This window comes from Nomascus leucogenys, chromosome 4, assembly GCF_006542625.1.
Source record: "Nomascus leucogenys isolate Asia chromosome 4, Asia_NLE_v1, whole genome shotgun sequence".
Taxonomy (NCBI): Eukaryota; Metazoa; Chordata; class Mammalia; order Primates; family Hylobatidae; genus Nomascus; species Nomascus leucogenys.
In genome coordinates this window covers 4,628,632-4,700,720 of record NC_044384.1, presented here as the reverse complement: position 1 = coordinate 4,700,720, position 72,089 = coordinate 4,628,632, and the positions used below count along the sequence as shown (strand labels likewise).

Here is a 72,089-nt window from a genome sequence, read left to right as displayed (position 1 = left end):
CTTCCCGTTTGTTTCATTCAGAACTTTACTTCTAGAAAATAAATAAAAATGTAAAAAGTGCTTTAGTGTGGCTGCATAATTCTGTTTCTTTTTCACACACTTATTTAGGCTGTACTTACACACAGCATCACTTTTGTACGTGCACAAATGCTTTGTAACTCATGTCAGTCAAACAAATGGTTAATTATAAAATTAGTGAATATTTCCTGATGAGTTCTGATGGCCATGCAGTTCTTCTCACATTGGTTTGTGGGTGTTTAGGAAGTCCTAGAAAAGATACCAAGCCTGAGGTGGTGAGAGATTATGTCCAATTTTAGACCTGAACCCAGTCCAGGCTAGGAGAAGGTCCTGTTTCATTTCCGCATTGGATTGTACCTCCCTCCAAAATTCTTCCTTAAAGACTGCCAATCCAGGAGAAGTGTCAATGCAGACAATAACCAGAAAATTGTCCAGATTTTTTTCCTGTAATGAGATGTTGCTGTCTTGGAAACTGCATGGCAGGTAGCGAGTTGTCATGTCTGCCTCCCGTGGGGTTTACAGCAGTGATGTGTTGTCAAAATGGGCTTTGCTAAAGCTAAGTGCCCATGTCCAATATAATCCCTTCTACACAGGTGATACTCAATGAACTGTTAAGAAATCTTTAGTTCACATTCATCTATTGTATTGGAATGGGCAGAAGCCACACACTTTGGAGGTGTTTGAGTGATTCTTTGCCTGTTCTTTCTTTGACTAGTTAATGAATTCACTCGGAGAAGGGAGTCCTCCTGTTTCACCCATCATCACATCCCTGTGCTCAATATCATGCCCTGAACATGGTAGAGTCTCAATAAATATTTGCTCTATGGGTTAAATGAGTGAAACATTGAATGAGCCTACTCTTATCTTTTCCAGATTTTGAGAGGAAGGAAAACCTGATCTTGTCACATCTCTGCCTAAAATTCTGCAAAGAGGAGAAGAGGAAAAGAGTTGCTACCCTGCATCAGGTCATGCTCTACAAGATGGGCCACCATAACTGAGTGACACCTGGGTAAGGATGTAATGGTGCAGTGAGAGGAAAAGAGGAGGGTTCAGTCAAAGGCTCACAACAGCAATGTTGCAGCAGGATATTGCGGTGAACCTTGAAGGCTGATGGGGCAGAGGAGCTCCAATTATATTTTGAGAAGAGACAACGTTGTTGAAACATGCCCATATGCCTACTTGGAAGGAAGCAATGGTCACTTAGTGGTATGGTTCTTGGTATCTTTTTGAAAGAATTATGACATATTCAAAACAACTTATGACTTTTTTTAAAGGAATAGAATTGGGGAACATTACCAATTCCAGCTGCATAAATAATAAATAAAGATCCCAATGTCAAATTTCAGAAGCCCACACTTTGTGAATGCAACGATAAATTTTCAAAACCTCCTGCAATAAACAATCGCATTTATTCACCAGGGATCGAATGTTAAGTTGTCCCCTTCACTTGGTGACAAATGAGATTCCTGAGTGTGTGTGGAGCCACGTTGCATTTACCCAAGTGAAATAAAAGAAGGATGAGCAAGATAAGAAAATCATTTTACAGTCCTCTGTTATTAAAGTCAGCATTTCCCAGCCTGGGTGATCCAGCTTTTGAAAAAGTGTTCATGCTTAACCTCAGTACCACAGGGTCACGTGGAAGACCCCAGCTGGCTCACAAAAAGCCCTGGAGGAAGAGAGTGGCTGCAGGCGGAGGGGTGGAGGCATGTGCCCCCATCTCCCAGGATAGGGCTTTTCTCTCCTCTCTCCTGCTCCTCTCTCTAGGAATGAATGATGCCAGAAAACTCCATTATTCCTTTAGCAAAAACTCTCCAGCACTAAGAGTAGAGAAACGAAGGTCTAACATTTAGACTTTGCATAGATTCTTGTGTTTGTTCTGAATGGTAGTTCCTGGGTCCATGGATCAGGGTACGGTATTTATTCCCTTGTCTCAATTTCTGTGATTGAAAATGGGAGTGATAAATTTCCTTCTTAGCTCAAAGGGGACATTATACACACTAATGAGTAGAACAGGCTTAAATCTTCTTTATGCTCTATGGACAACTATGCAAATAAACAGAGTTTTTCTTTTTGTTTTTTTTTTTTTTTCCTTTGGATTTCAGACATACTTCTTCTTAAGGAAAATAAAAATCCATTGTTAAAATCACCGTTGCTTTAGATGCCTCCTGCTAATGTGCTTCTGGAGGAACAGTTTTCAAATGAGAAGTAACGGGAGCCGCTCTGACTGAAACAAACTGGTGTTGATTGCGGATCAGCCATCTGTAAAGGAGGCCACCTCGGGAAGGGTGTGAACCAATGAAAAGATGGGCCTGATTTGGGAGTGTGATGGGCTTCATGCCACCGGCCCCTGTGAGTGGCATGAGATTATAGCAGTGCGAGAAGAGGTAGATTGAGAATAAGTAACTTCTGTCTTAAAGATTAAATGGCAAATTTGCTATTAAATGTGAAGGACATAAAATGGAATTATTGCTTTGAGGACGTTAGCTGTGGCCGTACCCACTCATAGACCGCATGACGACCTGTCCTCCTGTCAACAATGCACCCATCCCAGCGTGCCAATTACAGGCCTGGAGAACAGAGTGGTGAACCCTGGGAGTGGCCCACACAGCATCTACTTCGCAAGGCACTTCCTATGGTCTCCCTTCCTCCAGTGACCTTCCAGACTGGTGAATGTTGTTGATGAAGTCATTACGTAGCCCAGAAAGCCAATTGATAATTCCCAGGGATGTTGGTGATCAGAGGGTGGCCTGGGAGAGGACAGTGAGAGGCTTCCACCGACTGCTGACCTGGAGAAGTGGTCCTGGAGTTCCAGGAACCCAGGCTTGTGTGATTACAACAAAGGCAGAACCAGAGGTGAATTTTAACAATGCACCCAATTGCCAGGGCATTTGGAGTCACTGAAGCAGGATCCCAGAAAGTGACCGGCCCAGTGGAAGGCATTCACCCTGCACCTCAGTGCCTGGGAGTAGGCACCCCACAAATATTCCTTGAAACAATAAAACTTCGATATGCAGTCAAATGTAGGGTCTGTATTGCCCTGCCTGGCTCTAGATACAGCTTCCTTTTCTTACGTAGTCTGTTTGCATGCACCAGCTATAAATAAACATTTTCCTTGGTCCCCATGCCCTGTATTTGAGACTGTGAATGTTTGAATTTTTTGTCTGACTTATGTTCCTGATACCTGGTAATTTTCTCTGAAGTTAGAAAATCTAAAGAAGAAAATTCTCCATTTCTCTGGTTCTACTTTCAGCTCTATCCAGATGTAAACTCTATTTGTTGGCTTGTGCTACATTGTTCATTGCCATAAGCCAAAGAGTGGCTTATGCCATGGCCATGGGGTTCCCCACAGATTGTCAAAAAGTCCCAAGGCTTTTTGGGGTGAGACTTGGACAGCCTGGTTTCTCTGTCTACCCTTCCAGCCACGATGGGGTTTGCATCCTTCCCTTCTGGTGTAATTGCTGCCTGCAGCCCACCTTGCTCACACCTCACTGTCTTTATGGGGCTGTTGGAAGCTTAGCCTATTTGCATTGATTCCAGCCCACAGGAAACTCCTGCTTAGCCTATTGGAGTTCTGTTGGTTTACTAGGAAATATTGATGAATGAGTGAATGAATGAATGAATACGAGAACCAGTAGCAGTCCCTTACGACCTGTCCTAGACCAGTCTTAAATCCCTCTTGGCACCAGAATTCTGCACTCAGGAAAGCTGTATGTGACTGCAGGGAATGGGGAAGGAGCTGCTAGATCTTTCAATCATCCCCGTGCTTGCGTGAGCACGTTGACCAGCAGAGAGGCGATGGGCTATGCGGTGTGGCACTTTATTGTGTAAAGGCTTATGTTCTGCTATATTGCATCATTTTATATGCTTATGTGACTTAAGATTATAGGGCACAATCAATGAAGTGAAACACAAGTAGTGAAATAAAGTAGATAACACTATCTTTTAGATTGGATATGCATCATTAATTCCATTTCTTTTTTTTTTCCTTTAAAATTGGCCTGTATGAATTTACTACACATGAACTCAGAGGGCTAAAGCCACTGGCTTGTGGCACTTGTGTAGTGTGCTGGCTGCTTCCTGGAAATTCCCTTCCCTGCCAAAGCATGGCCTGGATCTGCCACCATGCCCTGCAGCATTGGGTTGGAGACTCTCTTGACACGGCCTGGTGGCAATGCCAAATAATATGATAGTTTTGTGATGACGATAATGTCAACAGGGATCAGAGTGAGAGAACCAAGCTCATTTTCACTTTTGACCCAAGAAGGACTCATTCCCAGATTTTCAGATGTGAAAAGCTCATGCACTAATTAGCACTGTCTCTTGCCCTCAGCATCAATTTTGAAAGTCACCAGTTCAAACTGAACACCAGAAACTTGGCAATATAATCCAAAGGATATCCAAACAGATTTTAAATTAATCAGCTTATGAATCCAATTTGCTAGCTATAATAAGACTTTATATTTACATGGCACTTTTTTCTGTTATTGTTCTTACAGCTGATAATGCTGGAATAAATATTGATTAAATACAGTTCAGCATACAATGGACTTGCTATCTTACTAATCCTCAAACGTTTCTTTTAGAAGGTCACTACGTGTGCTCGGGCTCACACCTTCTCTATCCACCAGTGCCCTTGGGCCGCGTGAGAAAACTCTTACCTTCCAAAGACTGGATCTGCTGCCCTATCCCGGTTTCCTCCTTCGGGTGTCGGTCTGGAGCTGTTCTGAAGAGCCTCTCTTACGTCACTCTTTTTTGGGTTCCACGATGTCTTTGCTGCCCTATCCCATCATAGGCCTTTTTGAGTCACTACGTGTATGTGCACCCCATGCTGTCCTTGCCGTACACCCCTGACTTCTGTCTTGACTTTGTCCTGGCTCCCAATGGCATCCCACCTGTTTGCTGGCTGTCAGTCCAGTTTGGAGTGTAGCTCTAGGATTTCCATCTGTCCTGTAGTTTCAGGTGCTGAGAATTTGGATAAGGTGCTCATCATCTGTGGCCCCTGGAGAGTCTGGTGGCCCCTCTCTCTTAATCCGTGGCCCAAAGGGGGCCAAACACTGGACTAATGATCCTCCTTCTACTCGGAGTGTTTTTTGCGGTGGCAATTCTTACAGAGTGATTTGTGGTGGTTGGTGAGAGGTAAGTCCCCTTTCTACATCTGGCAGTATCTGGCACATGGTAGACGCTCAAAACATATTTGCTAAGTGATGAATTCCCCAGGAACTGAAGGGGAAATGGTGCATATTAAATATTGCGTTCATTCATTCATCATTCTTTCAGCATGTTTATTGAGTATCTACTACATCTCAATCACTGTTCTAGGCAATGATCCCTGCTCTGAAGGAGACTACCTTCAAGGGAGGGGAAACAGACACTGCAAACAGAGTAACTCACTGTATGAAGCAGCATAGGAGAAGGTGATAAATATAATGAAAAAGAAAAGGTGAACAGGGTCAGGTGAATGGGCTGTTCCAGGAAGAGCAGAGGGCTTGTTGCCATGTTGAAAAGAACGTCTTGGTGGGGAAATGGCCTTTGACCAACACAGGAAGGAGGAGTGCTGAGGAGACAGCTGAGGAAAGGACTGTCCAGGCAGGGCAGGTAGACAAGAGCCCTGGGGGTGGCTTACCTGAGCTCCTGGGCCAGGGTATGCAAAGGGAACAGAGCTGGAGGGGAGGTCGGGTAGGCGATGAGGCTGCATCATGGGAAATGAAGGACCCCGTGAGCTGCCACAAGGACTCCAGCTCTCCTTCTCAGTGAGGCCCAGAGTCTCTGAAGGTTTGGGCAGAACAGTGATGTGACTTGATTGTAGGGGCCGAGTGGGTGCTGGGAGAGCTGGTGGAGGCCTCTGTGACAATGCAGGGGAGGGAGGAGACAGGCTGCGGCCAGGCTGGCAGTCATGGAGTACAGGTTAAAGGCTCTGAGAAGTTCTGCAATAAAGAGTCCTGCTTAACCTTATCTCAATGCTTTCCACTTATTTGGCACAAAACCCTGTGTTTTGCATAATGTCCTCTGATGCCCCATGTCTCTCGTGTTCTGTAGAACACAGTTTGGGAAACGCTGCTCTAGAGATATGTGTGTGTGCCAGGTGCTGGGGATCATTCACCGCCTCCTCTGTCTCTGGAAATAGGTGTCAGGCTCCATGTCTGTTCCTGAGGCCTGCTGTTGGCTTGAGAGATGCTCTCTTGTGGAAAGGCCCTAGGTCTGAGCAGAACTGGGTTTCAGCCTTAGGCAAGTAGCTTCTGATCTCGAGGCTCCTGCTCCCCATCTTTCTAATGATTACAAGAACAGCAACAACAACGGTAAAGTTTGCTTAGGCCACTGTTGGGAGTATATTTAAAGCACTTTGCCTTCGTCTGGTGCACAGGAAGACCTCAGATGCTATCACAGCTACTGCCGTTGTTTCGGATGCCATTCTGCCTGCTGAAATCTCAGAACCCTGCTTTCTGTGGGATTCCTTATCAATGTGCCCTGCTCACAGTCCAGGGACCCTGTTCTTGGGTGTGGGCCCTTCTGGCCTGCTCCATAGCAGAGAGTGACTGTGTCTTCATTGCCCAGTTATTGGTGGTCCCATCCTCTGCAAGCAGAATGCACCTTCACCCCTGTAGCTGGGATGGCACCCTAGGTACCTGCTCCAGACCCATAGGGGAGCCCAGTTCTGAGTGGACCCCATCCCCTGACCTGGCCTGCGCTCAGCTAAGTGCCCAAACATGACAGAAATAACATTGTACGTCAACTAAATCAAGTATGACTTACAAGTGACCTTTGCATTGAGAACACCAGACTCCCAGCCACTCCTCCCTCCTTGGGGGCATGGAGTCCAGCTTCCTTCCACAGCACTCACTTTCTTCTCCGGCTAACTTGGGGGCTTAGAAGCACACAGGGTCTTAGTTTTCATTGGGGTTATTGATGGACCGGAATACTTTCCTGAGCGCATAATTTAGTGTGATTTGAGTTTCATGCTGGATTTCCTGGACGTCACTGCAGCTACTGTGCCAAGAGCCCTCCCTTCCTGTGGCAAAATCACCACAGACAAGGCCTGCAATGTTCTTACCTGGGGCCGCAGAGGGGGCTGTTGCAAGAGGAAGAGGAAGAAGGAAAAATGTCTTCTGCAGCTGGGGGCTCACGGAGTTGCCCATCCTCTCTGATTCCAGTTGTGGAGCTGTTTGGGGTCGCTTTGTAAGCGAGGCTCTTGAATCATGGCTTGTGTACACCTCTCAGGTAGGGTGTTGCATTTATGCTTTCAGCTGTTTTTCTTCTGGGACTCTGCTCGTTATTCCATAAAACCCATTGTCAGTCAACAGCCATCAATCACACAAACTTCACACGCACCACGGATCTGTCAGGAAATCAAAAGGCTGTTAGGGTTGTTGTGATTACCCATTCATGAGCCATTTTGACTGGGAATTTCACAGACCTTCCCTCTTGCTACAAAGAAGGGGGAAGTTTAAATCAATCATTTAAACAATTTGCCAGTGAGGTCTATTTTTGCCACTGAAAATCCCTTTCCCACCCTGTTGCCTGGTCTTTGGCTTCGGCAGTTTTTTGCCTTTTGTGCAGACAGGCTGCATCCAGTTACCACCGGGTTTGTTTCCAGAGGTGGAGGATCCACGGCGATGCCTTCATGTCATTTAGTGTCATGAATGTGAGGAGAGGACCTACTCCCATTCACCCTGGGTCCTCCTGTTCCTGCTCTGGATTCACATCTCCGAGAAAGAGGAAGGAAGGCATTTGGAGGGGAAGCAGCAGAGCAGGGCAGCCTGGGATGATTCCTGTTCCTGAAAGGGAAAAGTCCCTGGCTGTCCAGGTTGGCATTTGCTGGTGGCTCCAGCTCTTTCATGGCGGTACGCCTTGGAGTTTGCCTCTGAACAGGAGGGTCCCTGTGGGCTGGGCTCCCTCGCAGTGCGGGCGGGCGTCTTCCCTTCATCCGTCTCCCTGCTTGTCCCAGTGTGCCTTGCCATCACTGATAAATGAACTGTGGTCCAGCTGATAACCACTTTGTGTGTCATTCTTTCTTGTCTTTGCAGCAAGCATGCTCACAGAAATCCTGGAACTGCCACATCGAGCCTTCTGCGTTCAGGCTGACAAACGTCCCTGGGTTGGAGGAGCTGGCTGACTGGTGCTGCCTTGTGACCCTGTGCCATGCTGCCATACCCAAGGGGGCACAGGCGAGGCAGCCAGGTGCACAAGAGTTGTGACGCCATGTCAGACACTGAAAACGCAACCATTTCCCAACCACAAGCCTTCCTGGCAACTTGTCCAGCTCACCTTGCCTCTGTGAGGCATCTTCTCCTCACAGAGGGGATCATGTAGAGAGAAAGAACAATTAAATAAATCAAGCCCATTAGCCAACCAACTGACCGATGGGCCCGGCTCTCCAAACAACCATGGGCAACAATGAGATTAGAAAACAAAATATTGTTAGATCAAATGAGCTCAGAAAGAACTGAGGGTCTGACGGCATGAGATAGTTAAGAACTTTGGGAGGCCCCTGTGTCAACCACATGCTTCTAATAACCCCACATGAATGTAAGACTCCCAGCGTCAAGGGAGGGACGCTCCCCCTGTGCAGCTCTATCCTAGCAATGCTCTCCCTCTCCTGGCTGCACGGATATTGATGATAATGAAGCATGCTGCACACAGGTGTGCTGTGCTCGTATCTGCTGCCCCTGGACAGCTGCTGCGGTTACGTGATATCTCAGCCAGTGTGGCAGGTGAAGGCATGCACCCTTCCCTGGAGTGACAATGGCACCCTCCTTGCCCCTCCCCCAGCGTGGTCCCCCGTAGACCTCTGCTGACTACTGCAGCAGTTCCTGCTGAGGGCCAAGCATGCCTGCAGCTCTGCAATGGCTGTGTGCCCACCAGGGGCTCCAGCCTGCCATCCCATCCAACAATGACTGTCCAGGTGGGGGGAGGGGGCACCAAGGGCACTACCGCAAATCCTGCGTCCTTGATATCATCTTGACCTACTGAGATGCTACTGCTGTTAGCCAGCTCCAGGATGCAACCCCTAGATACTTGCATGTATTTTAAACCAGAAAAAAAAATCAGTTGGAAGGTGACAGCTTCCAGAATCTGGATCTTATGCAGTCACACCCGGAAGGAAGGAGGTCTGAGGTCCATTGGACTGCATTTGCCTGCAATCTGTGGCTAGTGCTTAAAGGAAGGGGCCAGAACTAGGGTTGGAAGGTGGAACATTTGAGGTCGCTCTTCACCCTGGTGATCTTTGCCAATCAACAGAGGCTTTGAGAAAGCAATCATCCCAAAAGCAATTCAGAAGGGAGGCAACTTAAACAAATAAAATAAATAAATTCAAAAGGCAAAGCAGATAAATATGAGAAGAAAACAGCATCGGCTAACGGTGGGGATTTATGAGCATGAGATGTGGTTTGAATCTTATACGGGGTTATAAATAAAGACCCTGATGAAAAGCAGAAGTTCTTCCCTACGTCCATGTCCGTGGTGTTCCTAAACACTTATCTCTGGAATCTGCTGGAATGTCTAAAGCTGCTAGTCACATGGACCTGGCTCAAAGTCATGATTAGCAGATGCCCCGTGAGCCACCTCTGCTAGTGTGAGGACAAGTTCAAATAGCACCACGGCCTTCTCTCTCTCTCTCTCTTTGTCTCTCTCGCTCAGAAATATTTGGACTAGAAATGGTTTGGGTCTTGGTGCTATTAACTGCATAATGCAATGTAACACAGGCTGTAATTGCTCACATCTGATATTCCATTTAGATACAACCATAGAAATGTCAAGTTTACCCGTGATAAAGAAACAGAAATGTCATTAATAGATTTTCAAATAATTTGTCCTTGTGATTTTTAGCAATAAATAATACAGACCTCTCTTTTGCAAAAACTGGCATCCCACTTACCTGTTTTCTTCTCACTTCTTTTTTGTCAATTGTTTTATTTGGGCATTCTCGTCCAGTGAATAAATTCATCAGCCACTATTTTTGGGCTTCTGTATTGAAAAGCTCATTATTTCAGAGGAAGTGCATTGTGAATTAAAAAAAAACAGTTATTATAATTAAATAGCTGGTGGTGAGAGGCCCTCTTAATGTGTGTGAGAAATTTGTAGGAAGGAAAAATAAATATTCTCTTTCTCTGCATCAAAATAGGAAGATGCTACTTAAAGAATCATGCTGAAGACTGATTTTCAGAGTGGATTGTGGGTAAAGCAGGTAGTGTCACATATAAAGATTGGTGCAGTGTGACCAAGGTGATTGTATGCTAATGGTTTCATGTCAAGATTCTTTGAGGATGTCAACTACTGAGCAAACCTGAACTGGGGTGTGAGAATGAGTTGGCACCTGTTGATTGCTTGGGTCAATTTGGCCAACCTGACTGCACGGGGAGCTTCCCTTCCCTGTCTTTCCACATGAGTGTTAGCTGGCTCTTCTGAAGAACATCTTCTACAGGAAAGGAGCAGAGGTGCGCTGGGGGCCAAACCCTCTCGAATATTTGAGCAGGCTCTCAAAATCCATTTGTGGAAGCAGTAAGAATCATCAAGGAGTTTAATGAATCTTTAATCGGTCCAAGAGAATTTGTGATGGGGCAAGATGAGATTTCTGGCCCTTCTAAATTGTGTTCAATCATCCTGGGAAGAATCTTCTAAATCATGTATAGATCCCAAACTTTTCTTATTTAAAAATGAGTGGAGCAAAACCCCTCTCACTCAGGAGACAGTGATGCCTCTCAAACTTTCAAGTGCTCATCAATTATATGATTAGTGGGTCTGGGGTGTCGTGTTTCAACCAACTCCAAAGCGATGCTACTGGTGCTGATCTGCAGACCACCTCTGAGTAGCAAGGTCTTAGAGGAAACGCAGGTTTGTTATCTTGGAGAGCACACCTTGAAGGAGGCTGCTGCTGTGTGACCCGGGGAGCCTTGCCCTTGCAGAGCTGAGATTTCACAAAGAATTCATTTGCTTGCTTTCCCTAAAGCTCCATTTCAGAATTTGCTGCATGAAAAGTCAATATTTCTGAATGCTTAAAATAGTTAAAAAAAAATCTTAATTGGCCAGGCACTGTGGCTCATGCCTGTAATCCCAGCACTTTGGGAGGCTGAGGCAGGCAGATCACTTGAGGTCAGGAGTTCGAGACCAGCCTGGGCAACATGGTGAAACCCTGTCTCTACTAAAAATGCAAAAATTAGCTGGGTGTGGTGGCATGCACCTGTAATCCCAGCTACTCAGGAGGCTGAGGCAGGAATCCCTTGAACCCGGGAAGCAGAGGCTGCAGTGAGTGGAGAGTGCACCATTGCACTCCAGCCTGGGTGACAGAGCGAGACTCCATCTCGGAAAAAAAAAAAATCTTAATTAGTGAAACCCCCTTTAAATAAGTACTGCTTATGATGTTTATTTGGATAGGAAATCCATTTTGTATAGATAATGCCGATGTAAACTCTATCCCAACCCAAAACAAACCTTTTAAAAAATCTGTATTTTTAAAAGATATCATCTGCCATAGAGTGAGGTTTAAGATCGCACTTGAGTGTTCTGTGTTCCTGTCACCGATCTTTAGTTCCTGAAGGAGCAAACCCTTCCAGAGAGGACACATCCACCTCAGCAGTAATTGCCTGAGGATAAGACATTTTTCAACCAACGCGAAAGGCTCTCCCCTCTTCTTATGCAAGTCGTGAAGTGGAGGAGAAGAGGAATGTATTCTTCTTGCACAGTAAAAGGAATGTTTTTCTTCTTGGGTGAGTAGGTTCTGTATTTCCAAGGTTGTTTTAACCGAAATATCTCATGGTACTGTATTGGCATTTTCAAATACTGTATTTATTTTCGAATAAAAAAGGGGGAAAAACTAAAATTATTTCTTTGGATGACTTTATCCCTCCATCAGCTGCCAAAATACTTGTAAACACACTTCAAGTCAGTTATTCTTGGAGTACTCTGACTTCATTGTGCATTACGTATTGGTGCATTGAACTGAAACCAATGAAGGTGTTCTAGTGAGGCCAGATGTGATCAGTGATTCAGGTTGGACAGAAGGCCAAGTTCGCTTCTAACTCCCTCTTCCTTTGTTACTAGTAGTAAGTCTGGAAAGTACACAGAAATAACTACATTAGAGTATATGGGAATGAATACTTTTCTCAATATTTTGTGCCCCATAAACATTAAAACCAGTGATGGATGCTACTAATCATTTGACCATCTATTTGTCTACTCAAGTGAAAAGTTCATCTAAGTAGTTTGTGTGACCCTCAATCAGCGCATGTGTGTGTGTGTCAAAAAATCCCCCTCTGTTTCAAAAGTAAACAATTTCTTGAGCGTTTGACCAAGGTAGTTTTATGTGGAAGCTATTATATATGGAAAGATGCATTCAGCAGTAATTTAAGTATCTACTATATCTTGAGAATGATATTGGGTGTTTCTTGGGATATAGTAGATACTCAATAAATTCCTACTGAATATATCTTTTCATATCTAATAAGAGGACATGGGCCCATGAAATCGTTTCCTAAATAACAAATCCTTCAGGGCATGAAATCTAGTGAGTGGGACAGGCAAGTAAACAACCAACTATCTGAAAGGAAAGAATCAAGTAGATGCTGTAATAGAAATGGAGGCAGTGTACTGGGGGTGAGGGGAAGAGATGGAATGCCAATAATGATAACAATAACAACACTGGAGGAAGCTTTGCAGAAGGAACCAGGGGACAAGAATTTTGTAAAAACATACTGTTTATAAACTGTGAGCAGATCGCTAGCAGGAGTTGGACCTATAATGGAAGATCAAGGGCCTCAAATTTTGGGTTAGACAGTTTGGACTTTATTCTATAGGCAAATGGGAGCCATTGATGTTTGTTGAGAAAGAGAGTGCCTTCCTTTGTGTCCACTGACAAATGGGAAGTCAGCAGCAAAGCAAAAATTACATACTTGTTGTCAGCCTCAAACTGCTATTTCAGCTCCTTTTTGTTAGTAAAAGGAAGAAGTGTTGGCCTAGATATTAGTGCATCAATTCCAAGTATCCTTCATTATATTTTCTTTCACAGCAAAATACTTGTGGGAAATCATTACAGCAGAACCAAGCTCACTGCGAATGGACACAGATATCGGGACAATTCTTGCTGCACTAGTCTCTTCCTAGATTTTTCAGCCAGTGTGGCAGGAATTGTTCATTATTATTTTTTAAACAATTTAAACTTACAGAAAAGTTGCAGTAATAGTACAAACCCATTTCTCAGAGACTCCTTCCAAATTTACCAACTGTCCCACTGATGCCCAGTGGACCCAGGCCAGGGTCCCAGGCTGCACCCAGTCATCCTGTCTCTCTAGGGTCCTGCAGTCTGTAATGGTTTCCTCAACATTCATGACTTTGATACTTTGGAAGAGGATAGGCCAACTATTTTTGTAGATTGTCCCTCAATTTGGATGTGTCTGATGTTTCCGTAGAAGCAGACCCAGGCCGTGCACCTTTGGTTGGAATGTCAGGGAAGGGGGTGCTGTGTCCTTCTCAGTGCATCCTCTCAGGTGGACAGGCTGCAGGCTTGTCCCACTGCTGGTGAAGTCACCTTTGCCAAGTTCCTCCAGTGAAAAGTCACTTTGTCTTCCCCCAAAAATTGTCAAGTGTTTTGTGGGGAGATGCTTTGGGAGCATGTGAAAGCTTTTCTTCGACCAACTTCCTCATCCCGGTTTTAGCATCCAGAATGGTTCTCACCTGAACTAATTATCATTGTCATGGCTGCCAAACAGCAATTTAAAAATTACATCATTATTATTACATTTATTAGTTGGTTTTTCATTACTAGGAAGAGATTTACCTTTTCCTCATTTATGCATTCATGTATTTATATCCTTATGAACACCATGATTACTATTTTATCCACTGGGTAAGAGTTTGCTTACTACCATTATTTATTTTGGCTCTCAAATTGTCCCAGCCTTGGCCAAGTAGTAACACCTTCAAGCTTATTGCTACGTTTTTTGACACGTCCTTATCATTCTTTGGGCAATTTATTTCCTTCTTCCAGAAAAATCAATTCTAAGCTCATCTTATGTTTTCCTACTTTGGTTTGATATTAGCCATTGCTTCAAGGAATCTTTGTTGTTTTAGTGGAAAGTCATAAGTAGAAACCAAGAACTGGGTGGCAGATATACTCATTGGTACTTGTAGTGTTGCTGCTCAGATCTTTAAGGCTAGAAAATATCTGTCTATAAGTATGAATAAATATGCATATGTACAATATAGATGTATACATACTCACATTTATATTTCTTCCTATATCTACCTATCCATCCATCCACCTCCCCCCTCCCTTCCTCTCTCTCTCTCTTCATCCCCCATTGGTCTATCTATTTATCATCTATCCATCTATCATCTATCTATCTATCTATCTATCTATCTATCATCTAACATAAATGTACATCAATAACTCTAATTTGAGTCTCACAACACAGGTCTCTTATAGCTTTCTCCCTTTTCGTGTCTGTACGTTCTTTCTCCAACCATCAGAACACAGACTCCTATGATGTTTACACACACATGAAACGTTGACATCTGTACTTATTCTCCTGCATGGGGCCAGTCTCCCACCTTGTCTACTGCTTCTTCCCCACCTGCCATTCTCCCAGGGGGCATCCACTGCTGCTGGCCACTGCCTTCCACCTCCTGAGCCAGAAAGGCTCTTGTCTGAAAGTAAAGGAAGAGAGAGGTGGGAGTAGAGAGAGAGAGCGAGAAGAAAAGGGGAAAGTAAAGGAGGTAGGTGTCCTGAGAAATTTTAATCTCAATAGCCCCCATTTTCTAAATTAGTAATCAAGGTAAGTGAAAATAGCCTCTTTTATGCTACTGTTATTTCTCTCTACTGTGGAAGAATCACCTGTCTTATAACAGGTGCTGAAATATTTAATTTCTAAAAGAAGTTTCCCAATAGAAAGGTAGCCAGTACTAAGCATAGTTGGTTTATTTGCATCTGTGCCTGTGAGTGCCTGTGTGTGCCTTGAAAAATGGAAGCAGTAGGTGTTTAGACACCACAGCATCACTCTTCACGGAACATACTTCCTTAAATCCAGATTAAATATACAATTTGAAGCCTGACCTTTCTGAGTAATTAAAGATTTCTACTTTATGGTTTTTATAGACATGGTACGGCAGAGGCAAGATGAAGCCCTTTCATGATTAAGGTAGAGAATGTGTGGGGCTTTCTTGCTGCCTGGCTTTTAAAGGGGCAAACCCTGGGTAGAATTCCATTCCATCCCTTTTGCTGCTGCTGCTGCTTCAGTGGTGGTTTTGGTGTCCATGGTCAGAGTGGACCCAGTACTCTCTCCTACTTATAGGAAGGAGACCACAGAGAGGAGCCCTGAGCAGTGGCTGGATTACAGAGTAAGTGGAAATAAAGATGATTTGAGGCTCATGCATGGCATCTTGTAATGCACATGAGGACGGAGGAGCAAGGTGCCAGGAGGGGTGGGGGTAAGACGGAGTTGTCCTTTCCTGGTGGGCATGCTACAGCCCTGATGTGCTTTCCAAAGCTCACCGCTTCCTTGTCTCAGGATAAGAACGACAGGCGATGGTCTTCTCACTTTACCACTTGGAAAATGCCTGGGACTCAAGGCATAGCAACCTCGCTGGGGAGAGGACACACGTCGACTGCTGCCTACAGAGCCAGACTGGGTAAGTGTGGGTGAGCGTGGCCCCAGCCACCTGTATTTCTCGCTCTGTAGCTTAGTTTCTGCATCAGTAAAATCCAATGGTTGGATGAGACCATTGTGAGGGCCTGTCTAGCTTTGTCATTCTAGGATTTTAGGTGCTGATGTGGATTCACGCTGATCAGTAGATTCCATCCAGGAGGAAGACTTTGAAAGGGGAGAGATGCAGGTTTACCTCTAAGGTGGAGAGGAAGACGTTGGGAGTGAGCCCAAAGTGATTGTGTGTGTTGAGGTTGCACAAACATCGACAGCCCCAATTCCTTCAACCCAGTTCTGTTTCATCACAAGCCCACCTGCCCTTGTCAGACACAGGCCACGCTAATTTTCCTAGAAATATGGTGCTGTGCCTGTGCTTCCTGCCTGGGAAACCTGCCATGGTTTCTGCTACCCCCCTTTGGCAGCAACTCCTCAATGCAGAGCCACCAGGGTGCCCTCCACCTGCCACAACTGTCCTGACAGCTGTCACCCTGGAGGAGGGGCAGCGAGGAGATCCCAGCTGCACAAAGCAGCATTTGAGCAGGTCAAGGTCTGCCCTTGGTGTGTCACTTTGGGCTTCTTTTGCTCTTGCCCTATTGGGGGCTACTCTCTTCCTCCCCCATGTAGTGTTCAAATGTTTCTTCACCTCTTCTGCACCAAATGAACACAACTCTCTCAGGCCCAGAAATCAGTGGGTTGTCCAATCGTGTGAGGTGGGGGTCGATGTGTTCCCTCCACTGTATGTATCTACCTTTCACATCTGGCTGTGGAGTGCAAGGTGAAGCAGTTTTTAAGGAACTCATATCACTGCTTGTACACTTATAAGGCATCCTTATGCTGACAGGAGGCATCTTTTAGGGACGGGGTGGCCCTAGTTGTCTTGGGAGAAACATGGGGACTATGTACCTAACTTTATTCCAAGGTCAGTTGAGGTTTGTAGGGTGCAATGTCCAGGATGCTCTAAAGAAACCACCAAGGCCTCAGTGGCTGAAAGTCCCAAGGGCCCCTACGACTCAGGTGGCCACATGATTCTAGAATTCCTTTAACTGGGGATATCTTCCTCTTGGTGTTCATGAAAGGAGGACATCATATTCGAGGACCTCAGGTACCAAAGCTGGGGCATAAAGTGAATGATTTAAAGCTGGCATCTGTCAGACCAAAGCCTATGATTGCAGTATTTATAATGACGAGGGCCACACTTGGAAGCTGTGCATATGCTGGGGGAGACAATCTCCACCACACTCAGCAACTCACAAAGTGCACCCAAGCCTAATGAACCCATGAGCTCAGACTATGATCTTCATTTTGTATTTCGAATGGTTCCATTTGAAGGTGAAGCTTAGTAACTCATCTTTCACAAACTACTGTTCTTCATAAGCTCAGCATTTCTTTGATCTGAGAATGAATGTACATTTTATCTTGATATTGCCTCCAAATCTCTTTTCTAGAACAGTCATTTAGTAAACAAGATTTGGTATCTAATAGAAAAATACAGGTTGTAAATGAAGTAAATAAGAGATAGATAATTTAGGACATAGTTGATCTGCATATAAACTGAAAGAAAAATGCTGAATCAAATGCCAGGTTGTCACAGTTTTGTTTTAAATTAAAATCATGTTCTCAAAAAGAGAGATGGTCAAGACTCCTGGGGTCCCATCTTGGGCTAAGTTGAGTTTCTACGGTTTCTCAAGATCTTTCTACAGCATCTCAAGAACTTTTCATGCTGAAAGAGATTGCCCTCAAGTCTCTCATGCTTGAATATATTGATCCCTTTTCTGTTGGTGACCCTATTTGGTAGCATATTATTTTAAATATCTATTACTATTAACATCAACTAATAGTTAATTACAAGAGAATTCCTATGGAAGTGCATAAGAGAGTCATATGAATACTAAATGGGTACATTAATAATTGGTGTTATCACAATGAATACAAAATGATTTCATAATGACTGGGAAGGTAACATCTAATAAAAAAGGACTGCTTTTACTTTTATTCACTTGTCTCAGATTTAAAACTCATTCTTGGCCTCCATTCAGAAACCTGAGAGCTTTCCCCTGAAGGTTTCTCAGGAATCAAATGTCCTCAATCAAAATCTAAACAGTGTTACTCATCATCAAGTTAAACTTGAGGGTAAATGTCACTTGATTTCTCTTTACAAAGGGCCCTAGAAACACTAGCTTATTGTCTTTGGTGAATTCAATTTGTTTGTTTATTCATCCAATCAGCCTGTGAACATTCACTGAACATCTATGATGCCTCTGGCATTGTGCTAGGTACAAGGACTGCAAAGAGAATAAGAGAGAACTCTTGTCATTGAGAAAAGTCAAATGGAAGGCGATATGCAAAAATATAATTACAATGATATGTTTCATATGCTATAATAAAGAGAAAAGGCGAAGTGTTGGGAGAGGAGAGAAGTAGCTATTACACTGTCAGGAGTTTTGTGGGGAGGTATCACAGAAAAGGAGACCTCTGAACTGGTCTTTAGTGCCTGGGTAGGATATTAGTAAGTTGATAATGGGTTGAGAGACAGGTCATTTCTAGTAGAAATCTCAGCAGAAGCAGAAGCAGAGAGGCATGAAATTATACAGCCACACAACAGCCAAAGTCCTGAAACATAAAGGTAAAGGGGAAATGTGGAAAGCATCCAGAGAAACATGAGGTGTTACATACTGGGGAACAATGATCCGAATGGCAGCTGACTGTTCATTAGAAGCAAGGAGACTAGAGGACAATAGAATGACTTCTTACCATGTGTAGAAAAAAATCTGTTAACCAGAATGGTATATCTAGCAAAGGTACCTGTCAAGATGAAGATGAAATGAAGACATTTCAGATAAACGAAGACTAACAGAATTTGCTATCAACAGATTTGCATTACAAGGAAGATCATTCTTTATGCTGAAGTAAATGACACCAGATGAGAACTCAGATTTTCAGGAAGAAAAGGAAGAGTGTAAGAAATGGTAAGTGTGGGTAAAAATATATGGAATGCATATTTAAGATATATACATGTACATATACGTACACATATATGCTATATATACACATTTCTTAATTTCTGTAAGGCATAAGGTATTTAAAGCAAAAATTCTACCATTATATTGTGGTACTTATAATACGGACAGATGGATATTTGTGGAAACAATAGCACAAAGGATGAATAGGGCAGTAAATATAATTATATTGCTGTGTGCTTCCAATGTTTTACTCGCAGTAGTATAATATTACCTCTAATTAGATGGTGATAACTTAAAGGTGCACTTGTAATCCCTACAGCAACCTCTAAAAAAATGCAAGAGGTATAGCTAAAATGCCCATGGAAAGATTAAAATGCAATACTAAAAATATTTTATTGACCCAACAGGCAGAGAAGGAAGAACAGAGGCACCAAAGAGATGGACAATAAAAATGATAAAACAGACAAAATGGTGCAACTATGCTTAACCGTATGAATGGGGTGGTGAGTCTTCTCACTGTTACTATTTCTGAATTGCTTCATTATCCCCTAAATGTCTTCCCAGTCCTTTACTCACCTTTGTAACCAGTTCCTTGCATTAAATTTCCTGTGTTTTAAATAGTAGAGTGGTTTAATTTTTTTCTGTTTTGATCCTCACTGATACATATCAAATGCTAAGGGATTGTTTAACTGAATAATGCTGTGATTATAAAATGGTACCTCATGCAGCCAGTAAAACTGATGTAAGACAATATAAAATGATCTGAAAAAGCATCCTGGGAACACTATAGCTAAAAAAACTGTATGCTTGTTTGACAGTAACTTCTAATATTTACCTACATATTAATATTAATTAATTCTGAAGATTATGAGAAATTTTCGCTCTCATCTTTGAAATTTCTATGTATTGATTTTTCTCTGTTGAAAATGAATTATGTTTGCAGTTAGAAAAATGAAATAAAAAGAAGAAATTGGTAAGGATTGTGATCTAAGGCAATTGTAGTAGGGGTGAAGGAGAAATGATGAGGGTTGTGAGACATTTCCAAAGTAGAATTGAGGTGACTTGTGATCAACTGATCACAAAGACACAGCACCATGGAATTAAGGGAAATCCAAAGCTTGGAAAAAGGATGACACATTCTCAGAGAGGAGGAGGAACAAGTGCCTGAAAAGCAATGTCAAATTTTGGTTCATGCTAGCTCCAAACTCAGTGCAGGCCTCCAGAGGCAGCCAGACCTAAGGTTCTGCCACTTTGAAATGAAGTCAGAACCAGAGACACAGATTTCAAAGTTATTAACATCTCGACATAGTAATTAAAGCCAAAGGAATTAATGTGTTAACGCAGGGAAAGGATGTAGCTTCAGAACAAAAGACCAGAAGTACCCCTTTATTTCATGGTAAAACGCCAAGATTTGAGAAGTGGGTGGAGGAGGAGAATCCATCCCCCAAGAGATCGAAGTGAAATATTCAGAAAACCTGGAAGAAAGTCAGGAGATACAGATGTCCTGGATGCTAAGGGAAAAATGTTTCAAGAAGTAAGGGATTGTTAGCAATATCTAATGCTGTAAAGAGATTGTTTAGTGTGCTTATCCTTGGATTTGGCAACTAGGGAACTACTGATTATTTAGTAGAGAGCTATCTCAGCAGTGGTGTGAGCAGAAATTGACTTGTGATAGGGGCAAATGGGTTTCCATTTCTTTGCATATAGTTTTCTTTCTACAAGTGAGAAATAAAGATGGTCCTATCCTGAGAGGGAGTTGGAGAAGAGAAACAGTTTTATGATTTGGGGCACTTATGTTTTATTTTTAAGAAGAGTTTTGAACATGTTTACAGAAGGGAGGGAAGAAGACAAATGAAACGGGAAGATTAAAGATATATGTGTGTGTCTATGTGTGTGCATGTGTGGGGAAAGGTTGTCGGGAGAGAGACTGAAAGAGTTAAAAGTAGCCTGGTCAGATTTGGAGAAGTACAGGGGTATCTTTTTCTCTAACAGAAGTGCAAAGATAGGTTGGGTGGGCATAAAGAAATTCTAGAAACTCCTTATCTGATAGTCTGTATTACTTTGTGGAAAGTGGGTAGCTTCTACTAAGAATGATAGGTAGTGTGAGGTAGGATTTAGAAAGTGTCTTTGAAGGGCCATCAAATTTGGAGCTTATAAAGGGGAGATGATCCCAACTACTCAAGTTTTGTGGCTTTTCTCAAATCATCGTGATCCTAGCTAAATGCTTTCAGCGTTCTTTTTTTTTTTTTTTTTTTTTTTTTTTGCATCATAAACTGTCAGGACCTTAACAGGAAGGCGTGTGCCCTTGTATTCACTTTAGTTGTCTCAGTTTTGCCTTTCTGGTGGGTGATTCACAGAGTCACACATGGTAGGTAAGGTGTAGAGGTGGAGGGTTGGGGGTAAAGGAGGAGTGACAGCTTGTGAGGGGAATGATCTTGGGCTGGCCATTGGTCATGCTAGCCTTGGAAAATCCACCCTTTTTACTCACCCACTTGTTATTTCTTCATCTACTCACCAAATATTTGTTGAGAACCACGGTTTCAGGCACTAGAAATAAAATTCTGAGCATAAGTGGCAAAGTCACTATTCTTGTGAAGTTTAAAATCTCATGGGGGAAGACAGACAAGCATCAGATAACCTCTAAGTACAGACCAAGAGCTACATCAGCTACCTGCTGTGAAGGGGAAGGCCAGGTGCTCTGTGGGTGGCACATGGCCTGTTTTGAGCCCTCAAAAAAGAGGGGCTCAGATGTTGCCCAGGGCACAGCATCTTTTGGAGTTGCCCGGCTGTGTGTGGATGAAGGAAGGCCTCTGAGGACCTTAGTGGAGGCCCCCATGGCCCCCAGTGATTTTCAGATGACAAATCTTTCATGTGTCAGGGCACGTCCCCAAATCTGCACAGCATTGAGCCCTTCTGCTCATTCGGCTGGTGGGAAGGTCAGTCTGAACCCTGCATGGTTGATTTTTTTTTTTTTTTTTTTTAACACTGGGCAGCTGATTTATACTTTCACCCTTTGGCTGTTTCTGTGAAGGAGGAGTTTTAAACATATCCCCAGAATGGCCTCGTGGGTACACCATGGTTTCCTCCAAGAACACTTGGAGGGGTAGGAAAGCGAGAGGTGGGAAACGTACAGGCCGTGAGCAGAAAAGGCAGAATATTCATTCCCAAGTTTGGTCTAAAGTCCATGGTTGACAACTTTCAAGTGATCTCATACTGTATGTTGTGCTGTTTTTGAAATGGGACTGAGAAGATTGAAAAGCAATCCTACAAAGTGTTACCCGTGTTTATCTCAAGGGTGGGATCATCAGGGAGTTTCCGTTTCGTTGTTCTTCTTAATTTCTTGCAAATACTCTATTTTCGTGTACTACTGTGGCAAATAGAAGATAAACAGCAAACGTGATCTTTTCCAAGTGGCGTCTGTTTGGGAGCAGACACACCCTAAGGAGATGTTTCCCTGCTGGTAGCTTCTTTGAGGCGAGTTAGTGTGAATCTCAACCGTGAAGCCCAGCTCAGGGTGCTGGGACGGCAGCCTCCCTCGGTGAGAGCAGCGGGCGGCAGGGATGGAGAAGGCGCCTGTGTCAGGAGATCCGAGGGGCTTCAGGGAACATTCGAGGGAGAAGGTAGTGAGGCTCAGCCCTGCATGCTCTGAAGCCTCCACGTGTGTCAGGTGGGGGGGTGGGGTGGGGCAGGCCTTCCAAAATGACACTTTTGTTTTCAATTAAACATTATCTGCACTGTCCATGGGGCAGAGCTGTGACGTCCAGTGTGTGGAGGGGGCTTGACTGTGAGAGCCTCAGATACCAAGCCTGCAGATTCCTGAAAAAGCTCCGGTTCAAAATTACCAAAGCCTTCCGGGTCAGGCTCTGGAAGGCAGTCAGGCTCCGGAAGTCAAGTTCCGGAAGTCAGTAAGGCCTCGGAAGTCAAGTCCTGGAAATTGGCCTTGCAATCATTAGGTGGAGATATTGTTTGCTCTGTGCTCAGGTTTGTCATCCTCCTTAAATTCAAAGGAGATAGAAGCTGCAAATACTTGTCAGAGTTTAGGTGTGATCGGAAAGGAATTTTAAGAAACGGTTATTATGTTTCAGACAGCAGCAGTCTCCCTCATGATGCGGGAAGGCAATGTGGGAGGGAAGCCCTCTGGGGGCTTGATTCAGCTTGGCAAGTGTGAGAGAGCACCCGATGAACTTCTCGTAGGTATGCAGAAAAGAGCAGACCCAAATCCAGACAGAATCTTCTTTTCATGTTGGTGGATGGGGGTGGGGAGGAGTGGGCACACGCGTCCAGTCATAGGCATTCCAGAGATTAAAAATGCAGGAGCAGAGGAGGAAAATTGGAGAGATTTTAAACATCAGGAAATGTCTGCATGGGCTATTATATAGTCTTTGGAGGAGGTGGAGAGAGTCCCCGCGCGACCCCTTCGCTGCTACCAGCCAGCCTCATCGTAAAGGGACTTGAGAGCAGCCAAGGGGAGGAGTATTTACAGGTCCCGCATTGGTCGAAAGGCGGAGGCGAGCAGGATGCGGCTTTCTTTCTGGGCCTTGCGTTTCACAGTGAGGATTTTAACACTAATCCTGGTAAAGCCTGCATATCAGCGGGGAGTCAGGGTAAAACAATCTAAAATGTGGCCCTTCCCATTGAATAACCTGTGACCTTATAGCAATTGAACTATTGGCTGCCATCACCGCAAGTTAATAACCTATTTTATAGAACGGAGCCTACAGACTCTGTTTTAAATGGCTGTGGTTTTTTTTTTCTTTCTTTTCTTTTCTTTTTTTTTTTTTTTTTTTAACAACATTCCTGCAGAAGTCCCCGGAGTGAGACTCAGGACAATATTAAATCCAATGAATCACGCAGCTTTCAGGAGGGCAGAGCAGCACGCTGCAGAGCAGCACTGAATGATGGCTCGGCCTGGCATCCCTGGTGGCAGCAGTGGCCGCACCAGGCACCGTGTTCTCATTCAACAAAGACTCAGGTTAGTGAGGGAGATGCCTGTGCCAAATTTCCCTTCCCTCTTTTTCAAGTTTCCGGATGTTGTGTAATTCTTTTTTGCAGCATTCAGTTCTGCAAGGAGCCTAGTGAATGCTTCCATCAATGGACTATGCAAGGCATCTGGACAAGCAGTTGCCTCATGGTCTGTATACAATTCGTTAATTTGAAAATTACTCCCTGTGACTGTACCTTGCTCTCAGGTCAGACCAAACTAACTCCAGGGAGTCTCATGGTCGGGGCAGGGTACCTGTGTGGGTTTACTTTGACTGTGCTGTGCTTGCCTGGGCCTGATCAAAACCTGCCCTCGAGCTCTTGGGGAATTCTGCTCTACTCCTTACCACCTACTGGCTTGCTTGTGTGAGAGCCCTAAAGGCCATGCTCCCCAAAGTGGGCCTTGAAGACTGGGCTGGCCAAGGGGCCTGGTGCTCCAGAAATTTACTAGAGCACTCAGCTCATTTGGGTGGTAAGTTGCTCATAGGACTTATGATTGTGCTCATAGGATGTAGTTAGAATGTCTAGTATGTCTGCCCAAGTGGATGAGGACCCTGGGGGAAGGAACAGAAGCTTTAAGGCCTTGATGCTCCCAGGATAGTTCAAACACAGGCAAGGCCAGCAGCATTGTCGTGGATTTGTTAGAATTGTACAATCTCTGGCCTCACCCAGACCTGTGAATCAGAATCTGCGTTTAACTAGGTGATTTCTGAGAAGTGCTGCTTTTTAAAACTCATCTAAAGTTGGGCAAAGTTAGGCATCCCTGCCCCTGATTTGTCGTGTGTGGCTGCAGTAGGGGCATCCTTGCCTCGCCCTGGTTTGCCGACTTCCTATGGAGGGGATACAGCCTACATAGCCCATTTCTCAAATGCCCATTTCTCCAAACGCTCTCCCAGCTGTGACTCATTTGTGTGTCAGGTCTTCGAGTGATGACTCAATATTGAGAAACCCCTTCATAAAGTGTGTCCTTGTGGTCTGATGATGCCATATGCAGTGCTGATGGGACTGATTCATCAGTGATGTGGGGAGATTAATCCCACTCAACCCTTTGTGGGAAGCACTCAAGCTGGCTTCACGGAGCTTTGTGTTGACAGAGCTGAGTCTCTCCTCTCCAAACGCCTGTTGGGAAGTGCAGGTAGCGCAGATGCAGCCTGGGCGTGTCCTCTGGGTGGGACTAGATCCTTCATGGGAGGACTGAGGAATGTGAACCTGGGGCCTGGATTGTCATTGGCGTCACTGCTTCTGAGTGCCTCCATTTCAGTGTACCCAGGATTCATCTCCTAGTCTGGCAGTGAAGGAGCCTGCCATGTTTTGGTTTGGTGCCTTGCCACCTCTGCATGTGTGAAGAGAAGAACACTACAGTGACAAATGAGATGAAAAATGGCTTCCAAGAACTTGATTCAAAGAATGGTAACAGGTCCCCTTCCATAAGCTGGTTTCTTTGTGAACACCATCCATTCATTGTTGACCTCACTGGGTTCACGTGTGATGCAGGGCAATGGGATGGGGACATGACTGTGGGAGATGAAAGACAAAGACAGACTGTTCCATCGGTGACAAGAACTCTGTGTGTGTGTGTGTGTGTGTGTGTGGTGTGTGTGTGTAAGAATAGTCTCCATTATAGTATTTTTCTCTGGGACACACAGATGGAGGCTGTGGTGTAAGAGTTACACCTCTGTCATTCCTCCACTTTGTTCCAGGGAGCCCAGCCATCTGCACTCAGGTCCTCAGGTGGATTTGCCGTTCGGTCGCTGGGCTGCACTGTGAGTTCTGAATCCCTGGCTCTCCAGCCGGACTCTTCAGTGCACAGCTGCCACAGGCAACCTGGATGAATCCAGCCAGGCGGACAGAGCAGGGCTCACCTCGTCAAGGACTTTGCAGCCGCCTTAACTTTGAGTCTCCTTGCTTCTGTCAGGAGGTGCCACAACCTTAGACGTAGCTCTTGTTGGTGTTAATTATTTCCTTTTCGTTTCCAGCTGGCACAGAGCTTTAGCACCTTAAGTTGCTCAATTTGATCTCTGCACTCAGGAACAAGGTAATTAAGTCAGCCACAATATAAGAAAACTCGTCTGCCTCGACTTGTTGCCCATCTTCAGACAGTGCTCCATCCTAAATCATTTGATAATGTAAGAGGCTCGGTGCAGTTTTCTACTTGACTGAGGGTTAGTTCATTAGGTCACAATCAGTAATTGATTCTCAGTGTGTCTCTGCTGGTTTTATTACAGTAATGAGGACTGTCGTTTTTTTCATCTCCTCTAATGCGTTATCCAAACCATCAGCTTCTCAGTTTGGTGTCAGGATGACTTTGACAGGTTGTTAGCAACTATATGATGTACAGAACATCACAGAAATCTCTCAAACTGTTGCTGTGTACCACACAGAGCCTTAGGTGGTCCCGAAATAAGTGAAAGCACTTGCAAGGAAAAAGTTACAGCAGCAATTGAAAATATGACTACAGGCTGGGTGTCCTAATGAAGAAGTTCTTTGCACTGTTGGATCTGTTTCGACTCGCAGGGCAGATTTTGCAGGGTTGGGTGGCATCTGCAACTCTCCTCCGGAATATTCCTGAGCAGAAAAAGGAAGAGTGCCCCTCAGGAGCAAAGCAGACATTATCATTGCGAAAAGTTACACGTTCTTCATTCTCTCTGTGGAGCTCCTTTTAAAAAGTGAGCAATAATCTGCTATCTCTAAGCAATCTGATTTCCTCTTAATTTATTTTTATCTTGAGAAGGGGAAATCCGTGGTATGAAGGCCATGAGAGAGAAACGTGGTGTCATTTATTGTGCTTCTGCTGTGTTCCTGGATTACTTCAAACGTAGAAAACTGCAAAAGAAAAAAGGGGGAAAAAGCATTTTCTTTTTTTGATAGATATAATCAAAATATTACAATAAAATTGACCATTTGTTTTTATCTAATGAACATATTTTAAAATTTAATTTTTCCCCCAAGATTTTGTAGTGTTTTGAGGCTGAGGATTATACTCACCAGAGCAAGTACTATTTGATGGTAGCAGGAATTTTGAGTTCAGAATAGCTAGGAACCCTGGAATAATTCTCTGAGAATGAAACACCAAAGGCCACAAAGACAGTAATGTAGGATGCACTGGCTTCTCGAAGCCCTTTCTAGCCTTGTATAAGGGCTGATAGATAGAAGTTGAGTATATGTGAACTCTGAAATAAACTTTCTTTGTGAACCTTTTCAAAAAGAAGCAGCACCAAAATAGTAGACCAGTCATAATGTTCCCCTAAAACCAGAAGCCATGAGACCATTGGGCAAAGAACAAAGAGCTCAGGGGTTTGGCCTGACAGCCTCAAGAATGTTTTTTGTTACGTGGTGGACACGGCTAACCGTTTTGCTGTCTAACTCACGAATGACGATCCTTGGAAGATGAGACTGTGAGATGTGTCCAAAGTTAGATTCACATGCACTGAGAAAAACATTTCTCCTACCCTGAGATTGCAGAGGATGGACAGAGGCCTGGAGACAGCTCAGGGTGGCGTTGTCTCACTGACACTGTGGGTGACATCGTTAGCCAGCTCCAGCGCACTGGCATAGCATCCAGAACTGCCAATTTAGCCCATGTTTGCAGCCTGAGATTATGAAAAGCTTTTATCAACACTAAAAATAATATTTAGCAAGCCTCATCGATCCTTCTTTAAATAAAGCACCTATTTTAGGTGAGGTTAGCAATTTTATTCATAGGATTAATTTCATCCCACAAACTGCTGTGCAATGTCTGACAAAAGATCTTTTTATAAATTCAACGTTGGAAAATAAGTCATAATCCCATCTGCTCCCTTCATTTCTCTCTACTCTATAGAAGGCATGCAGCAATACAAGGTCTCCTGCAGGCCGAGACAGGTAGAACAGATATTAATAAATCACCAGCAAATATATAGATGAAGGTGACAGTGGCTATAAGAAATCAAATCATTACACTTGTTCTGCTGCTACACACTGAGGGACTAGTTCTTGGCATAGAACATGGACCCCAGAATATCTAAACTTCCAAATGTCGCCCAAGACTTCCTGAGCTTCCAGGATCAACACTGTTCTGACTTCTGGCTTTCAACAGATGAAGCCCAAATTCTCCAAGAGAGGGCAAGTACATGTGAAAACAAACAAGGTTTAGAAAGATTCTCAATCTCTGTATTCTGAGTTTTCACAATAGTTGAGTGTGGGCAACTTTGTTAAAAATAAAGAAAGAAGGAAAGAAAGGAAGGAAGAAAATACTGGTGAATTTAAAGCAGACCCTTAAATAAAACAATCAATTGCTATATAAAACCTGAGTTGAGCAAGATTTCTATTTGCCAGTCCTTAATTAGGTTTTGAAAGAAAGGGAATCCCTCCACCAAGTACTAAGAATATTTTGCTGCCTGCTGCTTTTTCTGGCAGAATCTTCCTGGTTTGTGGAAAGAGTGCTATTCTGACATTGGATGCTGCTGAGAATCGGGCAACAGTCTTAGTGAGGTGACCATCATCTGAGGAGGTATGAGGTTTGGAAGCATCACTGGGCCCTGGGCACATAGGCTCCCATGTTGCTGTGACATGAAACATTGACCAAATGTCTTGGCCTCCCTGTGCCTTGAGTCACAGTAAAGCTAGTCTCCTGACGACAGTGATGAGTATTGCGTGTGGGTCCCAGAGGCCAGGCTCTGAGTGCTGAGTCTCAGGAAGACTCCTCATAGGTTTACAGAACCCCCACTTCTAGTAAAATACTTGATCGAACACACTTGCTGGATTTCTCTGATCAGTATCTGGTTTTCTTTCTCCTTCCCCCTCCCCCAGTCTCATTGCTGTTCATTGTACCTTGAATTTCCCCTTGCCTGTATTTTCATTCAAATCCGAACTCTTATTTGAATCCAATGCAGTCTCACTTTTGGGTCTATATATAGCCTCTTCTCTGTGAACTTTTTGGTACAAATGCATCCTCTCCTCTTCTTGGACTTCCTGTGTTCTGATTATGAGACACTCAAAAACATGCTGGCAGTTGCTGAGGTCCAGGCTCCAGGCCTCCACGCTGATGCTCCTGGGCCCCCCTACCTGGGTGTCCCTTGGGCATCCTAAGGATGCTTCCTGAAGAAAGTCTACGGTGGAATCCAACAGTCCCTCTCCCAGAGATGATTCCTTTACTCCCCATTTGAGCCTCCAGAGCCCTAGCCCATGCCAGATGTTCAGCTGCCAACCTTTCTGTCTCCACACTAAACCCAGTCCATCTCCAGGCTTTACTACTGTGAATTCTAAATGTCTTTGATTTTGTCTGCTTTTATTTTCTTCTGATCACCCTCTGTGAAATTACCTACCTGAACCAGTGGTCTCTGGCTTGTGTCTGGAGAAGACACGTAACTATAATCCTGCCTCTAATCTTGCCTCCTGCAGTAACCTCCCATTTTGCTACCGAACTCTTCTTTCCAGAGCAGAGATCCAACATCTGAACTTAAACCCTTTAATGATTCCCATTGCTCTTAGGATAAAACAGGACATATAAGGCCATTCGTGGTCTGGTATGATCTGCTTCCCTCCAAATCAATTTCTCAGCATCCCCTCCCTCTCTTCTCCACTTCCCCACCTTGCAATTTTCATTCCAGCCAGACCAAACAGGTTCTATGTCCCAGCCTCTAGAATATGCCTGGTCCCTCTTGTCTCAGGATCTCTGTATAAGGGCCATCCTTGCTTGACTTAGGATGTCTTCCTCCTCCTAAGTCTCTTGAGTGCAAACACTTTGTCTACTTCAACGTGTGATCTGCGTTGCCTAGAACAGGGATGAATAAATTGTAGACACCTCAAATATGTTTAATAAATTAATCAAATAAATGACATGTAGGCATTCAAATGAGTGCTGTGCCCTTCATAGTATTTATCTTAGAAAACAATAGCAAAAACAAAAAACAAAGAACAACTATTTATTTTGCAAAGAAACCAACTCCTGATTTGTACTTGCTTAGGATGATGATGCCTAGGAGTCTCTCTCTCTCTCTCTTTCACACACACACACACACACACACACACACACACAGTCATTATCTAGCATGGCTATCCATGTTGTTTCCCAAAATGAGTTCCAAGTTACTATTGATTATAGACATAAAATTTATTATCAAAGGATAAAAATAAATTTTTTTTTTGTCCTCAAGGAAATTTAAAGAATGTGCCTCGGTCGCAAAAAGTGTTTTCATGTAAATGCAAAGTTACTCCTCTATTTATTGCACACTTACTACATGCCAAGTACTGTGCTAGGGACTGGAACTGCACTAAAGAATAAAAAATAACTCCTGCCCCATTGACTGCTGAAAAGATGCCTCGACATGCCTGCCGGGTTCCTACTCGAGAGCAACCCACTCCACATATCAGAGGAGGAAGGAAGAGGGAGGAGCACTGGGGGAGGGGAAAGATGGGTCAGGGAGAAGAGAGCCCTGCATTACCTCGGAGGCCCAGGGGCTTTCTGGAGAACTACAGCGGCTAAGGAGAATGTATTCAGTTGCCTTCCATGTGGTAGGAGTGGAAAACCTCCTCCAGCTCATCCACATCATCCAAACCCTCAGCTCTCACTAAGAATGGAGAATGTTTCTTACTGTTTTGTATCTGTTTTTGAAGAGAGAATAAGAGGATCGGGGAGAGTGGGCATTTGGCAAACAAACCTGGTGGTCTGATGCTTCACCCTGGGTGGTTTTGGACCCTTTGAACCTACCACGTAATTGGCTTTGGTATTTTGCATTCCTCACTCAGGGATGAGTGACACCAGCAAAAAAGAAGGGGAAAGTTCATCTTGATTTTTGAATTCTGAGAGCCTAGAATTCAGAGAACACAAAATATTCAGTTTATGAAATGTGTTTGTAAGAATGGCTGACAATTAACAGTCATGCACTCAATCCTGACAAGATCAAGATTCCCTGGGACTTTCAGATAGGGAAAGAGGAGTGCACAAATACTCCGTCTTCTGTTAGTGGGTCCCTAACGGAAGAGACACTGAGCTCTGTCATCCGTCTCCTGCACCATGAACACCTCATACGGAGCTAACAAAAACACCAGAAAGGATTTGGGAATCTGGGCATAGAGAGCAACCCCTTTCCCAGGTAAGTCTCCATGGAAGCACCAGGAGCCCACAGTGACACTGGATATAGGGATCTCAAGGCAGAGGGGACTTAACAGCTGCCCGGAGCTTCCCATAGCCAAGCAGTCATCAGCAGTGGCAGAACAATTCTCTGTGTTCTCTGTGTGGAGATGGGTGACAGCTTGCAGAGCAGGAGTGGGGCTGAAGGGTCCCTGATCCGGTGACTGGCTCCCCAGCCAGAGGGAGAGGTGTCTGCTGCTGGGAGTCTCTGCTGATGTCAGAATGGATGACCCCGACATGTGACAACATCTGCGGTCCTGGGGAAGATGAGCATCCCGACTTGCCTGGGAGTGTGCTCCCACCACCAGGCGGAACTAGCATGTGGGATGACAGTGAAGCTCCTAGCTGCACACAAAACAAACGTCCTTGCTCACAGAGATCACCGCCACTAACAACTCTGAGGGTCCTTTTCTTCCGTGGACACACACAGACTCAATTAAAGTTATACAGGATGTATCTAATCATCCATCAATCATCTGCTTATTCATCTATAGTATCTATCATTTGTCTACAACTTTATTCACTTGAGGTAGCAAAGACATCTTTTCATCTACGTACAGCTCTGTCTCATTCTCTTTAGTAGCTACATAATATTCAGCTTAATGGTGGCACTACAATTTATTTAACCATTCCCCTATTGATGGAAATTTGGTTGTTTACAGATTTTAATGAGAGGATGGCATTCCATTTTATGAACTTATCGTAATTCATGAAAGCATCTCTTACTGGTAGATATTAGGCTGCAGGCAGTGTTTATTGTTACAGTACTCAGTCAAAATCCCTGTACATATACCTTTATAATGTTTTTATTTTATTTTTTGTTAGATCCATAAAAGTGAAATGGCATGGCCAAAGGGTATGCAAATATATTTTATTAGATAATTCCAAATTGCCCCCAAAATGTTTGTAGCAGTTGGTTGTTCCTGCCAACAATTATGAAGCTGCCTATTTTTTCACAGCCTCGACAGCAATCAATGTTAACAATATATGACATGTTGACAATCAGATTTGGCAAAAACTATTTTGTTGTTATTCACTTCCTTATTCCTTTAATCAATACTGTGGTTGAGCATCTTTTCACAGATGTGTTTGCCGTGTGTACTTCTTTTTTGCCTATATGTATTCTTTATCCCTTTAGGGTATTGTCTGTTATTTTCTTCCAATGAGTTGGATTTCTCTGAATATGGGATATTAATAGTCAGTTATAAATGTTTTCCCTCCCTTGTTTGTCACTTATGTTTTAATTTTGTTTAGTCTGGTTTTTATTGGGAAAAAGTTTATAAAATTTGGTAAGTCCCTTCTTTCCTTTTGTTTGCTCTCACTGCAAGGCTACAGAAATGTTCCTTCATCTTTTCTTCCAGTATTCTTTGGATTTTATTTTTACATTTAGGTCTTTGATTTAACATACATGTATTTTTGTTGATGATATAAGGTAGGGATCTTCATCTTACTTTTTCCAAATGCATAGTCAGTTGTTCTCATTCAACATATTTAAAAAAACATACTTTTTGCTAATTTTAAATGCTGATTTTATCATAGACTAGAGACCCTTGTGTACTTAACTTGATGTCTGTGCTGCTTTTTTTGTTCCATTGGTGGATTTGTCTGGTGCTGAACCCTTACTTATATTTTCATCATCCTTGCTGTAAGTTGGGAGGCTTTTCAACCCCTGGAGTTTCTGGGAGGCAGAAACGACATGTTGGTTCTTCTGTTCCACAGAGGACAGAGCACACTGTTGAACACAGAGCTTCCTTTAGGAGAAAATTTGGATGTTTCACACATTCAGGAAGAAATTATTAAACTAAGTAGCTAAAACCCAAGGTAATAAAATCACTGTTAATGGGCAGGAAGGCCTCCCCAGAATTTAAATTCTTCCTGGTGCTCCTCCTGTGCACTTACATGCAGGCAGCATCCTCCTAGGGCAGGGAGAAGCACCTCTAGGAGAGCCTTAGTTTACCTTCCAGCTTCTAGGGTGCGCGTCCTTTCCAGTTACCATCTCAAGTAAGGGAGCACCTGCCTCAGGAAGGGCAGCTCCCGTTAAATCTTCAGGACAGTGGAAAACATCACATTCTCCCAGCAAGAGAGTAGAGAGAACGGGTAGGTGTAAATCTCAGGCAGCTGATTGTTGGAATCCATAAGCCCTACCTTGTAAATAATTCACTTCAGTGCAGAAAATCTGCATATGAGCATGAAATGTCATTTATAACTCATAGGATATTGGCTTGGCTGGGAACAACTTTCCAGCCGACTCATTAAGTGCTGCTAAGGAAGAGAGAATATAGCTGATGTAGAATAAACTCCCTACAGTAAGCCTGTGACTGTACAGACTAGTTAGCAGTATTCAGACTGAAAATAAAACTCAGGACTATGCCTGTGTAATCACTCAACTCCCCGTAAGCTCAGCGGCTCTCCAGGGTTGGCTTGGCTCTACGTCATTTCCCAAGGTGCTTCCAGGCCTGCCCTTCACTGAAACCCGGAGCAGACCAGGAGAAATGCTGGCCGCGGTGCTTTCTCATGAAGTGATGCGTGCTTACTGGCTGCAAAGAGAATATATAATGTTCCAATTAAGCACTTATCACTCTGAAATTCTGGAATCTCACATAGATGACTTGTGGAGAAACAAGATGGTCTTTGTAATGAGCTTCTTTTCTCTGTTTATTAAATATTGATTGACTATGGAAGAAATTCAATTTCCAAATAGAGTTGAAGTCTTATTCCTGGGGCGTCTGGTAGTAGGTTTTTTCTTTTTTTGTTTGCTTGTTTCAGTTTCGATATGAAGACTGTGAACACCTCCAGAACAGGAGACATTTGGAAGAGCTCGTGCCCACTGGTATCTGAAACTTGGCTGCTCATGTGAGTGGGTGCTTTATTTTTGTTTTTATTTTTCCGAGTGAGGCTGGGTATGTTGAAAACACAAAAAGCCTACAGTGGGAGAAAGAAGGAGTTTTTTACCTGTGGAAGGAAAAATAAAATTAATATGCCTTCCAGTTTAAATATAAGCCTCTGAAAATGTTTCCAGCCAATTGTACACCTATCTGTTGGTAGACAGAGACCTTAACTAAGCACAACTGGAATCACTCTAGAAATAAACTCAAAGAAGGGCTGAGATTTCTTGGCCTTCTTCCCAAGAGAGTTATTTACTGAAAGACCAGGAGGGATTCATTATGAAATGGTTTACCTATTAGAAGGTCCATGTCACTGGCGCTCAGAGGCGATTAGAGATTTGCAGGCTCTTGCTAACGAAGTGCTCATCCTGTCTCAAGGAGCCACCTCAGATAGAAGGAGGTCGCTGCAGTATACGTGGTTTACTCTGTCTATCTATGTGGCCCCGTGCTCTATCACGGATGGATATTAATTTCATCTGGCCTAATTTCCTTTTTACAAAGTAATTTGAGAGCTACCCAGCATGCGCACTCTCCTAGGTGGCTACAGATTGATTGCTTGATGAATGTTCTAGTTTTTTTTTTAACTGCTAAGATTATGGCTTACCCACTTTCAAAATATGTAGTATTTTTTTTGACTGCTAATGTTATTGTTTACCTACTTTCGAAATATGCTGTTTGCCCTTTTCCAGTCTTCAGAAACCCCTTGTATCCTGCTATGATTCCTCAGCAACACCGTCACATGGAAAAGAACCAACAATGTGAAGAAACGAATATGGTGTTCATTTTCAAACTGAAAAAGGAAATAATTACAGTTACTATTTACAGTGTCTGGCTTTTCGAGCTTCATGTTACAAGCAGCTAACTCTTTGTCAAACAATTAATTTTGTTTAAAATAAATAAGTTTATATATTTAAGGTCATGTTTCAGAAGTAAAACCAGAACTATGGTTTTTATTGAGTTATAAAATTAGTTGGGGAAAAGGTAATGTATCTAAAACAACTCTTGAGATCTGCCATGTAGAATTTTAAGTATCAATGTAAATTAAAAGCAGATTCACAGAGAATGCTATGAAACCGAGTTCCCTATTAATTTGAGGGTGCCAGATTGGATCATTTCTCAGGTTTCTCATGGCTTTTAAATACAATAAGTAAAAGCCCAGTGAATTATCAAAGAGATCTGTGACCAGTATGACTTTAGTGTTCCAGTGTGATTTGAGCATATACATCACTGACTGATTTTTTTTAGTGGTCAAAAATACATTTGACAGTGTGCCAACAAAATTTTTCTCAAATCATGCCATGTATCATTGGTTTAGCAGAGGTTACAATTCATAGCAATAAGTTTTGTGCCTTTTATTCTGAATTTCAGTCTTTTAAGAAAGCATCTTGACTGATAATTGGCTAAAAGACCATAAACAAAATTAATGAAAATTAATATCAATGAAAATAAATGTAGTCAAGGTGGTGGCCATTGGAATAACAGGAGCCCCGAAGTTAAGTTTTATTTAGCATTCTTCTTCTTTCTCAGAAAGAAAAACAGTAAACACATAGCAAATTAAATATGTGATCCCCAAACCAACTATATCCAAAAATTCTCGGCTAAAAACTTGTAGATATACTTTCAAGAAGTGGAAAAATGGAAGAAAATGATTTTCTTAAGTTAACAAATGAGAAAATAGTTAACATGGGCCTTATCCTTTCTGTGGCTGGTGGCTGTCTCTGGTTGCAGATTGTGTGCACAGGGAAGGACAATGCCTCTTTCGTGTTATGAGGGGGCATGAGCCACCGTGGGAAGGAGAAAACTCAGTATTACCTGCTGTTAACTAGATGAAGCAAAAGTTGTTTTAATTAGGTTGGTTCTCCCAGCTCCCTTCCCCCAATCCCAGCATCCATCTACTGGTAAAATAGGGCTAGGAACCATTGAAGAATGTAGGATGGAGCTTCCCATAAGCTGAAAGTAGTCAAACTTAGGGTCAGGGCTTGACTGATGATGGGAGAAACTGGACTCGCCTTGCTGCTGGAGTATTGCATTGAGAGAGTGCAGGTACTTAGCCACCCTTTTGTTTCAAAGCTGGAGCTACTTGGGTTGTATCATATTTGCATTCTAATAGTCTACCAGCTAACTAATAGGCCTCTAGCCTTGAAGAAGTCAAGGAGGAAAAGGAGAAAAATGGGACTTCTTAATGCTGCGAAAGTCTCTATTCCAGTTATAAAGAGGTGGATTGGTGGATTTAATTATTGTTGAAATATATGTCATTGCATCTTCACTACAAAATCAGGGTCTCTGTCTCTTTTTTTAAATTTAAAGTGGTCTTCAACAAACAACAATCATTAGAGAGCTACTCTGTGCATCATTTGGAGATAGTAAGGATTTTTAAATAATTAGGTTTGAATAAAATATATTTAGATCTGTACTGCTTGATTAAATGATGTTTTAATGTTGCAAAAGGGCCTTCAGGAGGCATTTGCTTGAGTAGAAACCTGGGTGCTTCCTCACTGGGCTGAGGAGTAAGTGATTAAAGAAAGTCACTGGAGTATTGGGTCTCAATTCTTTCTTTACTTCTATGCTTGTCCTACGTTTGAAGCCAAGGAGTTGTTTGGGGCTGTTATCCAGGCATTAACACAATAAAACCAAGTTGGAGATGATGGGGCAGAAAGAAATATTGGGAGCTTTCCTGGGCCCTTTTTCCAGGATCCTCCAGTTTTAGGATCCTTGGGCCCTGCCTGGAGATCCGCTGGCCTGGGGATCCACAGGTATTTGTGATATTCCACAAATGCCACCACTGCTAGTAGTGAGAGAGAAGTACTTCCACAGGAAAACTAGAAGCCAGTGAGCCATTCTTAATGGGAATCCTAAAAGCATGAACAATATTCTTCTCCTAATTAGGATTTCATAATGTGTGAAGTGCATGGAGGCACCTGGACTTCTCTAGAGTCTGAATTTGGAGATTATTTTGTTCTATTTGGGTTGTTCGTGAAGCAGTTTTCCTGTAAATGTGACTAACTTAAGTAAAACAAATACAAAACAAAAACAAGCTTTAGGTCCCATGAGGAACTTCCAGAAATATCTAAAGTCTGTAGTCACTAAAGAGCAAGTATAATTCCTAATGGCAATGCTTCCTACAGCATTCTGTGTAAACCTGGAACCCCAAGATATTAACAGGTTATTTTTAAGAAAGGAGGTCTTATTAATTTGGGAAACACTTGATAAAACGAAGTGCACAGGGACAGTATTTTGGGGGCACTGAAACCGAATCCATTTCCCCTCTATGATTCTGAGCTGCAGGCTCTCCTATGGCTCTCACCATGAGATATGGGTCCGGCTGGCAGGACCTCTGCAGAGGCCACAAGTCGGGAGTGGAGGGAGCTGAGGAGGTGGTGTGTGCAAGGTCTCCGTGATCAGGGAGGGTCAGAAAAAATGAAAGATCTCATCCTACTATTTCTCGCACGTGGAGCTCTGTAGGGTCAGGGTGGGGAACACGACAGGAATATCAAAATAGTGTAAGATGCCCAATAACTTTTGGACTAGCTGCCCAACTTCCATGTGTAGTTTGGGAAAGGCTGCAGGCCTGTAGGAGAAACCTTTGTTCAGCTCAGTTCCATGTCCAGAAGAAAGTAAAATTGTGAGACGAGTGGGACTGTTTCACATTTTTACAAACCTCTATAATGCCCAGCTTAATAGAAGGCAACTGGGTTTTCTTATCTGCTTCTGCACTGAGTCTTTCGAAATACCTAACCTCATGCAGGCTCTGGAAAACCCCATTGCACATAATACTAATGTCTTAGTATTATCTTGCAAGTAATTTTGAGCTTTTGGATCCCTGAAAACGCCTCAGGGACTCCCGGACTACACTTTGAGAACCAATATGACAGTGATTGGGGTTGAGACAAAGAAAGAGCAGAGCCTTCACAACTGGACAGCCAGAGTCTGGACTCCTTTGGGGACCGGCTTGTCCCCCAGTAGTCCAGCCAAAGCCGCCCACCCAGCAGGGCCACTGGCCCAGAAGTCAGCATAACAACTGTGTAAGAGAGGCCAGCGGGCATTCATAGGATGCTATGGGAGGCTGAGACCCCTTATTCCTGAGACAGGGGCGCACCATGGAGAGGGATATGGGGAAGCAGGGAGATAGGAATTTGACTCAATGGGCACCTCAAAGATTGTCATCTGAGTCGCTGGACATCTTTGGCAGGGCTGTGCGACTGAACATTTAACCCCCAGTTTTTTTTTTTTTTTAATCAAAAGAAACTGAGCTGGCGCACTTTAAAAAAGAGACTGACAGTTCTTCAAAATATTAAATAGGGTTATCATACAACATAGCAGTTCTGCTCGTAGAGATATACCCAAGAGAAGTAAAAACACATGTCCACACAAAAACTTGTACGCAAATGTTCAGAGCAACATTACTCATAATAGTCAAAATGTGGAAATGATCCAAATGTTCATCAAGTGATGAATGGATAAACAAAATTTGATAAATCCGTAGAGTGGAATATTAGTCAGCCACAAAAAGGAGTGAGGGCAGACACATGCTGCAACAAAGATGAACTGGAAAACATTATACTTAGTGAGAACCAGTCACAAAAGACCACATGTTGTATGATTCAATTTATCTGAAATGTCCAGAATAGGTAAAGTCATAGAAACAGGATGTGGTTGTCAGGGTGTGTAGTGATGGGGAAGAAGGAGTGACTGCTGATGGGCATGAAATTTCTTTATAGGGTTATAAAAATATTCTAAAATTAGTTATGGTAATGGTTTCACAATTCTGTGAGTATATTAAAAACCACTGAATTGGACACTTAAGGCTACATTTTATAATATGTAAATTATATCTCTATATGTTACTTAGAAACATTTTGTCCTTAATTTATCATAATAGGACTTGAGAATTCAGTAAAAGACTTGAGTTCTCACTAATTGAGCTCAATTAAGTTTTACTGTGAGATCAGATCAGTTATGAAAATTAAAATGCTGTATTAAAAATAATGCTACACTTTTCTTGCAAATCCCCCCCCCCCGCAATTAATCAATCTTTTTTCCTACAGGACTTCCCAGAGCTTTTACACATATGTCATTATATCCAGTGAGGGTTCAAGGTTGAAGTGTTTCCAAAAGCAGCTGCTCCCTGCACCTCTGCAATCTCAGAGCATTTTGTGTGGCTCTCTTAGTGTCCTAGAGAAATCAGTTAGAGAGGTTGTCCTTTTAACTTTAAGAGTAAAAAGAAGCTTTACTGATTTATATGGAAGGAGAAAAACCTTGGAAATAGAGTTAGGAGAGAAATGTGTTTCTATAGAACAGAAACATTTAATTTAAAGGGACCTGAAGAGGAAGGCAGCCCCAGTGACCCTTCCTGGGGTGAGGGCTGTGCCAGGTGCGATCACACCACACCCCTCATCTTTCCAGCCAGGCCGTGAGGCCAGCGGGATGTCCCATGTAGCACAAAGAGATTTGGAGAAGTCACTTTGCTTACGGGCAAACAGCGAGAAGGTGATGGGATGGGGCTCTGGCCTCAGGGATGTCTCATGGTTCCCGTGCCCTTTTCTTTAAACTTTACAACCAGGAAATACGGAGCCAATAGCACGGACTGAAGCCCATTTCAGGAAAGAACAGTGAATTAATAAATTACTTGTGCTGTGTTCACCTCTGTTTTGATTGGCTGGAGTATTTCTACTGTGATAAGTGAAATTTACCCATCACCTGTAAATTTCAAGGGTACAAGAGACATAAAAGTCCAAATTATTTTTTACTGATGGCCTTAATGAGCAAAGACACTGTCATTTTAGTGACATGTTTTTGGAATGGAGGCAGAACACAATCAGTGTGTTAGTTGTTGTCTGTAACGGTTTTATCCTTTAGTTTTCAAATCTACCACTCAAATTGAACTGTTCTTTGCAATGCATTGCTTCAAGAATGTTTGACCATTGTGTCTCTTCTTCATTCAACAATACAAAAAAGAAGACCACCCATAGTTGTAATCTGACACTTCTAGCTATTCAGTTACGACTTCTCTGAATGTACAGATATAATTTCTGATCAACCAAGATAAACCATGTTATAGTATTAATCCACTGACACTTAAAAATAAGTAGCAAATGCAATCAACAAGATTCATATTAGTGGCTACATTTTATTAGGGGTGTCCATGTCAGGACTAAAAATGGAATACTTACTTTTCCTTCCTTGACCCGAAACTTTATGAATTATTTCATGATTACACATACAAGTAGAAGCAATGTTTTATAGAAATCTGATGAATAATGTACAGTTTATGTAATTAACTGAGAGGAGGGAGAATTTCTTTCTGTTATTAAGGGGGTATGTTTAGGATCCAGCGCTTGGGAGTTTCACACTAATAATGTCCTTGCACGGGGTGGAGGATCACTCTTCCTGCAACTGATAGGACTGTTGAAATCCCTGAAAACTTTGGAAGCATCGCAGTGCACTTGCTATCCTGTCTGCCTGACACCTGTATCACTCCAAGTCCTGTGCATAGTAATGGATTTTTCAAATCATTGTGACAAGGGAGGAAGTGCATGTCCCTTGTCCTAGAGCCCATATCACGTTGTAGTAGGTGTGTTGTAGTGACACCACCCCCCCAATCTCAGCGGTTTATACCAATGAGCATTTCTTTCTTGTTTAAAATGTCTCACTACTGTGACACTGTGTGTCTTCTCATTCCAGGACTCAGGCTAAGGAGCAGAGATCTGGGAGAACAGGCCCTTTTCATGGAAGGTGAGAAGTACAAGGGGAAGAACCAAACCACACAATTGCTTTTAAAGCTTCTGCTCAGATATGCTGCACATCACACTCCTCACGCTGTTGTGGGCAAAGCAAGCCACAGGCCAAGCCTGGTGGTGGATCAGCTCCCCCGAGTCGCATGGCGATGGGCAAGTGTATCTGCTGTTACTGAGAAAAGAGAGGGGTAAATAGTTGTGACAGATGGTACAAATGTGCACACCTCACCTGACACAACTCCAGTGGAACAGGCTGTCTGTTGTGCTGGAACCAATATGAGCTTTTGGATTTTCGTCCTCTGTGCATGAGAGAGATTCCACTGGGCACCAAGCTTATCCACAGCCACCATCTGAGATATCTGGACTCACTGAACACCCAGTCACTGCCTGCAAATAGGAGATACTGAGTTTCCAGTAAATAAGAACTCCTAGATGCATGAATACCTAAGAAGAAATTAAACATGAAGATCTGATCAGAAACATTGTGGAACCAGTGAACACTGGCCAAAAGAAAAAAAAAGTCCCATTCCACTGCCTGGACAATAGTAGGAAGGAATTCCTTATAGTTTCATGCCCTGTATTGGCTTCAGAGTCATTAATGAACAGTATCTATGTTGTATGATCCAGGAAGTAGTGAGAATTGTTCACACCTGAAACCATTTTCCTACTGGCTACAGAAACGTTACCATCATATGATTTACTATTAAGTGTTGTTTTCCCTGTCAACATTTTGTGGTTTAACAGCCCACCCAAGTATGAATTAGTTATCAACTGGCTTTCTTACTGAAAAGACAGACGAGGCTGCATGAAAATGCTTAGCACATGGGTAAGAAGCAGTGGATGAAAATAGCAGAAGTAGGACCCAGAAGATGAACTCTTTTACTTTTGATTATTCAGATTATATGTAAGTTCTCATGCTGCTGAAATCTCTTCAGCAGCAAGTTAACCTCCAACCTAAGAAAGATGGAAGAAATCAAGAGTTGAGGATGAAGGGGACAGGGACGGTCTCTGTATCCATATGCTCCCTGAGGTGGGGACCCCTGCCTCTCCCATCTTTGCACTCCTCATGCCTACTGTGTACCTGGTGTAGACCAGCTGCCCTGAAATGTTTGAGGTGCTGTGTTACCATTGCCTCTTTTGATTTCCCACTGAGTGCCTCCTGAGTCATGCACCCCATCACAGCCTTCACGCAAGGCCTGGAGACAAACCCAGCACACACCGGCCTAGTATTAATTCATAACCATCATCATGTACCTAAGATTCTACCTACCTGGATGTTGATTGATGAAATTTATAAGGTATTATAAGGACTTCAAATCGACTTATAACTATGACATACGAAATGCACAAAACCAGCTTTTAAAGCCTTCTATGATTTAAGATTGAAGAACTTTAAGACCATTACTTTTGTTTGTTTGGTTGTTTATTTATTTGTTGAGAGACAGAGTCTCGCTCTGTCACCCAGACTGGAGTGCAGTGGCACAATCTCGGCTCACTGCAAGCTCCGCCCCCTGGGTTCACGCCATTCTCCTGCCTCAGCCTCCCGAGTAGCTGATACTGCAGGTGCCCACCACCACGCCCGGCTAATTTTTTGTATTTTTAGTAGAGACGAGGTTTCACTGTGTTAGCCAGGATGGTATCAATCTCCTGACCTTGTGATCTGCCCGCTTTGGCCTCCCAAAGTGCTGGGATTACAGGCGTGAGCCACCGTGCCCGGCCCTAGACCATTACTTTTAAAATGTAAAAAAAAAAAAAAAGAAAAAAAGAAATGGAAAAAGGAAAAGGAAATAAAGAAGCAGCGGTGGAGATCAAGACAGAGGAAGGAGATGCTACCTGCCTGCTCCCATCCATCTCCTCTTCACAGTCAGAAACACTAAGAGGAACCCTGTGCTACAGGAGAAGATGTTCCAGAAATTTTGTCTTAGGACTTTAACCTTTCTGATATATGACTGGGTCATAAACTTCCTTTTCAGAAGCTATTGATCACCCCATCACCTCTGCAAATGTGGTGTCTATAAATGGCGTCTGTTGCCAGCACATTGGCTACTGGTTCATGAATGGTGAAATTTGTTGCAACTTTTGCTTCTGTCCTGTAATGAAGGAAAAGAAACTTTCTTCTAGGAGTGCAGTATCAAATTTGTCTGGGTAGGTTGAGTTTGTAGGTGTTGCAGGTGCACCTAGGCTTAAAGCATTTGGAGGCATCCTTGCATCTGTGTTAAGAGGCTCTCTCTGTAGGGGAAAGATCATTGACTCATTGGCCTGTATACTGATACAATGCCAAGCGGGGGGCCCAGTACCTTTTGTGAAAGGGGCAGCTCTTCCTCTGATTAGGAACTGGAATTGGGAGGTTGTTTTGGCCAGAAGTGAGAAAGAAAGAGCTCTGGATTGACGTCTCATCTTAAACTTCGTAGAATCTGGATTTGAGAGACAGAGCACTCACAGGAGGTTGGGGCAAAAGAGTGCTTTGTAGGACCATAGCTCTGCAGTGATACTTCTCTCTCGTAACCCAAAGTTAAAGACCCATAAACTCACTGTGGTAGGTGCTTTCTTCTGCAGCAAATTCCCCTTGAGTATCCGTCCCTTTCCTGCAGAGTCTTGTTTAAATGTTCCCAGCTGTGCTATGGGGAATCAGGGAGGAGCTGTGGACACATACTGGTCCATGTGGGGGCTGCAGCGGGGTGACCAGTGAGAGGTCTCCTTGATGACAGCAACTCTGAGGACACAGAAGTCGTGCTATGGGACCTGGTAACTAAGTTCCCAAGGAGCTTTTCTCTTCTTTGCCAACCTTGAAGGTCCAGGTGTTATTTTATGAAGCCAGATGGAATCTTTCCACATATAGAGTTCTCAGGTCCAGGTATTATTTTATGAAGTTGGGCGGAATCTTCCCACACATGGAATTCTGAGGTTTCTCAGTTCGCTCTCTGGCTCAGTGATGCTGCGTGAGAATGTTTAACCATATCTCCACAGCACGAGCTTTGGATCTGATGTCAAGAAGCTTTTGTGAATATTAAAAATGAACTGCATCTCCCTGAATCAAAATAAATACTACAATATGCACTTTAATGGAAACAAAATCTGGAATTCTTTTTGGGCCCTAAGCAAAATGTAGAAATTCATTTCCCCATCACACTTTTCAGTAACTTTCCTTTAACCTAATAAGACACTCCACAGGAGTCTAACATGTTTTTCACTGAATTCCAAGTGTAGGTTTCCTGGGTTGTCCATTTAATTGTTAAAGTGAGAGAGATTCTGCTGGAAGACAAGCACCATGGAACAGCAGGAGGAAAGCTGAATGGAGGTTACTTGGGAGCCACCCCAGGAAGCAGAGTCCTGTGCAGACCATCATCACAGGGTGGAGAGTGGCCATGAGACATGTGTGGTGGCCTCTGGATGCTGCTGTGCTGCCTCATGGGAATTTTCACAGATCTTCCACTGACTGTAAATGGTGCCCAATTAGCGGAAAATTATGTGGTACTTAACACACACAGGTTCAGCAACTACTTGCGGCGTTAACCCTGTAGTGTGGATGGCTTTTGACAAGGTGCCTGATGAAGAGAGATGCACATAGTTGTGAGTCCCAGCCTACAGAAGCTCATGATGGGTGCTCCACATGGTTGGTGTTGAGTAAAAATGCCCAGGACAGTATGCACTGTGCTTGATGCACAGTATGACTAATAAAATACCTGTTATTATGTGAACAGTGAACATATGCACAGCATACAAATTAATAGCCAGTGCTGTTCTGATGGTCTTGTCCTGAGTGGTTTTTCCCATCTAGTTGGAGACAAGACTCATTCTCTAGAAAGAAGAGCAAACAATGGTGGGTCCCACCAAGGCCATGGACAAGGGAAAGGCAGAAACGTGCAGAGGGAGCAGAGACAGAGGAGGCTTGAGACTTGTGTGGAGGGACGGGAAGGGAGATCGGAAGCCCGTTTTCTAGCAGATCCCAAGTTGTGAAAGTTGATAGTTGTGGAGCAAACATATGCAGAGTAACGTCTAGAATTCTCAGAGTTGGTGATTTAAAGAAAAGAAAAGAAAAAAACCGCAGACTAAAAATTAATCCTCAATTTCCCACAGGCCTCAAACTTCCAGCTGCTAAAAGACAGTGGGGTGTAGGGAGTGGAAAGAGACCTCATCTAGGAGGGACAGCTTTTTCTATGACAGTTGAGATGGGTTCCAAGGAAGGACGAAGTTGCTCTCTGCCAACTAGACTTAGGGGGGAAAAAAATACAACCATAATCATGTTTATTTTCATGATAATCATATGCAAATCAGGTCACTACAATCTATAAACATGGTAATTCCTCATTATGGATAAGTACAACTTAAAAGTTGTGAGCAAGAGCAAAAGGATGTAATTTTCTAGTTTTCTAATCAGCTCAGAGTTTACGCCCAGTTATAGCTGAGCTCTGGAATGGTTTCTCTAGCTCTTCCTGTCCTTCTGTAGTTCTGATTGAGAACCTATGAGGACCAGAAACAGGGCAAAGGTGGTTTAAATCCTGGCTGAACCAATTGCCCTCCACATGATCTAGGACAACTGACCCAACCTTTGTAGGCCTCAGTTTCCTTTCCCACAAAATAGGCAGGATAACCAGGAGGTCAAAGTGAAGTGACAAGATGTGAACCGCTCTGTAAGATAATTAAGCACTATTTGCTGGGAAGGGATTGTGGCTTCTTAGCTGTCCTTTAAGTGTGGTTGTCTGTGGATTAGGGAAGGAAAATTGGGTGTTAATTCTAAACAGCCATATGAATTAACTGGGGCTGAAGACCTGGGTGAAGGTAATCTATAGTCAGTGGATTTTAGGTGGTTATCTTTAAATAATTAGGAACAACACTGAAATATTTGACCATATTTAGTGCATTTGCTGAAAATTATTTTTGAAAACTTAAACCCGATAGTAGGTTAAACCAGCTTGGGCTACAGCCTGAAGCATGTGCCAATGCAACGTGGGCCCGCTAAGACCGGGGAAGCACCAGGTGATAGAAAGGAAAATGAATTCGGTGAGTCTTTCCTTCCCCACTCCTCCCTCCTTTTCCTCCCTTCCCTCAATCGAGGTTTAGATGTCCTGTTTCCTATAAACTCTCACATGCCCTGGTTTTTGCCTAAGCATTTGTGATTAGACGAGGGCATGGATAACTAATGAGAAGCCTCGTCAGCCACGCAGCAGAGGAGCAGTTGCGAGATCACTCCTGAGAGTGCGCTGTGCTTAGCATAGCAGTGCGGCATCATAACCATATGTGGGTGTTTCACAATGCCACTTGGTGATTTTTATGATGTCATGCCACAGTCTTCTTATGTCAGTTGGGCTCCTCCCACACCTATTGTGGGGCATGAGAATGAAAGATCCCGCAGTTTATGGGCTGAGTTGCAGTAGATGATTTGTAGGATTAAGATTAATCAGTGGCCTCTGATTAGAGTCTTAGTTAAATGAATCTCCTCCCTCAGTGGGTCTTCGGTATTTAGAGACTTGGTCCAGGTTATCCTGTTAACCCACTTTATTGGAGAATCTTATTGCTTTATTTATGGGATTGTGAGAGCCCAAAGGTTTTTACTTTCAGCTGCTGCTGCTATTCTGCCCCTAAAAATAGAGAGTAAGCCCTATTTTTTTTCTTTGGAAGAAAATGTTTTCTTTAAACTGTCATAGAAAAGGAGACTTTTCAAGCACATAGAAGTTATCTCAACTTTGGACTTGTGAAGAGATCTGTCAGCATACACCACATCTGGAATGAATAGGCGCAATTCCTTCCCTCTGAGGGGTCTGCGGTGTCCCAGTCACTGCAGAGGAGTTCAGGATGCCGGTTCAATGCCTCTGAAGGAACAGACAGCATCATCCCTGGAAACATAGATTGTTGGTTGGTAGAGGTTATTGCTAAATTCGAAGAGTGTGCATCAGACACTAAAGCTGGTCCTTTCATGAACTGGGGTTTGGAGGCTGCACATTGCCAGAAAGAACCTCGCTTGCATCCCTTCCCTCTTGGTCACTCCCTGGCTTTTGGAGCCTCTTCATTAGGCTTGCTCGTGAAGTGTGTCCCTGCGCTCTGGTTCTCTTTCTGGATCTCAGTCCCCCTCGGATTGTCTGGTCCTTACTGTGAGCTTCACGCCTGACTCCGTTTTCTGAGTTCTGCTACCTAGTTCCAGCTCCGAGTCTCAAGTTCCCATGCAGGCCCCAGGCACACACAGACACATGTTCACTGTTGGGAGGACTCCGCCCCGCCTCTGTGGCAGTCCTGCTGTGAGGCCCTTAAGAAGCCATGCACTATGTCAGCAGCGTTCTGTTCCCCCAGACTCTCAGACCCTGTGTGCCCCTCTCTGCACCGTGACCCTGTTTGTGGGACCCCGCTTTGGCTGTTTTGTCTCTTTGTTCTCTTCTCTTCCTCTTGAACAGTGGACTCCCCTGGAGCGCTTCTTGACTGTCACGTGATGTCGTCTACATTCCCTTTTGTGTTTTATTCACTACAAATTCGTGACCGTCTGCCTGCAGACCACGCATAGAGCTTCTCCTAGTCAGCCTCACTGACACCCCCAAACACTCCATTTGCCTGGCCAACCTCCAGCTCCACCTTTTCGTGATTTCCCTGCTCCTGTGAATGGTGTCAGTAGCCATCTAGTTAGCCGCTGTCATCGTTAGCCATCCCCTTCCTCCCACCCCTGCTGGTTCTGGCTTCCTGTACCCTTCCCACCCCCCTTTAATATCTCAGAGTTCTGCGCTAATCTGGACCCTCATGCTGCTGGAGGGCACGCATGGCTGCACTGGCCACTCAGCGGCCCAGCTATCTCCGTAGCATGGCCTAACGCCCATGTCTAAATCATGTTACTCGCATGCTCAGCCAATCCTCAGACCTTCAAGGGGTGCTCACAGGTTGCAAAAGGAAGCCCAAACATTTCAAAGTATTGGCCATGCCCCATATTCCCCATCCTAATCTACTTGTAGCTGCACCAAACCCTTCACCTTATACAGCCTCCCTCTGGTCCTGGGGACTGTCTCTTAATTGTTTCCCCTTTTGTGTCCTTTGCTTATGTGAGTCCTTCTCTCTGGGACACTCAACGCTTCTGACCAAATCCCAGCTCAAACACAGTCTCCTTCAGGAAGCCTTTCTTGGTGTCTGAGGAGACCCTTCTTTCTCTGGGCTTCCCCAGTCCGCCTGCTAAGTTGAGTATCCTGGAGGCACTTGCCCTGGCCTCTAGCTGCCCAGGAATGATTTGTGCTCTTAGAAGCCTCATCTTCCTTTCAACTCTAAGTCCATTGAGTCAAGAACCTAGTCTTCTTAATGTATGTATCTTTCACTTACTGTATGAACTTGCTTTACTATGGTAAGCCCTGAAAAATGATTGATTTCATCTTGTTGGAAGAAAGACTGCCTGGCTTCCATGAGGGGAGTTTTATATGTATTACGTACTCTGCAAAAATCCTTATTAAGAGTTTTCTCCTATTTTAAATCAGACTCCAATTTGTGGATTAAAATTAGGAGGTGACATGAAAGAATTTACAAAACATGATTCTTCTTTGGTCGTAATTTTTTGAGTGATATTTTTTCTTAATTCCATATACATCTATCTCTTTTGTTGTTTTAAGACCTTGAACTGGGGTAAGCCCTTGATAATTTCTTTAAGGAAGAAAAGAGAAACACATAAATTTGAAAATTCTAGTAGCTAAAATGCTTCAAAATGTAAGTTAATAGAATTAGCTCAAGAGAAATTATAATAACCTAAATATTCTCCAGTTAAGCATAATTTGCATAATCCCAGAATGGATTATGTCTGCACTTTCAGGAAAAAACTAATAAGATCAGCATTTATTGTTTTATTTTTTATTGCTTCTGAAAAATTGTATTGGTATTGCTTTGTATGAATAGGTCTCCATGAGTAAATTATGATCAAAATTCAAAGCCATCATAAATTAAATGTTTTTTTTTTCCTGCTTTGGTATACAAGACTTTCCATTAAGCTAGCCTCATATAATATACCTTGGATGTGTTCAAGAAAGCCCTGTAAATTATGATAAGTATTTAAAATGGTAAGTAGACATTGGAAAAGGCCACATTAGGATTAATGAATGAAGGGGTTGATACTGAAAATGCACTTGTAAATAAATAACATAAAAAGTAAGGATGACACATTGTTAGGTTAGAGTTACAAGTAGAGTATGACACTAAATTGCAGGGTGGCAACGGAGTGTTCATGGAACTTCAGTTTCTTTGTAGGAGCGTTGCTAATTTCTGTCTAGCAAAATCTTCCGTTTCATCCAGTCTGAGTTCCATCCTGAGGCTTTTCCTGTGCCTTCCTTTCAGATACAGGAAGTGCCTGAGATTTCCTTCCTTAGCAGTCAGTCCCCTTCCTGCCAGCATTTGGAGGACTATTCACCCAACAGTAGGGGACCGATAGAAGGTGGAGCTGGCTTTGTCATAGAGATTGCATTTTCTCTCAGCAGCCCAGGACTAAATGATCTGGGGAAGGAAGAGGACACAGGAGTCATTTTACTTGTGACAAAATGGAAGCACTGAGCAAGAAATGTACACATAGGCCGGGGTGCACTTTAAATACATGCGCTCATCTGCCTCCAGGAAGGTTTGGGGCAGTGAACCTCGCTTTGAGGAAAACGTAAAAAGAGGACAGTGCATATTTGGACTGTTATTTAAAAATTTGTGTGGCTTTGACAGAATAGAGTGGAGACACTTGGAAAAGTATCTCGGGTATATTTAAAGTTTTGGCACAAAGTTCATTTAACACTCTCCTTAGGCATATAGACTTGCAGCTATATAAACTCAGCTTTCCTAAATTATCTATACATATATATGAATATGCATATGTTATATGATGAGAGAGATTTCCTTCTGAGATGTTCATTTTTTCTAACACCCAAGTTTGCATAGCCCCAATTATGTGATTTGCAATACCTGTTAGATTTCCCATTTGCTAAAGAAGATGACTTCAGCTTGAACCACTAGAAATATGCTTTTAGAATTTATGCAGAGATGCTTCACTCAGGTAAGTGGTAAGAAGAAATTCAAGAATAAAGGCTGAATTCTATATCATAGAATAATAATGTGGATGGAAAGTTTACAGTGTCATGTAAAATACTGACAGGAAGCCTGAAGCTCTAAGAAACCATGAGAATTTCTAGATTTAAAAAGATGATTAGAGAGGCTCTGCTTCTGATAATAGTGGAGAAGCTTGCCCCAGAATAACCTTCCCACAGATAACAGTTACAAAGTCTGGACAAGATATAAAAACCAACTGTTCAAAAGCATTGAAGAATGATGAAAGGCAGGCAGCAACTGGGGAGGCAACCCTTGAAAGATGGGAATTCACTGGGTACCATTTGCATTTCTTCTCCTTTTTTTTTCTTGCCTTAAGGTACTCCCCAAACTTCTTGGGTTCTGCCCCTGCACAGCATGGGCAGAACCCAAGAAGAGCTTTGTACCCTTATCTGCTTGAGAAGTCACCGGGCATAGTTTGAAGCTGATGGCAGCTAGAAAGTGGAGGGGGAATTCCAGAAATCAAGGGTACAGAAAGGATAGCAACGAAACCTGTGCATGCACTTTTTCCTGCCCCTGGGTAACTACTGGACTGCATGTGCGTGGGAAAGCCCCCACATTTCCCTGCAAAAAGCAACAGCTGCAAGGCTAGACACTCAGCAGTGTCCCCTCCTGCCCACTGCAAGGAGGACAGTTTGGAGTTTTTCAGTCAAGTGGCTGCTAGAGCAAAAACTAATGTGCTTTAGAAGAACATAACAGAATCCAAAGTCTCTAGAGTATGTATCCACAGTGTGTAGTCTAATAAGAAATGATTACACATGCACAGGAACCAGAAGATTTTACCCACAGCCAAGAGAAATGGACATTGATTTGATCTAGATTTTGGATTTAGCAGTCAAAGACTTTTAAAACAACATTATAAGTATGTTCAAGGACTTAAGGGAAAACGTGGTTATTATAAGTGGACAGACCAGGAATCTCAGCAGAGAAATAGAAGATATAAAAATAAATGGAAATTGTAAAATGGAAAAGTGCAGTGTTGAAATACAAATGATTTCTGGATGGATCAAAGCAGTGAGGGAATGAGAAAGTCAGCAATAGATCCTAAAAGCAGTGGGTGAAAGTTAAGGGAGGAATAGGTCTCAAATTATGTCCCTGTAAATTACTTGTTAATTACAAATGGAAAAGTAGAACCTCACAGTCTGGAAACCTGGTGAATTTCATTTTAAATAAGTGATTGAAGCTAACATCACTAATATTGGGAAAGTGACATCCTGGGCTTCTCATATGCTGCAATGAGAAGGATGCATTTCTGTGTAATTCCTGCCGTAGTGCAGAACCAGAATCTAGTCACAAGGAAACCTCAGCAACCCCCAGTGAAGAGACATCTACAGAGTAAGTGGCCTGTACTTTTCACAATGTTAAGATGAAGAAAGACAGAGGCTGAGCAACAGTGCCAGATGCAAAGAGACAAAGTAGACGTGATAAGCAGATGCATGTGGGATCTGGCCCATTCCTGGGCTGGAGGGGGCAGTTTTAAGGACACCATTGGGGCAGTTGACACAATTTGCATCTAGGCTGTGGATTAGATAATCGTATTGTTTCTATGTGAAAATGTTCTGCTTTGGATAATTGTACCTTGGCCATATAAGAGAAAGCCCTTGTTCTTATTGAATGCACACTCAGGTATTTAGAGGTAAAGGAACCCAATGTTGCCAAATTACTTTCATTTCCTTTTCTTTCCCTTTCTGTCTCTGTCTCTCTCTCCCTGTCTCTTTCTTTCAACTGACAAAGCAAATGTATAGCAAAATATAAACTGGTGAATCTGGGTAAATAATAATGAATGGGCCCGGGGTGGCTCACGCCTATAATCCCAGCACTTTGGGAGGCCAGCGCGGGTGGATCACGAGGTCAGGAGTTCAAGACCAGCCTGGCCAATATGGTGAAACCCCGTCTGTACTAAAAATACAAAAATTAGCTGGGGGTGGTGGTGTGTGCCTGTAGTCCCAGCTAGTCGGGAGGCTGAGGCAGGAGAATCACTTGAATGTGGGAGGCGGAGGTTGCAGTGAGCTGAGATTGTGCCACTGCACTCCAGCCTGGGTGACAGAAAGACTCCGTCTAAAATAAATAAATAAAAAATAACATTGAATGTTTCTTGTGTTGTTGCAAATTTTCTATAAAAACATTTCTTGTTTTGTTGCAAATTTTCTATAAATTTGCATTCATATTAAAATGTTATAAATAGGCATAAATCAATAATTGATATTTTTTGAGCTCCTTCATTGCTAAAACCACTGGCTTCCAAGTTTGTCTTCTTCTTCTGCTATTTTGACACAGTGAAGTCCTTTATTGACAATTTATCTGACTTCAGCTTAGGAATCACCTTGTCTTTCAAAATTAAATTGTTCTCACATTATTTGAAAAAATATTTTTTATTCTTTTGTCTTGTGGATCCTCTCTTAGTCCCCTCCCATCTGCTTAATTTAGGAAATTAACTAGAATTTCCTTAAAAAATTGTGAATGAATGAATTTTGAAGTACTGAAAAATCAGTTTGCTCTGAACCATTCAAAATAAAAATATTTACATACAAAATTTTTAAAAAGTGAGACATAGGTCTCCATATTATGCATGCTAAATTCTTTCTCTTTGCACTTCATCTTCCTCTGTTTTTCCCCTTCTATACTCGATTGGCATGTGACTATCTCACTTCTACCAACTGCATCAGGTATTAAGGGGCATTAATTTATTTGAAGTGTCTAAAGTCATTCTGCTAATAAGTAACAAGTACCTCTACTAGTTGGCACAAAAGGCACCAGTAATGAAGATTAACAGTTTGCATCCAAGCTATTCGCAGACCTTCCTTGACACTGGTGAGCACCTGAGGCTCTGCTGTCCTTTTCTGGATGCTCCTCTGGCCCTGGATTATCGATGCCACAAGATAAAATGTACTCACACAGTGAATATGCATTCTGTGTCTTCTTACACATGCTAGGCTCCAGGGATTCAGCAGAGAACACAATGGAAAAATAGCTTCATCCTTATGGAATTTCTATTTAATGAGAGAGCTGAACAATAAAAATAAAGAATAGGTTAGGTGGTCCACTATGGGGAACAGTTTGGAGATTCTTTGAAAAACTAAAAATAGAGCTACCATATGATCCAGTGATCCCACTGCTAGGGATACACCCAAAAGAAAAGAAATCAGTATATTGAAGAGATATCTGCACTCCCGTGTTTATTGCAGCACTATTCACAAAAGCCAAGATTTGGAAGTAACCTAAGTGTCCATCAACAGATGAATAAATAAAAAAAATATGGTACATACACACAATGGAGTACTATTCAGCCATGAAAAAGAGTGAGATTCAGTCATTTGCAACAGCTTGGGTAGAACTGGATGTCATTATGTTAAGTGAAATCAGCCAGGCACAGAAAGACACGGATCACATGTTCTCACTTATTTGTGGGAGCTAAAAATCAAAACAATTGAATTCAAGGAGATAGAGACTAGAAGGTTGGTTACTGGAGGCTGGAAAGGGTAATGGGGGAGAGGAAGGGTGGAGGTGGGGATGGTTAATGGGCACAAAAAAAATTAGAAAGAATGAATAAGGCATACTATTCAATAGCACGACAGGGTGACTACAGTCAACAATAATGTAATAGTACATTTAAAAATAAAAAGTATAATTGGATTGTCTGTAACACAAAGGATAAATGCATTGCATGCCAGTGTTAGAACATCTCATGTGCCCCATAAATATACACACCTAGTATGTACCCACAAAAATTAAACGTTGACTGGGTTAGAGAGTGGTAGGTACTCAGGAGAAAAACAAGACAGGAAAGGAGCATAAAAAACTGTTGGTAAGGAAGTGGGTACATTTAAGAGTGGTCAGGGAGTGTGACCTTGAAGTTAAAGTATGAAGGCAAAGAGAAAGGGGCCACGTGGAAGGCCAGGTAAGAAACAGCAAGAGCAGAGGTTCCCGAGTAGGAGGCTGCCTGACTTGGTCAAAACCAGCCAGGAGGTGGGTGTGGGGAGGGGTGGAGAGGCGATCGGGGAGATGTGAGTGGAGCAGTGAGCCCTCGGGGGTCATAGAGGTACTCTTATTTTCTCTGGATGAGATGGGAAGCCAGCGGAGGCTTCTGGAGCAGAGGAATGGCATGATCTGACACAGGAGAGTAAACAAGAGAGATTCGTGGGAGGAAGCAGGGAGAATGCCACGAAGCCACTGCCAGGACCTGGGCCACACTGTTCATGGCTTGGACCAGGGTAGGAGAGATGCAAGTGGTGAGAAGTGGTTGGGCTCTGTGTGTATTTTGAAGGAAGAGTAAACAAGATCTGTAGATTGACTCAATGCACATTGGGAGTGAAAGAGAGGAGCCAAGGAGGATAATAAGGTGCTTGGCCTGAGTAACTGCAAGAACGAAGTTGCCATTTGCTGCGATAGGGAAGGCTGTGAGGGAGGATACCAGGAACTCAGCTGGGGAAATGTGAAGCTTGAGAGCCTATTAAATATCCTCATGAGATGTCAAGGCCATAGTTTGATTTTTAAGTCTGGAGTTTAGGGAATCAGGCTGAAGATACGTGTTTAAGTAGCGTAAACACTATTTAAAGATACGAGACTGCAGGAGACTGTAGGAGATGGTTGAGACGACAGGTCTCACTAGAAAGGAGAAGACTCAGAGATTGAGGTCTGAGCAGGCCAGTGGTGGTCATGCTGCCCACTTACCAGCAGTGTTCATGGGGACATCCAGGCCAAGGGGTGGGGAGAGCCACAGGGAAAAGGGAGCAGACTTGAATCACCGCCTCTGGCTGAGACAGACTCCATCCTAATTGCAGGCACCTGGAGCTGACTTTTGAAGACTGCTCCTATCACAAGAACTGGAGTCAAAAAACACTGGAGTCAAAAATATTAAGCTGATCCCTGGGCACCATTCTTGTATTTCTAGATAGAGGTGCCCCCCGAGCAGGTGAGAGCATTAGAGAGAGATGGGAGGGCATTTGAGTTGTCAACAGGAAAATCCCCTAATCATCTACAGTTCCCAAATAGAGCCTCTCTGGGGGTCGCCCAGGCAAACACCAGCTGCCAGAGGTGATCCCCTTAGTCACTGAGCCACCCAGTTCAGGGTCCTGCTAAGGGCTCACCCACGTTGAGAATAATTCTAGAGTTTGCCAGTTTTTCCACATTCTTTTCTTGGGAGTCTGGATGTTGGCTCACAATTTTGGCATGTGAATGTCTGTCTGCAGATGTTCATCTGTCTCCCTTAACCTTCACAGTGAAGCAAATACACACAGATGCAAGATGCAATGTGAAGTACTGAACAGGTTAAGTTAAAAATGCTCCCTGACACTCTGGAGGCACAGACACTAACCGTGTTTTTCCATCTAAGCAGGTATCTGTGCTGAATTGCTGGGACAAATGCACTGAACATTGCCTTCACCTTCAGCATTGCCTTCATTCTGCCCCTGTTGAACTAAGCTAGCATTAGTCTCACCAGGGAACTGGGAAAATAAGTAACTGGGCAAGAAGGGAAAGTGAAATTCAGGGTTGAACATCCTTGTTTTATTGATGGCATGCACCCCCAAGTGTCCTATTATCCCCTGAGCAGCCTTGCGTACATGCTAAACAGAAGTGGCTGTCCTGGGGGTAATGGATGGTCCCCTGGGACTTTCTCCAGAAGAAAACTGCCCTTATATGGGCATCAACTGCTCTCAAGAGGGATGGAACTTTATTCATGTTCTTCCATCATAAACCTGGGCTCAAATGAGAACCCAGCTACCCATCCTGGAAAAAAAAAATCATTGTTTTTTTGCTTTGCATTTTAGGAATCTCTCCTTGAGCAAAGACCTTGATCAATTCAGAGGCTGGTGAGTTTCCTTGGTTCCTGCTGGTGAGGCTAACTCCATTCAGTTCCAAGGCCAGTTAGCTTGGGTCTGTTCTAAGGATGCTGTCAGCATTCTTATTCTGTGCGAACACTTTGAACCTTGTGGGTTGTTGGTCACGAATGGTGACAACCGTTCTTTATACCGCTTCATGTCGCAGGGGAAAATGCGTGTGTCTTGGACTCCAAGGGCGGCAGCATCCCCCCCAAAGAAAGCAGCCCATTTGTTTTGATGAATGCTCCTCAGGACTTCCAGGAAAGTGTTCTGCTGGAGGAGTAATGGGAATGGTGGCACTGCTAACATTGACACAGGCCTCACACCAGGGTCGTTTTTAAGGAGCTTACTCACTCTTTCAGATAGGTTATTGCAGATTCGTCTGTTGTGAAACCTTTCTACATATTCCTTTCATTTATCCTGAAGATTTATCCATCCAAGAGGCACGTCCCTCCACAGTTGTAATTCAAATATCAGCCTTGGTAAGCGATTTAGTTTGAAGTCACCATTCCCCAGAACCTTTAGGGGATCTCAAGGTAGGGTGAGCCAATGAGTGATAGAACTGATTAGGTAAAAACTGGACTTCCACGGCTCATTACACGCAAGGAAATGATTCGATATAGGGTGGGAGGCTGGTAGGGTGGGGTCCTGCCCAATCCTAGAAGGCTCCTGTTGCTTTCAGCAATCATCTTTTCTCATTTGTTTGTGTCTAATCTCAGGATATGTTCTGGTCTCTGGCTTCTTCATAACCATTGGTCTAAATTCCTTAAAATACAATCTTTTCTCTTCCTTTGGTGTTCAAAAGTGTGAAGCAGATAGCTCTAAAGGAATTCAAATCGCCACCATAAATCTTGAGTGATTTTAGAAAGATATATAATACTCCTAAATGATGACATATTTCCAGAGGATCAGTAAAACATTTCTGAGTGATAAATGGTTGGACAGTTGTGTCTCTGCAGCGAACCTAAGGGGGAACATCAAGCAAGCACAGTATTTTATGAGTATTATTGGTCATATCTTTTGTTTTTAATCTGCCAAAAATGCAACTAAAGAGGCTGGCCACACAGAAAACCGGTCTACTTTATACCAGGTATGGCTGGGAAAAGCTCTGGGATTTTTGATTTGCCACCAGAACAAAAGGTTGGTGTGGGACCAGGGTGGGAGGTGTGGCGAGGGAGGGATGGAGGGTTGCAGCGGTGAGTTCAGTGTCTGGAGAGTAGATGACAGCCTTGGTTCCGACATTTAAAAGCAATTACAGAGCTGTGTGTGTGTGTGTGTGTGTGTGTGTAGATTTATTCACAAAGTCTGTGCTGTACATTAACTAAATTTGTAGTTTTAATCACTGATAGAAAAAACAAAACATACACACACGGAGCCATGAAATACCCAAAGCGGCAGGTCATTTTCTGTCAATCCCCAGAGACCTTCGTCTGTGAGTGCTGGTGTGGGGAGGAGGCGGCAAGAGACTGCTGCAGCTGTTAACAAAAGTCAGCAACAATGGAAACACCATTCTGATAGGTGAGCTGGGAAATACAATTACAGCAAGGTAGAATTATACATTTATTTGGCTTCCTGGGCAAAGTATCACAATGCTAGGATAGGAGGGAGACTGCATTGGCTACACTAATGGAACTGAGAAGGAAGGAAGGTTTTCTCCCCTCCACTGGGATCGAATGGGACTCGCATGGCTCACTATCAGCCAGAGGGGAGGCTGCAGCAGCGCATAGCGCATCTGGCAGAGCTACTTTGAGGCATGTGATGCTACTTTCAACCTTATGTGGACCTTTGGTTACAGCATTCTGAAAACGAGGAGCATTGTAGCTGACTTACATGCTGTTGAAAGGTCCTGAGGAGTTGCAGAAGCCTCCAGAGTTAAGAATTGTGTCTGTAAAACCACATTTATGTGGAATGTTCCTACATTTTCTTGCAGTGAGTTATCTGCTTTTGCAATTTGGTCACCAGCTCTCCCACTGCCACGATGGCCTCTGCACAAACAAGCCTCACCCTATGAAAAAGTGATCAAAAATAAACCCACAGGGAACTTGTTGGAAGTAGAACCATATTATACCAAAAATGGAAAAATGATTTTCCTTGAAAACCACACAGGAAAAGCTTCATAAATCATAGAGTTCTAGCAATACACCTCCTGGATTTAAATATCAGTGCAATTACATTTTGTTATATGCAACTTTGCTACTCACTCATTATTTCACACACTCCAACAGAATAATTTCCCGTGGAGAAAACTGAGTCATTGAAATGTTCTGCTTTCCCAGCGTGCCAAGGAACACATCCGTGCATGTTTTCAGACATATTCCACAGGAGCCAGTTGGGGGAGCTTCACGTTGGACCCAGCGGCAGGGCAAGCAATGTGTGGCATGTGTCTTGGTGCACGCAGTGGGTGGGGATGGGCCCAGGAGGCCGGCAAGGACGAGTTTCTGAGGATACACATTTAAAATGTCTCAGGAGTCCTAATTTAATATTGTTTACTAAAAAATGACCTATTAAGATCTTCCCTGGGAATTTAGAATAACCAACCACCAGGATTTTTCTGCCACTTCACTCCCATGACTGGTCTTCCACATTTTCCAGTGCCAACTTCAAGTCATCATCTGGCCACTTCAAGACCCAGAGACCAGCGGAGTTCTGGTCATGTGGGTTCTGTTTTGAACTAGTTAATTTACTTTAATGAGATATTAATAATAATCGAATGGGCACTGTCCCTTTCATGGGAATCAAGGGAACTGGTTTCAAGGTGGAGCTTTTTCTCCAGTGTCCAGTTTCAAGGAAGCTACGTCCAGCGTGGAGAAGTTTGCTGGATTTATTAAGGAGAATTGTCCTATGCCTGCTTGGGCTGGCTGAGCTGTTATATTGTCTGTTTGAGGTCAAGGGCTGGTTTGCCATCTAATGTGAATTATGCATTTGCTCTCAATTTCAAAGGTGTAGGAAGAAGGAAGGTCATCCTACATTCCATATCCTACCATTCAGTGAACTGCAGGAATAGCTCTTACTGTAGAAATTAATAATTGTAGAATTAAACGTGGTTCCCAGGAAAACTAAACCCCACATGCATCAAAGGTTCAGAGAAGTTTTCCTGCAATTTAGTCCAATAGCATACAGGTTTTCTGAATCTCCATTCAGCTGTTTTGAAATGCTGGCTTTAAAGGTCCCCTGAGTCCTATATCGCACCCGTGATTATAAAAATATTTAAAGCCACAGAAAGAATATACAGCTGTTCAGACACGTGTCCTGATTTATTGTATACCATGGTTTGATACAAACTGGAAGGCAAGCTTTCAGGCTGACAAGAGCATCAGAGTAGCAGGATTCAATCCATATATTACGGTACCAGCCCCGGAACAGGAGCAGCCTAGAGCAAGCCTGTAATATAGGGTTTCTGAAACCTCCTCCACATAACCAGGAGACAACATAAAAAGTTACACGACTATTTATGTGACATGGAGTCATATTAGTAGTGACATGCCCACATAAATAGTATTGTGAATTTTTGGAATATGGAAATTAAAGAAAAATATTTCAAACCTAAGCTGTGTATTATGAAAAATAACAAATCTTCCCAAATGCCATAAAAAATAGAGGTGGAAGGAAAGACAAAGGGCTAGAAGTCTATGAGTATTCTTTCTTGATAAAAATTTAATTTTCTAAAAAAAATCTCATAATTGTGTAAATAGTAAATAAACATTGTATGAAAGGAAGATATCTGGGTTTCTATTTGTTTTATGTGAATGTCACCCACAATTTTCGTGGTCATGTTGAAATGTTGAACTGCAAAGGCTGCATGCTTACCCCTTCAAGCGTTTCCCCACTGCTTTCCTGTGTGGAATCTCGGTCTGTAAAGCCCTCCATGTTCCTGCAGTGTCTGTTTCTTCAGCTCACCTCGTGCCCCTCTGCCTTTGCTCCCAGTTCTTTGGGAGGCTAAAGTGGGCAGATTGCTAGAACCCAGGAGTTTGAGACCAGCCTGGGCAACATAGTGAAACCTCGTCTTTACAAAATATATAAAAGTTAGCCAGGCATGGTGGCAGGCACTTGTAGTCCCAGATACTCTGGAGGCTGAGATGGGAGGATCGATTGAGCCCAGGGAGGTCGAGGCTGCACGTCTAGCCTGGGCTTTGTTCTGCTTCTGAACCTTGTCAAGCCTGTTGCAGCTGTGGTCTTTGTGCTTCCTGTCTCTGTCTGGATGTTCTGACCTCAGATTTCGTCATGTCTTTCTTCTTTTCTCCTCCAAGCAGCCTCCCCACCCTAGTGCAGTACCCCAGCCCTTTCCTATTTCACCTCTGGACTTTCCTCATATTAAGAGGTAACCAGCAGGTTCCTTCTCCCACATGACCCTGATATAATGCCAGTTGCCTTTTGCAAATGAGTTTTCTCCCAATAGGAAGACGCTGAAGTACACAAGGACAGAGAGAAGGAATGGAGAATTCCTATGGTATTTGAATTACTTTAACAATAACCCAAAGAACAGTGCCAGATACATAGAAAATATATGGTCCATTCATGGATTATGAGTTAATAAATGAATGACATTATACAGTAAATGAATAAACACATCTACTGCTAGGGAATACAAGGCTGTATTATGAGGAGTCCCTAGAAGCTGATTCTAATAATAAGTTTAATAAAAATCAATCATAAATAGCTACAATTGAATATATAGAGCAGAAAATAATTATTTCATAAACAATATAACTGTATCGCGAATGTTCCTGTCACTGTATGTGAAACCTTCAGAAAGCCTGAATTGTTGACAGTGATCAGAAATTGATGTTAAATATATTTATGGGAAGTGTTCAAGTGTAGCAGTTTAATTACTGACACATACAGAGTTGGATATTTTCATCAGTAGTATGGTACCTGCTTGGGCAGGAGTGAGAGCAGTATGAAATGAATCCATTGTTAACTACTTATGAACTGGTACACTTAAATATTTGAATGTCTGGCTACTTTACATAAAGCCTGAGAAGTGATTTTAAAACATTACAAATAAGTTTCTGGCTGGGTGTGGTGGCTCACAACTGTAATCCCAGCACTTTGGGAGACCAAGGTGAGTGGATCTCTTGAGCCCAGGAGTTTGAGAAAAGCCTGGGCAACATGGTGAAAGCCCATCTACAAAAATTATCCAGGTGTGGTGGCACGTGCCTGTAATCCCAGCCACTCTGGAGGCTGACGTGGGAGGATCACTTGAGCTCAGGCAGGTCGAGGCTGCAGTGAGCCGTGACTGCACCCTAGCTTACATGACAGAGTAAGACCCTGTCTAAACAAACAAAACAAAACACACGAACAAACAAAAAAAAAGAAAAAGAAAAACAAGTTTCTATTTCAAAAACCCATCAGCAGATTGTTTTTGGAGATGAGGTTATAAATTCTCCAAGTATATTTAAACCAGTTTATGCCACTTATCCTTTTTACTATAATTAGGTTATATAATAAAAGACCATATGAATCAAATAAAGTTATTGTTTTTATGAAAAGTAAGTTGAATTCTTTGAAAAGACTTAATAAAGTCGAGTTGATAAATTGCTGATGACTTAATTATGCACAATAAAGCAGTAATGTTTGGGGAAAAAGCCTGAAAAGTCTAGGATTCTGCACTTAAATTGCTTCCCAATTCCTTTCCTCCTCTTTCTGCTTTAAAAGAATATATAGAAGAAAACACACTGAATGAACTAGGGATGTGGTTTATACCAAAAAAAAAAAAAGAAAAAAGGAAATCATTGATAGATCCAGCCTCAAAAAGAAGTGTTCGTCTTCATCGGTTAAAGAATATGAGTATATATTTGTAAGTTTTGATTAAACTTTTAAGCTTTAAAGATGTTTAGGTTACATAATATTGTAATAGTTTTCCTCTTTATTCAACTTTCTCTGATGACCTCGTTGTATCTGATAGAGGAACAGACTTGATAAAAAAAAAAAAAAACTGAGCATGTCTTTTGAATAAAAGTATTTTGTTAACTAGAGCAAAAAAAAAGCCAGATTATTTATGTTTTATGCCATTTAGCTATTAAGGCTAATCATTTAAGCTGGCTTGCTTTGACAAGGCCTCCAATGGCAAATAATAAAATATAATGAATTGGAACAAGTTTTTGTTTTTTTTGGGAAAAAAAAACACTCAAATTGATGTATAATTTCCTAATTAGCATGACTGGATACTAAGTGCTGAGGACAATATCTTCAAAATTGTGAGGAAAGAAAATTTGAGCTTAAAATATCATACAAGTAAAAGCAGTAATTAAGAATGAGAGTAAAAAACACTTTCCAATTATAAAAGACTCAAAAAGTTTACTTTATCTTTAAAAATTACTCCAATAACATTCCCCCAAAAATTGAAAGTGGAGGGGAGAAAGGACAGGTGGAAGCTAGGTGAATACATTGAATTCCTCATCTTTCATTACAGGAGTAACTTGATAAACTCTAAAATGGACAAATCAGCGTTTTATACCCTCTTGTATTATTAGGCACTGCAACCACGCCTATGCATTATTGCTATAATGAAATTTAATATGATAAGGAACGTGTTTTAAAGTTCAGCAATATCTTAAAGTTATATGGTGACCTATGGTTTAGAAAGAAATTATACCTACATTATAAAAGTTATTTCTAGCTTTTTCTAACCCATCATTCCAAAAGCTGAATAAAGCAGAAAAGAGAATAAGATTGCTCACAAAAGAACTGAAAACTGTAGAATCTGATTTTAAGATGTTTCCTTTTATAAATGTTAATATTGGAAAGTGTATCTAATAAGATGTTATTAACAGTTCTTCAAATTTATCTTTCAGCTTACTAACAATTTAAAGCCAACTTTAAGAAAAAAATCCACAAAATTATGAAAGTTTAGGCACCAAAAGTGAATCTTTATTTAGAAAGAATAGAAATCACAAAAATTACAACTTTATAAGATTTGTGAGACTTGAGGATTATAATTTTGAGTCTCATTTTAAGGCAAAGGAAATACATTTATAGATACAAAATTAAGTAAGAGACCTAGAAAGGGACTCATGAAAATGAAAACGAGGGCCTCAAAACTTACGCTTCATGAACTTCATGGTTCACGGACCTTGCTCTCATATCCAGATCATAATTATGGGTGCTGGGCCTGCATCAACAGAGGCAAGTAATGTATCCCTAAAAGCCATTGGACATTAAGAGAGTTAGTAGTAACTTATACTTGGAAGTGACTGTGAACTACATAAATATGTTCCATTAATCCTAAGCTAAATGGACCCTCAATTCAAATTCCCTGTGGTCAGATTTCCAAAATGCCTATGACCACTCAATCACCTGATAAGCTTGCCATCTGATATGAGGAGAATGTGTCAGAGAGTTCAATATACTTAATGTTTATTCACCATCCCCCAACCCAATAATTCATGTGTTGAAATCCTAACAGCCAAGGTGGTGTTTTAGGAGGTGGAGCCTTTGGGATGTGCTTAGACCATGAAGGTGGGGCCCTCACGAATGGGATTAGTGCCTATGTTAGGGTTCTCCAGAGAAACAGAGCCAATAGGATATATATAAGATCTATATCTCTATAGAAAGATGAGAGGGGGGTTATTAGGGCAATTGTCTCATGTGATTAGGGAGGTTGAGAAGTCCCATGATAGGCTGTCTACATGCTCAAGAGTCAGGGAAGCCTGTGGTCTGGCTCAGTCCAAGTACTGAAGCCTGAAAACTGGGGGAGCAGATGGTGTAACTCTCAGTCTGCAGCCAAAGTCCTGAGGATCTGGGGGCTGCTGGTATAATTTCCAGAGTCCAAAGACCAGCAAACCTGGAGTTCTGATGTTTAAGGGTAGAAGAAGAAGGGTGTCTTAACTCCAAAAGAGATAGACAGAATTTGCCTTCATAGACATACCTGGAAATAATGCTTTACCAGTGATCTAGGTATTCCTTAATCTAGTCAAGTTGACACCTAAAATTAACCTTACAGGTGCCCTTATAAAAGATACCCCAGAGAGATATTTCCACCTTTTCACCATTTGAGATAAGAAGACAGCTGTCTGTGAGGAAGCAAGCCCTCAGCAGACACCAAATCTGCTAGAGCCTTGATCTTGGACTTTGCAGCTTCCAGAACTGAGAAATAAATGTGTGTGTGTGTGTGACTGTGTTTAATGGCACTTTTGCTATAGGAACTAAGGTAGACCAAGACAGAGATAAAATAAAAATGGAAAGAAAAAACAGTCTTAACTGATTGTACTTGGAAAAAATCTGTTTTTGGTTATTGTTGCAAGTTTTGCAAATGTGACCTTCAGTGCACATGTGTAGGGCTCCTTCCAAGTCTTAGAAAGATTTGTGCAAAGGAGGCACCCAGAAACTTGTGTCATTAGTTTAACAATAAATCTGCTTTCATAGAAGAAATTAATAATACATTTACAAATTATTATAAGGGTGTATTTTTATTGTCTTTTAGTTCTTGGTTGTTTCTAGTATGTCTACTAAATTTTGACTGAATGTTAGACATTATGTAAAAAAATTATTGAGGCTGTGGATAATGTCATTTTCCTTCAGAGAGCATTCACTCTGTCCTTTTTGGTGGGTAGAGAGTTGGGGAAGTTTATCTTAATCTAATCAGGAACTGAATCAACTGGTGGCAGAAATACCTCCAGAGATAGGAATGGAAATCTTGGGATTTTTACTAGGGATGTTACTTCCTGGCAGGCTCTGAATTTCAATTGCTATCTTCTCAGAATCATGAAACTGCTCCACATCCCCCTTTTCCATTCAGCAGTTTTCTGCTTAGCGTCTTAGATCTTTGCCTTATGAAGTTTAAGAATTCAGCAAATGATTAGAAATGAAGAGAAAGTTGCTTGTCTCTAGATATATATTTTTGCATAGTTTTGACTCTTACAACCATAGTAATGTTTTACATATTCCCCAAATAAATGAGTAAGTGAACATATAAAATTAATCAGAATATAGGGGGAACTCAAAATAGCAAACAAACAGTAACATATGAACCCAACTGTACTATAAATGAGTAAGTTAAACAACACTGAAATTAATGGTGAAGAAAATAACTAACATTAATAACTTTGGAAATTAGTATTTTTCCTTTATGATATAAAGCTAAAGATAAAAAACTACAAAAATACCATTGTTAGTAAATCTTTTTTTTTTCCCACAGGGTATAGGTTAGAAATTCTATAACTACTTTATGTGCCTATTAGGTTTGAACAAGTAAGTATATATATTGTAGATGGTGAGAACCAGGCTTATCACAGTGAGGGGAAAAAGATACAAATAAAGAAATGGGGAAGACTAAAATAAAATGTGTGGTTTTTGATTATGAACTTATGATTTTAAATATTTATACAGGTAGATAAAATGTAGATATATATATATTACATCTACATATATGTGTACATATATGTACACATATATTTCATAGCTCTATCTGCTAAGAGGAGAAGAAATTACAACTCAATAGTACTGAGCACACAGAGTCTAGATCTTGCTTTCTAAACACCATTTCCAATAAAAAGCACCATGGCTTCTTGGAAAAGTGATTGATTTCAGAAGTGAAGCAGAGATATCCTGTGAGCCTGGAACACCTTACAAACCAAGAAAATAAGGAAGAGCTTGAAAAATGGTGGAAACAAAAGGGGCACAGAACTCATCTGACAAAGCTCTCAATGGCTAAAACTGGAATAATTTAAGCAACAAAATAATAAAAAATGATGTATTAAATTACAATCCACAAAATAAAATAAATATTAATGAGTCTATACTGATATAAAAATGAATAAATTAATAAGTTGGACAGAAGTGACAACTCTTCCTTATAGAAGAATTAAAATTAATACATGTAGAAGAAATGAGGGAAATAAAAAGTACCCTTAGGCAAACCTCAAAGTAATAATTAATGCAGGGAATAACCATTGATGGATACTGAACACTTGGGCAAAAGTTGGAAGAGAAACAGAATATTTGCGTATACTCAAAGACTCTTTCCCAAGATATTTATCAACTACCAAGAGATAAATTATAATTTTGCGGTGGAGAAATATAGTAGACAATGCCTTAACCAAGTGATCAAATCAACACCACCAGTAATAAGAGATATTGACACTAGCGCTGGGCATGGTGGCTCAAGCCTGTAATCCCAGCACTTTGGGAGGCCGTAGTGGAGGGACTGCTTGAGCTTGGGAGTTTGAGGTCAGCCTGGGCAACCTGGTGAAACCCCATATCAACAAAAAATACAAAAATTAGTCAGACATGGTGGTGCACATCCGTATTCCCAGCTACTTGGGAGGCTGAGGTTGTAGGATGGCTTGAGCATAGGAGGCAGAGGTTGCAGTGAGCAGAGACTGCACCACTGCACTCCAGCCTAAGTGACACAGTGAGACCCCCATCTCAAAAGAAGAAGAAAAAAAAAGAGAGAGAGAGAAATTGACATTATATATCTCCTGATACAGCACACTGGAAAGAGCACACCACTTCTATTGAATTCTTGCCAAAAATGTATAACCCCAATCTAATCATAAGCAAACTTTAGATGAATAAAATCAGGAGAGATTCAACAAATTAACTGACTGGGTCTCATCAAATAACTCAAGGTCATGAAAGATGAGGAAAGACTGAGGAACCATCACAGAGTGGTGCTGTTTAGGGAGTCACAACTTAGTGCAGTGTGAATTCCTGGGTGGGTCCAGGAGCAGAAAATGGACATCAGGGGAAATTTGTATAAGGTCAGCATTTTAGTTAATTATATTATACCAATGCTGATGTCCTGGTTTTAATAAGTGCACTATGTTCATATAAGTTGTTAATGTTAGGGCAATGGTTTTCAACCAAGAGTGATTTTGCCTTCCAGGGGACATTTGGCAATGAGTGCAGACATTCTGATCATCATGACTGGGGAGGGTGCTACTAACATCTAGGAAATAGAAGCCAGAGATGCTGCTAGGGGAAGCTGAGTGAAGGTATATATGAACTATCTGCACTACTTTTGAAACTTTTTGTGAGTCTAAATTATTTCAAAATTAAAAGTTAATATATAAAAATACAGTTCAGCAAATGCCTTGACTGGGAATCCTCTGCATTTTGAGCCTTTTTCTGAGCTTTTATTATTTCAATATCTTGACCTTTTAAGATCCACTTGTGTTAGACGTTACAAAGTCAATTTTTTCTCTCCAGCATTGTGAAGTGACAACCAAATTCTCTGCTGAATTATACAAATCTCAGCGGCAGCCTTCTGCTTGGATTCTCAGCCTCTTGCTTGGCATCAAGAATTGGCAAATGCAGCCTTCACTTCTTTCACTGAGTTTCTCTTCTCCCCAAGGTCATGGCCCCTCAAGTCTTAGCAAGTCCAACAAGCATTTTTAAAAAATTAATCCACATTTCCTATTTGTGTGCAGTGAGACCACTGATCTTCCACAAACTATGCAATCACGGCTGAAAGTAGAGTCTTGTTGCCATTTTATATAACAGCTTTATTGGTGCATAATTTACATAACATAAAGTTTGCTTAAGTATACAATTCAATAATTTTTAGTACATTTACCATATTATGCAACCATAACTATGATCCAGTTTTAGAACATTTTCTTTACCCCCATGCATTTTAATGCCCTTTAACAGTTAATCTTCATTTCTATCATAGCCTCACACAACCACTTATTTATTAATACTTTCTGTCTCTACAGATTTGCCCTTTCTAGACTTTTCATATAAATGCAATGATACCATATGTAGTCCGTTGTGACTGGGTTCTTTCACTTAGTATATTTTTGAGGTTCATCTATTTAATAGTATGTGTCAATACTTTGTTTCTTTTTATTGCCAAATAGTCTTTATTGTATGGATATACAATATTTTGTTTATGCATTCATCAATTGATAGACATTTGGATTGCTTCCACGTTTTGGTTATGAATAATGCTGCTATGAACATTGGTGTATAAGTAAGTATTTGTGTGAACATATATTTTTATTTTCCTTGCATGGATACCTAGGAGTAGAATTGCTGGATCATAAGATAAATCTATATTTAACTCTTTCAGAAAATGCTAAACTATTTTTCAAAGTGGCTGAACCATGTTACATTCCCAACAGCAGTGTGCAAAAGTACTAATTTCTCCATATTCTCACCCAAACATGGTATTATCTGACTTTTCAATCATTGTGATCTTAGAAGGCGTGAAGTGGTACCTCACTACAGTTTTAATTTATATTGACCTAATGATTAATAATACTGAGCATCTCTTCATGTGTTTATTGGCCATTTTGTTATCTTTTTGGGGGGTAAATTTCTATTTGAATCTTTTGGTTTTTTGTTTTTTTTTGACAGGATCTCACTTTGTGGCCCAGGCTGGAGTGCAGTGGTGCAATCACAGCTCACTGCAGTCTTGATCTCCTGGGCTCAAGAGATCCTCCCACCTCAGCCTCCAGACTAGCTGAGACTACAAGCAGGCAGTAGCATGCTTGGCTAATTTTTAAAATTTTTTGTAGAGACAAAGTCTCACTACATTGCCTGGCCTCATCTAGGACTCCTGGGATCAAGCGACCCTTCTACCTCGACCTCTTAAAGTCTAGGATTAGAAGGCATGAGCCACTGCGCCTGGCCTTTTTACCTGATTTTAATTGGACTATTTATCTTCTTAGTATTAAGTTATGAGATTTTTATATGCTCTTACTCTGGATACAAATCTTTTTTAGAGTATATGATTTGCAAATATTTTCTCCCAGTCTGCGGCTTGTCTTTTTGCTCTATTAATGGTATACATTTGGAAGTGAAAAGATTTTAATTTTGACTAAGTTCAATTTATCAACTTTTTCCTTTATCATTTGTGTTTTTGTTGTTTATCTAATAAATCTTTGCTTAAATAAGGTCACAAAGATTTATTCTTATGTTTCTTTAAGAAGTTTTACAGCCTTAGCTCTTACATTTTGAATTAATTTTTGTGTGTGGTGTGAGGCAAGGGTCTACCAAAATCCACCATTTTCCATGTAGATATCCAATTGTTTGAGCATTATTTGTTGAAAATCTTTCCCAATTGGATTGCCCCTGCTTGATTTTTTAAGTAGGATTTTCGCTTCCATTTTATTTTCTAATTTGTTGTCCTGGCACATCAGACACCTACTGATATATTATTTTAATTTGTATTTAGTTACTTTACTAAACCATATTTTCCATATTTTTCATGCTATAAGCGTTTAAATGACAGAAGAAACTATGTATTTTTTTAAGTTGATAAATAATCTGGGCCTGAAGGCTTTTTGCGATAGATATTTGATACGCTTTTAAATTTCCTTTAAAATGATTGATATAATAGGTTTTTTACTGTCTCCGGCTTTTTGGAGATAAGTTTGGTAAGATGTTTCCTAAAAATATTTTATTTCATTTGGTTTGTTTGTTCAAATGATTAGCATGATGCTATGAACGTTATTTGTTATGATTCTAAAATTTTTATGGTTACCTGTTTATTATCCTATTTTCCCATTTTGTTGTTGGTAATGTATAGTTATATTCTTTCTCTCAGATTAGTTTATTGTCTATTTTATTAGTTATTCCAAGGAACTTCTGTTTTGCTGTTCATTAATTTCTGGTGCTTATTAACTTTTTTTTTTTTTTTTTTTTTTTTTCTTGAGACGGAGTCTCGCTCTGTCGCCCAGGCTGGAGTGCAGTGGCGCAATCTCGGCTCACTGCAAGCTCCGCCTCCCGGGTTCACGCCATTCTCCTGCCTCAGCCTCTCCGAGTAGCTGGGACTACAGGCGCCCGCCACCACGCCTGGCTAATTTTTTTGTGTGTGTGTTTTTAGTAGAGACGGGGTTTCACCGTGGTCTCCATCTCCTGACCTCGTGATCCGCCTGTCTCGGCCTCCCAAAGTGCTGGGATTACAAGCGTGAGCCACCGCGCCCGGCCCGCTTATTAACTTTTATATCTTCACGTTACTACTCTTTAGCATGTAACACTTGCTCAAAGGAAGTTTGTTGAATGAATATATGAAACCAAAACACAGTTTCCTTGGGGAATCTAGGAACTCAAGAAACCATGTTTTTAAAATGGAGAAAATGGTAGAAGCAGAGAAGCAGAAAAAGTGACGTGTAAGCAATTCTAAATCTCCAGACATCAACCCCCAAGTTATTTTCATATCTAAACTTTTAATAAACATTAAAATCTTTCCTTTTGCAGAGTGGTGCGCATTTTTACCATATAAGAATCAAATGTTGCATCTATTTCGATGTTTACATTGCTCTTGTTTTGAAAAATACCCAAGCAAATCATCATTTATAAGTACAGTTACTTGAAAAGCATTCAAACTTTTGGAGAAACTCCCAAGGACCTTGGAATTTGAAAACACAATAAATATTCTGCCGCGGGTAAGGCACATTTGAAATGGAATCAAGCATGATAATGCAACGAAGCTGCGAAGGAAGGCCCGTGCTTGTTTCTCTGCCAAGTCAAAACTTCATGGCTCATGATTCAGTGGCCTCACACTCTGGAAAAACGGCATTTGCAGCTGTCTCCCTGACCTCAGGGCGAGGAGAGGAAGAAGGACCCGGAACCCTCGCCTGCCCAGGAACAGGGGAGGCTGCCATGTTCTGTGCCCTTATTGCTAACTCCCGGCTGCCCACTATGCACCCTGACAAAGCCTCTGCTGGCTCAGGTTTCCCGTTTTTGGAGCTACCAAGAAATATCCCTTTGCTTTGTCTCCGTTTCCAGAGTCTGTCTTCAACTTCCCCGAGATGCTTTCAGGGGCAGGGCAGGGGTGAGGAGCCGGGCAGCATCGGTGGGTGCTTCAGCCCTGACCCAGGCCTCAGAGCGGTCAGGGCACCAGCAGCTCCCCTCTGTAAACCTCTCCATGGGGGATTTTAACCTAAAATAATTTTCTCTCTTTCTCTCTTTACAACTGAAGAAAAGTACTTCTTAGAGCGAGCTTAACTACCTACCTTTAATGTTTGATAGTCAGGGAAAGCGGTACAAAGCAACGTGTTTAAGTAGTTCCTTTACTAGCGTTGATAGGATCCTAAAGTCTCAAGGGCCTCTGGTGAGGAATGAAATCGTATCTCTGCTAAGGCTCGTGTGTTTCACGAGTTGATAGGTCCAGGCATTGCCACGGTCGGCACCACGGGGCTCCCTGCAGGGCCCGGGGAGTGGAGATGAGGGGGCGCAGTGAGGAACGAATGGAAAGCCGCCCAGGCCGAGGCCAGGTGCCTTTCCCGTCAGTCCTCCAGGAGCTGGTTGACTTCTCAGCATCCTGATTCTTCGGAAAGACAGTTTAAAAAGTTGTTTAGTTTCCTAGGACATTCTCGCTGGGACTGTTGAAAGTCGGACAGCACCCGCCTTGCGCTCACCGCGTCGGGATACGCGGGGGCAGTTCCTTTCCAAGGAGGCCCGGGGCCGCCTCCGCGCCAGGACAGCCTGGGAAGCCGCGCAGGCCCGGCCGACTACCCCTTCCCAGCCCCGCTGCGCCCTGCGGGGCCCTGTCGGCGGTGGGGGCTGCGGACCCGGGAGCGCGCGGCCGCGCTGCACGTGCAGGGACCGGTCGGCGCCGGGGTCAGCGCGAGCGTTTGATGTGGGGCGGGGAGCGGGCCGGGCCCCGGGAGGCCGCTTCGCACCTCCCCGTGTGTCCGGGTTGAGCGCGAGGTCAGGAGGGGACGCAGAGTTCACGGCGAAGACGGATCGCGGGGGCTCGTCCCGCCCGGGTTGCGCGCAGCGGTGGCCGCATGATGGATGGGCCGGGCCGGGCACCGGGGAACCCTCGAGCGCGGGGCTGTGCTCTGGGCTGCGTCCGGGGGCCCTGACTTGGTTATTGATCGGCCCAAGCGCAGGAGAACTGACTCTATCATGCATCGCCTGACCAGGAAAAGTGTTTGCTTTTGTGGGAGCAAAAGACAACTTTCTGCCCCGCCAGAGCGTTGCTAAGTGAGCGGTAATGACCACGCTAGAAATTTCATAGGGAGAGGCTAATGGCAGGCTGACTCTAAAAGTGCTTCTATGTACAACTTCTGTCTAATCCCTTGAGGGGGAAGAAAACATCGGCTACTAAGAAAGTTCAAGTTGTACAGGACCCGGGGTTTTTAGGGTCGGGGTCACTTCTGCTCTGCTTGACTTTGAAGAGGAAGACCTGCGGTTTTTTTCCAGTGGATTTTCACACGTGTTTTAAAGAGAACTCCCGGCTCCTGAAATGAAAGGCCCGCCTGTAAGGTTTTGCTGCTTCCCCTCTGCCCACGCCCCACCCCCACAGCCTGGATCAAAGCGATCAGACAAATTATTCAGAAGTAACACAGCCCTGAAATGTTCCTAACCGTGACTATTTGAGGCGATGAATCAAGCGTGCTCCCCCCGCCCTCAACTCACCCCCAGGCCGAAAATGTGACTCTGGAAATGGACTTGCAGAGCTGGCTTCGGTTTATGTTGCGGTTCTGACCCCTGTTGACTTTAGGACAAGCCTTCCTGTTTCCAGGACTGCGGCATCGCCAGACAGCCTCGCCATGCAATCGGCTTTGTGGACGGACGTTCCAGATGCGATTTCACTCCTCACCAAAGACACTTCTTTAGGGCGATTTTAGGATTCCATCAACGCTAGTAAAGGAACTACTTAAACACGTTGATTTGTATCGCTTTCCCTGACTATGAAACATTGAAGGTAGGTAGTTAAAGCTTGCTCTAAGAAGTACTTTTCTTCAGTTGTAAAGAGAAAGAGAGAAAATTATTTTAGGTTAAAAATTTCCATAAAGAGGTTTACAGAGGGGAGCTGCTGGTGCCCTGACGACTTTGGGGCCCAGGTCAGGGCTGAAGCATTGAAGCTGCCTGGCTCCTGACCCCTTTCCTGCCCCTGAAAGCATCTCCCAGGAAGTTGAAGAGGGACTCTCAGGGCTGCTGTGGTCAGGCCTGAGGCTGCCCTCTGAGTCTCCTGGGCAGAAGGGCTTTTTGCCAAGGGCACATCTAGGTGGGCATGGT

The 72,089-nt window shown here is 42.6% G+C and overlaps 1 protein-coding gene across 1 annotated transcript; it reads right to left on the bottom strand.

The window, feature by feature from the left end:
• Positions 1-26,364: 26,364 nt before the first annotated feature.
• On the bottom strand, positions 26,365-43,340 carry SMIM21 (small integral membrane protein 21). Its single transcript, XM_003264347.2, is given in 3 exon segments — positions 26,365-26,410; positions 34,243-34,373; positions 42,850-43,340. Coding segments are annotated over 3 exon segments (306 nt in total). The 5' UTR covers positions 42,979-43,340.
• Positions 43,341-72,089: the final 28,749 nt, after the last annotated feature.